General features: G+C 46.7%; 5 protein-coding genes across 6 annotated transcripts in view; 4 read left to right on the top strand and 1 right to left on the bottom strand.

The window, feature by feature from the left end:
* Positions 1 to 25,286: 25,286 nt before the first annotated feature.
* Positions 25,287 to 36,191, top strand: LOC125536332 (DNA mismatch repair protein MSH4). Its single transcript, XM_048699530.1, has 24 exons — positions 25,287 to 25,556; positions 26,531 to 26,734; positions 26,818 to 26,853; positions 26,951 to 27,063; positions 28,911 to 28,956; positions 29,687 to 29,733; positions 29,881 to 29,988; positions 30,088 to 30,163; positions 30,808 to 30,880; positions 30,981 to 31,126; positions 31,266 to 31,351; positions 31,774 to 31,913; positions 31,979 to 32,118; positions 32,195 to 32,245; positions 32,671 to 32,734; positions 33,353 to 33,496; positions 33,615 to 33,682; positions 33,775 to 33,833; positions 33,929 to 34,085; positions 34,469 to 34,521; positions 34,613 to 34,711; positions 35,374 to 35,488; positions 35,567 to 35,689; positions 35,771 to 36,191. Exons 1-24 carry the CDS (start codon positions 25,440 to 25,442, stop codon positions 35,936 to 35,938), a joined length of 2,433 nt encoding a protein of 810 aa, XP_048555487.1. The 5' UTR covers positions 25,287 to 25,439; the 3' UTR covers positions 35,939 to 36,191.
* Positions 36,192 to 37,201: 1,010 nt separating this feature from the next.
* On the bottom strand, positions 37,202 to 40,349 carry LOC125536335 (probable small nuclear ribonucleoprotein G). 2 transcript variants are annotated; one of them, XM_048699534.1, is made up of 4 exons: positions 40,070 to 40,349; positions 39,941 to 39,963; positions 37,592 to 37,710; positions 37,202 to 37,490 (listed from the first exon to the last, which is right to left on the bottom strand). In XM_048699534.1, the coding sequence occupies exons 1-4, from the start codon at positions 40,102 to 40,104 to the stop codon at positions 37,428 to 37,430; spliced, it is 240 nt and encodes a 79-aa protein (XP_048555491.1). In that variant the 5' UTR covers positions 40,105 to 40,349; the 3' UTR covers positions 37,202 to 37,427. The 2 variants fall into 2 exon arrangements, with proteins under 2 accessions (XP_048555491.1, XP_048555490.1); XM_048699533.1 differs by having other exon boundaries at positions 37,589 to 37,710; positions 40,070 to 40,344.
* Positions 40,350 to 40,370: 21 nt separating this feature from the next.
* On the top strand, positions 40,371 to 46,141 carry LOC125536333 (peroxisome biogenesis factor 10). The gene is made up of 11 exons (XM_048699531.1): positions 40,371 to 40,658; positions 40,747 to 40,778; positions 42,133 to 42,222; positions 42,697 to 42,791; positions 42,888 to 43,089; positions 43,242 to 43,311; positions 44,260 to 44,338; positions 44,576 to 44,709; positions 44,863 to 44,951; positions 45,285 to 45,370; positions 45,468 to 46,141. The coding sequence occupies exons 1-11, from the start codon at positions 40,478 to 40,480 to the stop codon at positions 45,568 to 45,570; spliced, it is 1,161 nt and encodes a 386-aa protein (XP_048555488.1). The 5' UTR covers positions 40,371 to 40,477; the 3' UTR covers positions 45,571 to 46,141.
* Positions 46,142 to 46,454: 313 nt separating this feature from the next.
* Positions 46,455 to 47,479, top strand: LOC125536334 (stress-response A/B barrel domain-containing protein DABB1-like). Its single transcript, XM_048699532.1, has one exon. The coding sequence runs from the start codon at positions 46,549 to 46,551 to the stop codon at positions 47,362 to 47,364; it is 816 nt and encodes a 271-aa protein (XP_048555489.1). The 5' UTR covers positions 46,455 to 46,548; the 3' UTR covers positions 47,365 to 47,479.
* A 21,876-nt stretch (positions 47,480 to 69,355) lies between these two features.
* Positions 69,356 to 70,672, top strand: part of LOC125536331 (EEF1A lysine methyltransferase 4) — a 3,370-nt gene continuing 2,053 nt past the window's right edge. The window contains exons 1-4 of the mRNA XM_048699529.1: positions 69,356 to 69,529; positions 69,621 to 69,717; positions 69,837 to 69,978; positions 70,076 to 70,158. Coding sequence (XP_048555486.1) covers positions 69,474 to 69,529; positions 69,621 to 69,717; positions 69,837 to 69,978; positions 70,076 to 70,158 — 378 coding nt within the window. The 5' untranslated portion in view covers positions 69,356 to 69,473. The remainder of the gene's footprint in view (positions 69,530 to 69,620; positions 69,718 to 69,836; positions 69,979 to 70,075; positions 70,159 to 70,672) is intronic.

Here is a 70,672-nt window from a genome sequence, read left to right as displayed (position 1 = left end):
GCATAGACATGGCCTCGGAACACAGAAGACCGAAAGGTCGAGCATGAGTCGTATAGAAGATACGATCAACATGAAGATGTTCACCGACGTTGACTAGTCCGTCTCACGTGATGATCGGACACGGCCTAGCTAACTCGGATCATGTTATACTTAGATGACTAGAAGAGGGGTGTCTATCTAAGTGGGAGTTCATTATAATTTGATTAGATGAACTTAATTATCATGAACTTAGTCTAAATATTTTACAATATGTCTTGTAGATCAAATGGCCAACGTAGTCCTCAACTTCAACGCGTTCCTAGAGAAAACCAAGCTGAAAGACGATGGCAGCAACTACACGGACTGGGTCCGGAACCTGAGGATCATCCTCATAGCTGCCAAGAAAGATTATGTCCTACAAGCACCGCTAGGTGATGCACCTGTTCTCCCTGCAGAACAAGACGTTATGAACGCTTGGCAGGCACGTACCGATGACTACTCCCTCGTTCAGTGCGGCATGCTTTACAGCTTAGAGCCGGGGCTCCAAAAGCGTTTTGAGAGACATGGAGCATATGAGATGTTCGAAGAGCTGAAAATGGTTTTTCACGCTCATGCCCGGGTCGAGAGATATGAAGTCTCCGACAAATTCTTCAGCTGTAAGATGGAGGAAAATAGTTCTGTCAGTGAGCACATACTCACTATGTCTGGGTTACATAACCGCTTGACTCAGTTGGGAGTTAATCTCCCAGATGACGCGGTCATTGACAGAATCCTCCAGTCGCTTCCACCAAGCTACAAGAGCTTTGTGATGAACTTCAATATGCAGGGGATGGAAAATACCATTCCTGAAGTATTAGCTATGCTGAAATCAGCAGAGGTAGAAGTCAAGAAGGAACATCAAGTGTTGATGGTCAATAAAACCACTAAGTTCAAGAAGGGCAAGGGTAAAAAGAACTTCAAGAAGGACGGCAAGGGAGTTGCCGCGCCCGACAAGCAAGCTGCCGGGAAGAAGCCAAAGAATGGACCCAAGCCCGAGACTGAGTGCTTTTATTGCAAGGAAAGTGGTCACTGGAAGCGGAACTGCCCCAAATACTTAGCGGACAAGAAGGCCGGCAAAACTAAAGGTATATGTGATATACATGTAATTGATGTGTACCTTACCAGTACTCGTAGTAGCTCCTGGGTATTTGATACCGGTGCGGTTGCTCACATTTGTAACTCAAAACAGGAGCTGCGGAATAAACGGAGACTGGCGAAGGACGAGGTGACGATGCACGTCGGGAATGGTTCCAAGGTCGATGTGATCGCCGTCGGCACGCTACCTCTACATTTACCTACGGGATTAGTTTTGAACCTCAATAATTGTTATTTAGTGCCAAGTTTGAGCATGAACATTGTATCAGGATCTTGTTTAATTCGAGATGGCTACTCATTTAAATCCGAGAATAATGGTTGTTCTATTTATATGAGAGATATGTTTTATGGTCATGCTCAGATGGTGAATGGTTTATTCTTTATGAATCTCGAGCGTAATGCTACACATATTCATAGTGTAAGTACCAAAAGATGTAAGATTGATAATGATAGTCCCACATACTTGTGGCACTGCCGCCTTGGTCACATAGGTGTCAAACGCATGAAGAAGCTCCATGCTGATGGACTTTTAGAGTCTCTTGATTATGAATCATTTGACACGTGCGAACCATGCCTCATGGGTAAAATGACCAAGACTCCGTTCTCAAGAACAATGGAGCGAGCAACCAACTTATTGGAAATCATACATACTGATGTGTGCGGTCCAATGAGTGTTGAGGCTCGCGGTGGCTATCGTTATGTTCTCACCCTCACTGATGACTTGAGTAGATATGGGTATGTCTACTTAATGAAACACAAGTCTGAGCCCTTTGAAAAGTTCAAGGAATTTCAGAGTGAAGTTGAAAATCAACGTGACAGGAAAATCAAGTTCCTGCGATCAGATCGTGGAGGAGAATACTTGAGTCACGAGTTTGGTACACACTTAAGAAAATGTGGAATAGTTTCACAACTCACGCCGCCTGGAACACCTCAGCGTAATGGTATGTCTGAACGTCGTAATCGCACTCTATTAGATATGGTGCGATCTATGATGTCTCTTGCCAATTTACCACTATCTTTTTGGGGCTATACTTTAGAGACTGCCGCATTCACTTTAAATAGGGCACCGTCGAAATCCGTTGAGACGACACCGTTTGAATTATGGTTTGGGAAGAAACCTAAGCTGTCGTTTCTAAAAGTTTGGGGATGCGATGCTTATGTCAGGAAACTTCAACCTGAAAAGCTCGAACGCAAATCGGAAAAATGCGTCTTCGTAGGATACCCTAAAGAAACTATTGGGTATATCTTCTACCTCAGATCCGAAGGCAAGATCTTTGTTGCCAAGAATGGGTCTTTTCTAGAGAAAGAGTTTCTCTCGAAAGAAGTAAGTGGGAGGAAAGTAGAACTTTATGAAGTATTACCTCTTGAACCGGAAAATGGCGCAACTCAAGAAAATGTTCCTGAGGTGCCTGCACCGACTAGAGAGGAAGTTATTGATGATGATCAAGATACTTCTGATCAAGCTCCTACTGAAATTCGAAGGTCCACAAGGACACGTTCCGCACCAGAGTGGTACGGCAACCCTGTCTTGGAAATCATGTTGTTAGACAACGATGAACCTTCGAACTATGAAGAAGCGATGGCGGGCCCGGATTCCGACAAATGGCTAGAAGCCATGAAATCCGAGATAGGATCCATGTATGAAAACGAAGTATGGACTTTGACTGACTTGCCCGTTGAACGGCGAGCCATAGAAAATAAATGGATCTTTAAGAAGAAGACAGACACGGGTGGTAATGTGACCATCTATAAAGCTCGGCTTCTCACTAAGGGTTATCGACAAGTTCAAGGGGTTGACTACGATGAGACTTTCTCACCGGTAGCGAAGCTGAAGTCCGTCCGAATCATGTTAGCAATTGCCGCATTTTATGATTATGAGATATGGCAGATGGACGTCAAAACGGCATTCCTTAATGGTTTCCTTAAGGAAGAATTGTATATGATGCAGCCGGAAGGTTTTGTCGATCCTAAGAATGCTGACAAGGTGTGCAAGCTCCAATGCTCGATTTATGGGCTGGTGCAAGCATCTCGGAGTTGGAACATTCGCTTTGATGAGATGATCAAAGCGTTTGGGTTTACGCAGACTTATGGAGAAGCCTGCGTTTACAAGAAAGTGAGTGGGAGCTCTGTAGCATTTCTCATATTATATGTAGATGACATACTTTTGATGGGAAATGATATAGAACTCTTGGACGGCATTAGGGCCTACTTGAATAAAAGTTTTTCAATGAAGGACCTTGGTGAAGCTGCTTATATATTAGGCATCAAGATCTATAGAGATAGATCAAGACGCCTCATAGGTCTTTCACAAAGCACATACCTTGATAAGATATTGAAGAAATTCAATATGGATCATTCTAAGAAGGGGTTCTTGCCTGTGTTACAAGGTGTGAAATTGAGCTCGGCTCAATGTCCGACCACGGCAGAAGATATAGAAGAGATGATTGTCATCCCCTATGCCTCAGCCATAGGTTCTATTATGTATGCCATGCTGTGTACCAGACCTGATGTAAACCTTGCCGTAAGTTTGGTAGGAAGGTACCAAAGTAATCCCGGCAAGGAACACTGGACATTGGTCAAGAATATCCTGAAGTACCTGAAAAGGACTAAGGAAATGTTTCTCGTTTATGGAGGTGACGAAGAGCTCGTCGTAAAGGGTTACGTCGACGCTAGCTTCGACACAGATCTGGATGACTCAAAGTCACAAACCGGATACGTGTATATTTTTAATGGTGGGGCAGTAAGCTGGTGCAGTTGCAAGCAGAGCGTCGTGGCGGGATCTACATGTGAAGCGGAGTACATGGCAGCCTCGGAGGCAGCACATGAAGCAATTTGGGTGAAGGAGTTCATCACCGACCTAGGAGTCATACCCAATGCGTCGGGGCCGATCAAGATCTTCTGTGAAAACACTGGAGCTATTGCTCTTGCAAAGGAGCCCAGGTTTCACAAGAAGACAAGGCACATCAAGCGTCGCTTCAACTCCATTCGTGAAAATGTTCAAGATGGAGACATAGAGATTTGTAAAGTACATACAGACCTGAATGTAGCAGATCCGTTGACTAAACCTCTCCCTAGAGCAAAACATGATCAACACCAGAATTCCATGGGTGTTCGATTCATCACAATGTAACTAGATTATTGACTCTAGTGCAAGTGGGAGACTGTTGGAAATATGCCCTAGAGGCAATAATAAAAGCATTATTATTATATTTCTTTGTTCATGATAATTGTCTTTATTCATGCTATAAATGTATTATCCGGAAATCGTAATACACGTGTGAATAATAGACACCAACATGTCCCTAGTAAGCCTCTAGTTGACTAGCTCGTTGATCAACAGATAGTCATGGTTTCCTGACTATGGACATTGGATGTCACTGATAACGAGATCACATCATTAGGAGAATGATGTGATGGACAAGACCCAATCCTAAACATAGCACAAGATCGTATAGTTCGTTTGCTAGAGTTTTCCAATGTCAAGTATCTTTTCCTTAGACCATGAGATCGTGTAACTCCCGGATACCGTAGGAGTGCTTTGTGTGTGCCAAACGTCACAACGTAACTGGGTGACTATAAAGGTATACTACGGGTATCTCCGAAAGTGTCTGTTGGGTTGACATGGATCAAGACGGGGATTTGTCACTCTGTATGACGGAGAGGTATCACTGGGCCCACTTAGTAATGCATCATCATAATGAGCTCAAAGTGACCAAGTGTTTGGTCACGGGATCATGCATTACGGTACGAGTAAAGTGACTTGCTGGTAACGAGATTGAACGAGGTATTGGGATACCGACGATCGGATCTCGAGCAAGTAACATACCGATTGACAAAGGGAATTGTATACGGGGTTGTTTGAATCCTCGACATCGTGGTTCATCCGATGATATCATCGAGGAGCATGTGGGAGCCAACATGGGTATCCAGATCCCGCTGTTGGTTATTGACTGGAGAGCGATCTCGGTCATGTCTACATGTCTCCCGAACCCGTAGGGTCTACACACTTAAGGTTCGGTGATGCTAGGGTTGTAGGGATATGTATATGCAGTAACCCGAATGTTGTTCGGAGTCCCGGATGATATCCCGGACGTCACGAGGAGTTCCGGAATGGTCCGGAGGTAAAGAATTATATATAGGAAGTACTATTTCGGCCATCGGGACAAGTTTCGGGGTTATCGGTATTGTACCGGGACCACCGGAAGGGTCCCGGGGGCCCACCGGGTGGGGCCACCTGTCCCGGGGGGCCACATGGGTTGTAGGGGGTGCGCCTTGGCCTACATGGGCAAAGGCACCAGCCCCAAGAGGCCCATGCGCCTAGGGTTTCAAGGAGGAAGAGTCCTAGGAGGGGAAGGCACCTCCTAGGTGCCTTGGGGAGGAGGGATTCCTCCCCCTTGGCCGCACCCCCCTAGGAGATTGGATCTCCTAGGGCCGGCGCCCCCCCTTGGCCCTCCTATATATAGTGGGGGAAGGAGGTCTTTCATCCCACACCTTTGGTTGCCTCCTTCTCCCTCTCCAACACCTCCTCCTCCTCCATAGTGCTTGGCGAAGCCCTGCCGGAGTACTGCAGCTCCATCATCACCACGCCGTCGTGCTGCTGCTGGTGCCATCTCCCTCAGCCTCTCCTTTCCCCTTGCTGGATCAAGAAGAAGGAGACGTGGCTGTTCCGTACGTGTGTTGAACGCGGAGGTGCCGTCCGTTCGGTGATAGGATCTTCGGTGATTCGAATCACGTCGAGTGCGACTCCCTCATCCACGTTCTTTGAACGCTTCCGCTCGCGATCTACAAGGTACGTAGATGCATCTAATCATTCGTTGCTAGATGAACTCCTAGATGGATCTTGGTGAAACCGTAGGAAAATTTTTGTTTTCTGCAACGTTCCCCAACACTTGAAGCCGGCTCCAGACCCCTTGAGCCGCCACATTCAGCTCGCCAGTCCCCCCGCTGGGAGTCCACTCGGACGTGGCGGTGCTGGCCGCCTCCAGATCCTCCGCTGACTGGCCTGCGCCCGCGACTCGGCGCGACTCCGGCGGAGCGGCGCCTCCCCTTGCGCGCCGACGCGTCTCCGGCTGCACCTCGAGGCCGGCTCCGCCCTCCGACTCACCCCCGGCCGGCTCCTCTAGCGCCGCTGACGATTGGCCGCCTTGGCCCTCCCCGGTTGGCGCTGCCAGCGGCGCTCTCCCCGCGAAGACCACGGGGTCCTCCCTCCTCTCCATCAGCGGCGGGTCTTGGACGATTTCCTCCACCAAGGGCAATGGGGTGTCAGGGGCCACGGCTCAGAGGGGAATGGTGAGCAGCGGAGGCTGGTTGCGCGAACCCTCTGCCTCCGTTCCCGCGGTCGCCGCCTCCGCCTTGGCCTTGGCTACCGCGTCGGCCTGCTCCCTCGCCGCCTGGGCGGCCGCTTTTTCCGCCGCCTCACGCTCCTCCCGCACCTCGTGGGTGTTCCGCTCCGTGGCCTCCCTGAGGTCGGCGTGGGGGTCCACGCGGCGGGAGCTCGAAGACCCTCCAGTCGGCCCAACTACGGAGGCGCCCGGACCCCGCTCAAGGGAAAGCGGCGCCCTGTCCAGCAAGCGGGAAAAGGTTAGGAAGAATGTTTGAGCAAGAGAGAACGATGAAAAGCAAAATATGTCCAAGCATTCGACGACTTACGCTGAGACCGCCTGAGGCTGCTTCACCGCCTTGCGGAAGCGGGCCGCTTTCGCGGCTGCCTCATCTCGTTTGGTCGCCGCGGTGGAGGCTTTGGACTTCTTCGGCCGATTGCCGAAGAGGCCTAACACGGCCCGGCGCTTCTGGGCGCCGCCGCCGGCAGCCGGCGCGGTGGACGAGCCCGCGCCCTGATGGTCAGCCGCCGGCTGGCGACGCGGGGCGACTTCGTCTTCGAAATCATTCGGCCAGTCCTCGAAGCTGGCGGTGAGCCTTGTGCCCCCGGGCTCGGCGTCGTCCCCCACGACGGCGTCTTCCATGACGGCCGCCCCCAAGTCCGGGTCGTCGACGTCGTCCACCGTGCGGTCGGGGGCGTACTGGCGTTCTATCCCTGCTGCCCCGGTCGTCGGCGGGAGAAGAGGGTTCTGCTAAGAAGAACCGACCGATCAAAAGTCGGCCATCATAAAGCCGGCTACCAACGAAAAGAAGAAAGAGAAGAAATCTTACCACGGGCGGAGGGTTGGCGCGAGAATACGGCGCCTTGCCGTATCGCCAGTCCTCGGCGAGCTTGCAATTGGAGATATAATTTACCATATATGACACCTCTGCATGAGGCATCTCCCTGGTGCTCAGTCGGCTTGGGTCGAAGCGGCTGCTCATCTGACACATCATGTGGGGTCGGCTTTGGAGAGGAGATATCCGGCGCTCCACGAAGGCGGCCACCAAGTAGGCCCCGCTCAGGCCTTCCGACTGGATCATCACCCGAAGCCGGGAGACGGCAGCGTTCCCGGCCTAAGACAATGACCTGGACCGGAAACTCCATGAGGGCTGCCTCCCAGCCGGCAGGCCGGCTACGTAAGCCGGCAGGTTGACGTGGTCTCCTTGCTCGGCGACGTTCTTCACGTAGAAGTACGACTTCTGCCAGATCTTCACCGACTGGACCAGGGGGATGGGCGGGAACGGATTGTTCTCACCCGACCTCCTCATGGCGATGAAGGCCCCGCAGGGGGCGGGCACGCCTGCGACGACGGTGCCGAGTTTGCTCTGGAAGAATTCCCCCCAGAGCTCTAGCATGGGGAGCAGCCCCAAGAAACCTTTGCAGAGAGAGACGAAGGCCGACAGCAGCATCACTGCATTGGGCGTGAGGTGATGTGGCTGAAGGTTGTAGAATTCGAGGAAGGAGCGCAGGAACCCGCTCGCCGGAAGGCCGAAGCCGCGTAGGAAGTGCGAGCGGAAGACGACCCGCTCGCCCTCCTCCGGTGCCGGCGAGATCTCCGTCTCTGGCGCCAGGCGGACCTGCACGAGGTTGGCGTCGGGCAGGCGCCAAGTCTGGCGGAGGAACGCAACATGGTCCTCATGGACGTTGGAGCCGTCCCATGAGCTCGACAGCGCCATGGGAGGAAGACGATGTGGCGGCACGGCGGCGCTGAGACGGGAAGCTGCGGCGGCAACGAGAGGAAGAAAGGAGAACGAGAAGGGGCGGGGCAAGAGAGAGCGTGTGAACCTCTGTCTCTCCCCCTCCTCCTCCTATTTATAGGCTCGCGTGGCGGAGCCGAGGAGGCGCGGCGTGGGGAAATGTGGGGATCGATCGTGCCCATTCCCCCACATCCCGCATTTATTGCGCCCTAACGGCGAAATAAAATCGCCACGGGAAGGCGAGCGGTCCACCTGGGCCGCAGAAGATCAGCGTTCGGGCCGAGGCCTAGGAGTGGCGGGCCCGGGCCTGCGGCGGCGTCCCGTCGCGCGCGTGCGATGGCAGGGTCTCGCTGCCACGTGTCCCGCGGGAGGGCCCGCGGTCAGCACGCGGGTCGACCACTTTCCCGCCTGCAAGACGCAGGGCTCCCCGAAATCAGCATACATCAGCAAAGCCAGCTCTTCAGGATAGGAAGCTGACCAAGCTTCTCGTCCCTTTGTCCGCCTCGAATCTCGATCAGCTTCGGGGACTACTGTCGGAGTAAATAGCCATGGGTAGCCTAGCCGGCTTCCCCTGGCCCTTCTGAAAAAATTACGAGCCCGCCCGGCCCTCAAGAATCCAAGACATGGGGCCGCCTTCCCCTTGCTGGCTGTCACCCAGGCCGGCTTTCGGAAGGCGGCCCGACTTTAGCCCTCATAAAGAAAGCCATGGGAGGCCGACTCCAAGAAGCCGGCCGCGAGGAGGCCGACTCCAAGAAGCCGTCTCCCATAAAGCGGTCGAGACCGTACCCTCAAAGTTTGCATCCACCTAACGGCGATGAGACGGGGCGTGGCTACAGTAAAGCCTGCCACCCCCGAATCATGGAGCACACCTGGCACAGTGCGCCGTATGGAGTGGCCATGACCCGTCCGGCACGGCACTGTTGCCATGTTGACCCTGATGTCACCCACGACGGGCCGCCAGCGCGGCCCACGGGCGGTGGGCCCCTTCGGGCAGAGAGACACCCGAAGGCGGCCGGGCCTCCCCCAGTCGGCCCGAGACGGGGCCAGCTCCCCGCAGCCAGCTCGCTTCCCCCCTCGAAGAAGACGCCCCATTAGGGAGACAAGACGCGGTAAGCCTACAGTGATCGCCCGCAGGACGGCGGCACTGTAGCCATGCTTACCTCGACGAAGCCCTCGTCATCAGGTTGAGGTAACAGTAACCAGCCACCGACAAGACCCTTGGCAGTGGGGCCTGTCTGTCGCCAAGGAGTTGGCAGCCGGCGGGACCCACCAACCGGCGGGCCCCAGCAGTCGGCACAGAAGCCGGCGAGTGCAGTCACAGACGGCTGGGCCCCGCGCCCAGTCGGATTACCATTGTACCCCCGGGGGGTAGGCCTATATAAACCCCCCGGGGCACCCATGCAAAGGGTTCGACCCCCAGCTAGTTTTAGACACCACGCAAGCAGAAGAAGCAAGCTAGCCGTGGCCTTCTTCCTCCTCCCACCGAACAGCTCAAGGAGCATTGTGTAGCTACTTGTCCATCTAGTGATCATGCGGAGACCCCGCAGAGCAGCAGTAGGGGTGTTATCTCCACGGAGAGCCCCGAAGCTGGGTAAGATTCGCCGGCGTGCATGTCTTTGCCTCATCCCGTTTCCAGGCACCGGCGACGTCTCACTGGCTCCCACAATGATAAGCCACCCGTTGGCATATGTCGCACCTACCACCCGACAGGAAGTGTGACCATTTCAATTGGATTTCATTCATTCATTTTGTTCGGATGTTAAGACTATATGTTGCAATTTCGATCCATTTGATTCAGCTTGAATATATGTCTGTCAAGATGCTAACGGATGTCACCCTCTTCAGGATGGCTCCTCCAACGCGTTAGAATCCTGAACCGCCACCACCACCTCCACCTCCGGAGGCATGGCAAGCTGTGATGGCCGCTACCAATTGTCAGGACCGGATTTTCGGGATATAAATTTCCCAGAAAATGGCCCTTGTGCTCACCAGCCCCAGGATTACTGTTAGCTGATGAGGCACCAACTTGATACAGAAATTCCAAGCAAGGTACATAATATGTAGTACAAGACCATTCTGGCTTATGGGTACAACAATTTGTTTCTAGTGGTTGATGGCGGAAGCGGTTTGCGGATCATCAGCGTCTATGGGACTCCATTTCCCACAGGAACAGCTGACCAGGATAACTCCTATGTTCACGAGGCTACTATCACCATTGCGTAGGTTCTGGGGCTGTCATCACAACGCTCCTCTCCACGCAAGAAATCTGGCCAAGACAATAGCCAGGGACAAGCCAGTGAGTACTTTGAATGTACTCGCAAACATTAAGAACACAGGTATAATATAGCCACTGATAATCATGTTTTGAAATATTCTATGATCACTTCGTCAGTTATGAAATAAGGTTCATGATGCACGCAAGCAGATCATTCAAATAAAACATGAGTAAACAATCAGGGAGTAGAAATGGAAAGCACCGATCGGGTGTCTAAAGTGACGCCTCGAAAGGATAATAATATGAAGCATGCCTCAGTCGGGCATCTGAGCGACACCACATAAAGGGCTTGTATATAAAAGGAATAACAAGCATGCCACAGTCGGGCGTCTGTGCGACACCACATATAGGGCTTATAAGTAAATGAAATGACAAGCATGCCACAGTCGGGCGTCTGAGCGACACCACATAAAGGGCTTATATATAAAAATAATCACAGTGAATATCCAGGAGGTGGAACCGTCCCAGGGATACTCATTAATTTCAAATAATACAATTGATTAGTCCACAATAATAATAATCATAATCATCATATGTCACAGGTCATAATCAATGTTCTGGTTTAGTAGTTTTCCTCTGAAGACCGACACTAAGACCGACACTTGACCCATCCCAGACTGTAGTCCTTAACCATGGACACGGCTATTCAAATAGATATATCTCTGCAGAGGGTGTACTCTTTACCCACGAGTAACGGATTCCTTTAGTCCATCGGAACTAATTCCGTCTACGGTCTTTTAGCCGAAAACATGCCTGACTCGCACACACCAGCTTAACTTTACTCGTGTCTGGAATCACCCACGACACCCGTTAAGCAAAACTCTGAGTGGGGAGGCTACAACCTCGCTTAGCATGGGATCAAACTTATATCGCGCGCTCTAAGGGGTGCCCCCCTCTTGGTCCCAACCGGAAACACCCATGCCCCCGGACCAGGTGGCATGCCTACCGGATGCAGTCAGTATCTTCCACCATGGCCTCTCTGTACGGTGTGTGCTAGGACAGGGGTTGACAACTTACTGAACCGTACTCTACCTACGACAGGGACAAGTGGCAGCACGAAACAAGTATGGGGGTTACTGGAACAAGACTCGATCTACGGCCGACTCAGGAGGTTTAAGCATTCCTGCATGGTTAGCTCAAGAATTATATTTCACATCCATCAGACAGAACCACCACTCATCATACCTCCCCATGCCCCACCGGTCATAATCGTCTCGACGAGGGACAAGCTCGTGTATACCCAAGACAGAGGCTTTCCCGGATCCTTCCCGGTAGGCATGAGAGGCATATGAGGGGGATTTCTATCACAAACATATCAAATGCCAACAGCATGAAATCATCAATATGCATTATGATCGTATCATCGCATAGAATAACGAAATCTCCGGGACAAGATGGGGTTGCAACCGTATCAACAACGCAAGACAATATTATGCCAGGGTTCAGAATGCTTGCCTTCAAGTTTTGGAGAGGCAGGGTGCATTCCAAAACTTTTGAAAGTTTTCTTCTCCTTCTCCAAAAATCCTATTTAAAAGAAATATTCAAATAACACATGCTTTAAAAATAGTACCAAAATTTGTCCTAATTATTTTTGAAATAAATCTTAAAATAAACTAGGTGGAATTTGAGAGAGGTAGGAAAAAGAATCAATTCATTTGGAGTTTTATTTAAAAAGATATAGCCAGTCAAAGTTTCAGTCAAAATCTGTTTTTAAAATAAAACAGAAAAGAAAACGGTTCATACAGAATACGCCTTCGAAACAGAGAAAACGCACCTAGCAGAGTACGCCTTCACTTAAGACGGCACGCGACGGCGTAGGGTCGTAGACAGGGGGGCCCGTGCTGTGAGGTTCATCCCCCTCCCTCCCGCTTTCCTGGCCAGGGAGCAGAGGCGAGCTCCGGCGATGCCAGTCGGCGGAAGGCTACTCCCCACGGGGTACTAGGCACGGGGATAGGTTCCCCATGAGCTAGCAGTCCTCTTGATGGTCACGACTGCCGAAGTGGTGGACAGGGTCACCAGCGGCGAGCTCCGAGGCGGACGGAGGTTTCAGGTTGGTTTGGGGATTCGGTCTACGGTGGCTCTCGATCAGAATTAAGGGATGAGACGGCTCCGCTGGGTCAAGGAAAGACTAGAGGCGGCGAGTATGGGGTCGGAGGGGCTCTGGCTGCGAAGTAACCAACCGAAGTGCGGCGGCGGCTGCGCTTGCCGGAGACGAGGATGACGACCTCCTCCGGTCAGACTACTGCGAGGGGAGCTGGCTACGGTTGACTTGAGGCTATTGACGAGTGCAAGGGAGGCCGGGGCGCTATTTATAGCAGGGCAGCGTCGGTTCCCGACGGTAGCCGTGGATAAGCTCGACGGTGCGCTTACTACTGTCGCTGGAGGCAATGTGGTGATAGCCGGCTGGCTTCAGGGGCTAACGACAAACTCTCCACTGTCCAAGGAGGCGAGCTGGTGCGCTGCGGTGGTTTGGGCGGTGCCGACCTGGGCAGGGGCGGTTGTCGACGCCTGTGTGCTGCCAAAAAGGCTCGCTGCGGCGGCACTGCGAGGAGTCAGGGGTGGGGGCCAGGCGGCTCTGCAGTGAGGGAGAGGTCGGGCGCGACGGCTGGGAGAGGGGAGAGGCCAGAACGGGCGCGGGGGTGGCAGCAGTGGGACGCGGCGGCTCGGTGTGCGCGTGTGCAAAACGTGCGCTCTGTGCGCGCCCAGAGCGTGCACGCCAAGCGTTGGGCGAAATGCCAAGGCAGGCTAGGTGGCTTGGGTGGGGCTGGGGATTAGCAGGTCTAGGTTGGAGGCAGTTAGGAGCTTAGTGGACATGCCAGTATGTCCAGAGGGGCAAGATCACAGTGCAAAACTAAAATCATGCCAAAACTGTCCATGCACTCAAGGTGTTTGACAGAATGTCAAGGGCATCTAGGCAACTCTTGGAGTGGCCAAAATCTCCAGATCAGGGTCTCTCTAGATGTAGGTGATGATGGTAAGGTCATTTGGGCAAAACCAGAAACTTGCTAGTGCAAGTTTTGCAAATCTTCTGTTTTGGACAGAAAGAAAAATGCCTCATTGCATGCACTTAAAATCCTCCAATGGGTCCACTCTCCTGGACATAAGGGTTTTGTAGGGTGGTCTTTAAGCAGGAAAAAGAATCATGGGTAAAGGAGCAAGTTAAAATATGGTTGCAGTACAAATCATCAAGTTGGACCAGAATGGAAATGAGGTTGAATCACTCAAATTTTTCAAAGGATATAACTGGGTTTTTGCATAAAGTTGAATAAAATACTCCTATTAACATCCCATAATTTTGGTGGGAGTTTTAAAGAAATATTTAAATAGGTTGCAGTGCAAAATTGCCCACTGGACCAGATTTGAAAAAAAGGGAAGAGGTCAAAATATCCAATGAATGAAATATATTTTTGCATAAAAGTGATTTAAAAACATCACATGACATCTCCAAATTTTGGTTGGAATTTTATATAAATTTATCAAATGGTTGTAGTTCAAAAAGAGCTCCAAAACTAATGAAAAACCACTTTAAGGAATAAAGCTCAAAGAGAAATAGTTATGCAAATAAATCCATTGATAATGGGAATGTTTTTCTTGGAAGGGGCAAACAAGTCCAATAATATATTTGGAAAGTTTTCACTTGGGGTAAAAAAACTCCATAATAATAAGGAAAAGAATGGCTCTGAAATCAAAAGAAAATCCAGAAAATAAAAGTTTAAGTTTCCTGGCAAAATTTTAATTAATAAAACAAGGTTGAAATTTTGGGGGTGTCACACCAATGCAAACACGCAACTGATCATGCAACTCTTGCAAGAGCGCAACCAAGGGAATCAAGGCCATGGCAACAATCAGAATCAGTTTGCTACACTCAACCAGTTCCTCGCTAACCAGCCAAAGACCTTCAGTAACTGTGTCGAGGCAACAGATGCTAATGATTGGCTCGTGGATATCTGCAAGCATTTCGAGTGCAGCAACGTCAGGCCTAAGGACTGTGTCAAGTTTGCCTCGTTCCAACTCAAAGACCAAGCTGCAGAGTGGTATCAGCAATACAAAGATTCCAAAGGAGGTCGTGTGATTACCTGGATGAATTCCGTCAAGACTCCAAAGCTCACCACATTCCTCAGAGTGTTGTTGAGAGCAAGCATGAGGAGTTCCGCAACCTGAAGCAAGGCAGCTTGTCTGTTTACCAGTATAACATCAGTTCAGCAAGACGTCCCTGACGAGAAGAGCATGATTTATCAGTTCAGAGGTGGCCTGAGAGAAGATCTCCAACTAGCTCTCGTGTTTTTTGAGCCGCGGAAGTACGATGAGTTCTACAACATGGCACTGAAACAAGAGACTTCTCAACTCAAGTGCGATGCTTCCAAGAAGCGAGTCAGGGAGGTAACTCCTTCTTCCTCAACTCAAGTGGCAACTAAGCAGCAAAAGTATTGGTTGCCTCCTCCTCCTCCGTTCCGTCAGCCTTATCAGCAGAAGAGCAAAGGTGGCAATGGATCTTCCCACCCACCCAACCCAGGCTTTCAGAACAAGACTTCGTCTCAAGCTCCAAGATCAAGTGCTCCGTATCACCGTCCGCCTTCAGAGGTCACGTGCAACAAGTGTCAGCAGAAGGGTCACTATGCCAACAAATGCTTCAATCAGAGGCGTCTTCCTCCTCCTCCCGTGAGATCTGCTAGTACCACAGTGGTCAAGCCTAATCCCAAGTTTGCAAAGGTCAACATGGTGAACGCAGCTCAGGCAGAGGACTCGTCAGATGTGATTATGGGTAACCTTCTTGTTAATGATATTCCTGCAAAAGTTCTTTTTGACACTGGTGCATCGCATTGTTTCATCTCGAGACCTTTTGCATCTAAGCATGATTTGGTTACTCAAGTTTTGCCGAGACCTTTGGCTATTGTTTCTCCGGCCCGACAAATGACTTCTTGAGTTTTCGTTCCCGATGTCTCTATCACGTTGGGCGACTATAAGTTCTTGTCTTCTCCTAATGTCCTTGGTGACTCGGATATCGATCTTATTCTCGGAATGGACTGGCTTTCTAAGCACAAGGCTCAGCTTGATTGTGCTGCCAGGCAGATTCAATTGCACATTCATCTGAGGATGTAATCGTCTTTGCCGCTCGTGATGATACCATTCGACTGTTTTCTCTCAACGAGAAGGGCGAGCTGGATGCCATCTCTCAAATTCCAGTCATTTGCGAATATCAAGACGGCTTTCCAGAAGAGCTTCCAGGAATGCCTCCGCACCGGCCAGTTGAATTCGTCATCGATCTTGAGCCTGGCACGGAACCTGTTTGCAAACGTCCTTACAAGCTTGGACCTGAAGAGTTGAAGGAGCTAAAGAAACAACTCGATATTCAAGAGTGAATGGGTCTCATCCGACCAAGTTCTTCTCCATGGGGTTGTGGTGTTCTTTTTGTCAAGAAGAAGGATGGAACAGACCGACTTTGTGTTGACTACCGTCCATTGAACAAGAAGACCATAAAGAACAAGTACCCACTTCCCAACATCAATGAGCTTTTCGAACAACTCAAAGGTGCTCAAGTATTCTCCAAGCTTGATCTCCATATGGGCTATCATCAGATTCGCATTCGTGAAGAAGATATCCCCAAGACAACATTTAGAACAAGCTATGGTTCATATGAATACACTGTCATGTCTTTCGGCCTTGTCAATGCTCCTCCAACATTCTCCCGCATGATGAACTTCATCTTCAACGCCTACACAGATGACTTCGTCTTGGTCTACCTCGATGACATTTTGGTCTTTTCCAAGAACAAGGAGGATCATGCCAAGAACTTAAGGTTGGTGCTGGATAAACTCAGAGAACATCAGTTCTATGCGGAGTTTTCAAAGTGCGAGTTTTGGCTCAATGAGGTTCTCTACCTTGGGCATATCATCTCCGCCAAGGGCATAGCTGTTAATCCTGAGAAGGTGTCTGCAATTGTGAATTGGGAACCACCTCAGAATGTGAAGCAACTCCGCAGCTTCCTTGGGCTCGCAAGCTATTGTCGAAGGTTCGTTGAGAACTTCTCTAAGATTGTGAAGCCTCTTTCCAACCTTCTCCAGAAGCATGTGAAGTATGTTTGGTCGCCTGAATGTGACATCACTTTCAACACCCTAAAAGAGAAGTTAGTCACTGCTCCAGTTCTGACTCCTCCTGATGAATCCAAACCGTTCGAGGTCTTCTGTGATGCTTCCCTTCAAGGTCTTGGTGCAATGTTGATGCAAGAGAAGAAAGTTGTGGCCTATACCTCTCGCCAATTGAAGCCCAATGAAAAAAACTACCCCACTCACGACCTCGAGTTGGCGGCAGTCGTCCATGCTCTTTTAACATGGAGACATCTCTTGTTGGGAAGAAAAGTGGACATCTTCACTGATCACAAGAGTCTCAAGTACATCTTCACTCAGCCCAACCTCAACCTCAGGCAGACTCGTTAGGTCGAAATGATTCAAGAGTATAATCCGAGTATTGAATATACTCCAGGCAAGGCCAATGTAATTGCTGACGCATTAAGCAGGAAGGCTTACTGCAACATTTTGATTCTCAAGCCTTACCAACCAGAGCTTTGTGAAGCCTTCCGCAAACTAAATCTCCAAGTTGTTCCTCAAGGATTCCTTGCCAACCTCCAAGTCTCTCCTACTTTGGAAGATCAGATTCGCGAGGCTCAACTTCTTGATGCTATGGTGAAGAAGGTGAAGATTGGGATTGCCAAGAGTCAACCCAAGTACAAGTGCTATCGTCTTGATGACAAGGATACTCTGTTCTTCGAGGATCGCATTGTTGTTCCTAAAGGTGACCTTCATAAAGTCATTATGAACGAGGCTCACAATTCACTCCTCTCCATTCACCCTGGAAGTACAAAGATGTACCAGGACCTCAAGTAGTCGTATTGGTGGACTCGAATGAAGCGCGAGATTGATCAGTTCGTGAATGAATGTGATGTCTGCAGAAGAGTGAAAGCAGAACACCAATGACCAGCTGGTCTCCTCCAACCTCTTGCCATTCCAGAATGGAAGTTTGACCATATTGAGATGGACTTTGTGACTGGATTTCCAAAGTCCAAGCATGGCAATGATGCTATCTTTGTTGTCATCGACAAGCTCACCAAAGTGGCTCATTTTCTTCCTATCAAAGAATCTATCACAGCAGCTCAGTTGGCAGAGCTATATACCGCCAGGATTGTCTCTCTGCACGGCATTCCGCAGTTGATATCGTCAGATTGTGGCAGCATCTTTACCTCTAAGTTCTGGGATTCTTTTCAGAAGGCCATGGGCACCAACATTCGCTTCAGCACAGCTTTTCATCCTCAAACCAGTGGCCAAGTCGAGCGAGTCAATCAAATTCTTGAAGATATGCTCAGGGCATGTGTCATTTCTTTTGGTATGAAGTGGGAAGATTGTCTTCCATATGCCGAGTTCTCCTACAACAACAGCTTCCAAGCGAGTTCGGGCAAGGCCCCATTCGAGATTCTCTATGGAAGGAAGTGTCGTACTCCTCTTAATTGATCAAAGACTGGTGAACGTCAACTTCTTGGCAATGACTTGATCACAGAGGCTGAAGAAATGTGCAAAGTCATTCGTGAAAATCTCAAAGCCGCGCAATCGTGCCAGAAGAGTTACTATGATAGCAAACATCGTGACTTGGCTTTCGAGATCGGAGACCATGTCTACCTCCGCGTCTCTCCAACGAAAGGTACTCGTCGCTTCGGTATCAAAGGGAAGCTTGCCCCTAGATACATGGGTCCTTTCAAGATCATTGGCAAAAGAGGCGATCTCGCCTATCAACTTGAGCTTCCGTCCAACTTTGCAAATGTGCACGACGTGTTTCACATGTCTCAACTCTGCAAGTGTTTCAAGACTCCTGACCACACCATCAACTTTGAAGAGATTGATCTCCAAGAAGACATGTCTTATCATGAGCATCCCGTTGCTATTCTTGAAGAAACTGAGCGCAAGACTCGCAACAAGTCTATCAAATTCCTGAAAGTCAAGTGGTCACATCATTCCGACCGTGAAGCCACCTGGGAACGCGAGGACCACCTCCGTTCTGAGTACCCGGAGTTTTTCCAGTCCTAGATCTCGGGACGAGATCCTTTCGTAATGGTGGAGTGTTGTAACACCCCGTATGTAACTTGCCATATTTGTATTCCAACTCTTACCATTTTCGGCACTAAGTTATGTTATTTCCTTATTGTCGGGTTTTTGTCTCCGTGTGCTTTTGTCTTTATCATGCATTTCATATCATGTCATCATGTGCATCGCATTTGCATACATGTTCATCTCATGCATCCGAGCTTTTTCCCCGTTGTCCGTTTTGCATTCCGGCGCTCCTATGTCCTCCGGTGTCCCCTTTTACCTCTTTTCGTGTGCGGGTATTAAACGTTCTCGGATTGGACCGAGACTTGCCAAGCAGCCTTGGTTTACTACCGGTAGACCGCCTATCAAATTTCGTGCCATTTGGACTTCGTTTGATACTCCAACGGTTAACCGAGGAGCCGAGAAGGCCTCGTGGTTGTTGCAGCCCAACACCCCTCCAAAGTGGCTCAAAACCCACCTAAACCCCCTCCATCATCTAGATTGTTTGATCACGATCGCGTGGCCGAAAACCGTGCTCAATTTGGAGCCTCCTAGCTCCTCCTACCTATAAAAAGGTCTCTTCCCCGAAAATCTTGGGTCATTCCACCCTAACCCTAGCCCCGCTCCTCATCCGCGCGTCGGACACGTCCGGGCTGCGCCGGAAGCTCTCGCCGCCGCCAACCAGATAGCGCCACGTGTCCCCGCGGGCGCCCCACTTCGCCGCCGACCGCACGGGCCCGCCAGGCCCAGCGCCGGCCCTCCCCGCCGCCAACCGGGCCGAGCCCCCGCGCGCCTCCTTGCCTCTCCTCCGCCGCTGCCCACCGACACCAGCAACCCCGCCGCCTCGCTCTTCGTCGGTCACCGCCACCCGTCGCCTCCCCCTCGCGGCTCGCCGTCGCGGTGGACGCAGCTCCCCTTCCCGTCATCGTCCCGAGCTCCGGCCAGCCGCCCCTCTCCCTCCTGCAAGTCCTCTGGCACATCTCCGGCGATCACCTCCGTTGAACCTCGGGTTTCGCGCCGCTACAGTACCCCGATCCGGATCCAGATCTGGAAACTCGGGTTGACTTTTTGCCCTAACCCTAGTATTTTTATGCATTGTTCATCATGCCATAACTCTGCATCTGTGGCTCCGTTTCGGGCGTGTAGCATATCAAATTGTTCGTCTCGACGAGTACTTCATTTCATTCCATTGAACCATGTTCATTTGAGCTCATCTTGATGTCCTAAATTCTGTTGCAAGAGTGCTAGTTTATATTAGTTTCAGATTCTTAGCAGAGTTTGGACTTTTGTCATTTTTGCCATGATTGATGTGTGCCTCCTATGAACTTGAGCCCTACATGAGTTTTGAAGTATGCCATGCCATCTTTACAGGGGTGTATGCCATGTATTTTTGTGATCTCTGTGGTGACTAGCACAAGCATGCAAAGTAGCCCTCATGATGTTGCTGATTTCAGGGACTTAGAAATCTTCTAAGTCTTTGCCCTGTTAATATTTTTATGCCATGTATTCTTGTTGCTACAGAGTGATCCATGCCTCTTTTGAGCATGATCAGTAAGGATGTTTTGTAGATATTGTTGTGCTCTATCCATCCATGTCTTTGTTTGCAATTATGGAGCACGCTAGCTTGACTCAATCGAGCTCTACTTTTGCTATAAAATGTTCCTGGCAGATTGTTTACATGTTAAGCATTTTTGCCGAGCTTGTTGTAGTTGATCCATGCATGCTATGAGGTTGTTCTTGCCATGTTTAGCTTCTATGCCATGTCTACTTGCTGGGTGTATGCTTAGTTTGTCATGCAATGCCTTGTGGTGAGTGCATCGAGTTCGTAAACATGCCTACTCAATATCTGTTTTGCCATGTTCCAGTTTTCTACTAAGTCTGAATCTTTTAACGATAATTGCTATGTTCACATGGATGCCATTGTATTTTCTGATCCCTTTTGGCTTAAGGTCAGTAAGGGACTTTTGTTGTATGCTTTGAGTAGCTTCCTGTCATGCCTTGCTTTGCCATGATATGTTCCTGTAGCATGTTGTTATCTTGCTCTAAACATTGTTTCCTGATGTTAAATTCCTGACATGTTATTTTCACTAAGTCTGTAACTTGTTGTCTTTTGCACTTTTGACATGCTTGTTTGAACCTGCTATTGAGTGAATTAGCTGTAGTTCAGTGTTCATCTTTTGTCAAGCATCTTGAGTGGATCCCTGCCATGTGATTTGTTGTCATGTTAAAGTGCAGTAGCTTGTTGTTCTTGATGCATTTAGATGGCCTCGTGCTGTTAATCGTAGATCGGTGCCATATTTGTTTTGCTTGTCATTTGCAAACCGTGCATCCGATTCCGGTGATCTTTATATCGATTTCGACCGAAATCAACTCATCTTTCCAGTGGCACTCTTGGTTTTCCAAGTTGAGGCCAGGTTCAATCTTTCCTTTCCGAAACATGCATATGCATCGCATATCACATCCCGCATGTCATGCCATGTTTTGCATCATGTTGCTTGTGCATTGCACGTGGTTGATTGTGTCTCCATTTGCTTGTGTTCTTGCTTTGGGTAGAGCCGGGAGACGAGTACGTGATCGAGGAGCCCGTTGAGTACGCTTACGAGGATCAAGTTAACGTCAACTCGGAGAACTTTGCAGGCAAGATGACCATACCCTCGAAATCATTTCTATCTTTGCTTGCTAGATGCTCGCTCTTTTGCTATGCCTATGCTACGATACCTACCACTTGCTTATCATGCCTCCCATATTGCCATGTCAAACCTCTAACCCACCTCGTCCTAGCAAACCGTTGTTTGGCTATGTTACCACTTTGCTCAACCCCTCTTATAGCGTTGCTAGTTGCAGGTGAAGATTGGAGTTTGTTCCTTGTTGGAACATGTTTTTTTGTTGGGATATCATTATTATATCTTGTCTATTTTAATGCATCTATATACTTGGTAAAGGATGGAAGGCTCGGCCTTATGCCTGGTGTTTTGTTCCACTCTTGCCGCCCTAGTTTCCGTCATACCGGTGTTATGTTCCTTGATTTTGCATTCCTTACACGGTTGGGTTATAATGGGAACCCCTTGACAGTTCGCCTTGAATAAAACTCCTCCAGCAATGCCCAACATTGGTTTTACCATTTGCCACCTAGCCTCTTTTTCCCTTGGGTTTCCGGAGCCGAGGGTCATCTTTATTTAAACCCCCGGGCCAGTGCTCCTCTGAGTGTTGGTCCAAACTAGAGCCCCTTGCAGCGCCACCTCGGGGAAACTCGAGGGCTGGTTTTAGTTGTACGGATTGCTTATTTGGTGTGCCCTGAGAACGAGATATGTGCATCTCCTATCGGGATTTGTCGGCACATTCGGGTGGCTTTGTTGGACTTGTTTTACCATTGTCGAGATGTCTTGTAACCGGGATTCCGAGTCTGATCGGATTGTCTTGGGAGATGGAATATCCTTCGTTGACCGTGAGAGCTTGTGATGGGCTAAGTTGGGACACCCCTGCAGGGATTTGATCTTTCGAAAGCCGTGCCCGTGGTTATGGTAGATGGGAATTTGTTAATGTCCGGTTGTAGATAACCTGAAACTTAACTTAATTAAAATGAATCAACATAGTGTGTGGCCGTGATGGTCTCTTTTCGGCGGAGTCCAGAAAGAGAACACGGTCTCGAGTTATGCTTGAACGTAGGTTGTTCTAGGATCACTTCTTGATCATAGTTTATCGACCGTGCTTTTGCCTTCTCTTCTCGCTCTCATTTGCGTATGTTAGCCACCATATTTGCTAGTGCTTGTTGCAGCTTCACCTCATACCTTTACCCTACCTATAAGCTTAAATAGTCTTGACCGCGAGGGTGTGAGATTGCTGAGTCCCCGTGACTCACAGATTACATAAACAGTGGTGGTAGTAGGTGCGGTACTACCGCTTAAAAGCGGTACTACCGCTCCTACTGCCGCTGCTACTGCTGCTGAGCCCGACACGAGACATGCAGGTCTCGAGTCGAGGCGGTACTAGCGCGGAACCGGAGCCGTGCTACCGCTGTGAGACAACGGTACTACCGCTTGTGGCTTTCAGTCGTACTGGCACTCTGGGCCGCGGTACTACCGTTGGCGCCTCCCTTATGCCACTTCTACGATAACAAGTATACTCCAAGGATGAGGGGAGCTGGGGGTGCGGAAGAGATGTTTACATGTTGATTACACCCTAGCCTTTCCGATACGAACCCCCTCTTGATAGTACGGTATCTCCTACGACTCAAGTCCACCAAAACCGAAACGAAAGAGAACTACACTGTCTTCACTTTGAGCTCCGAGGGGAATAAATCGCCTCGTGCCAATGAATGAATATCTGAAATGCTCAACGCATACGATTAGTCCGCAAATGCATTGTCATCAAACACCAAAACCACTTAAAGAGATATGCCCTAACAAAGAGCCAAGGAGATAGAGCTCGCGCCAATCTCGAAGGAAGTGGAGATTGCGGGGGCCGACTTGAGCAAGATGTCCGCAAGAAAAAAAAAGGTATGGCTTGAGAAGAAGCACCCGATAATGTTCGAGTGAGATGCGTGATCATCTTATTTTGTTCGTTTTGCATAATTATGTCTGAGATGCATGAACCATGACCGAGATTCGATTATTTTGGCGCAATGTTGTATGCTGACATGGCACATGGGACTATGCAAAAGAGAAAAAACTTCATTTTGCTATCTACCTACTACCTTTGATGATAAAAATATGTTTGTTGAAAAAATCGACCAAGGCAGACCAAATGGGTCGACGGATTGAACGCATTGTACAGAAAAATGTGTACAAAGAACGGCCGCCGCCCACACTAACAGTCGAAAAAGACAAAAAAAGGACACATTGCTTATCTGTTTGGGTTGACCTATTGAAGTGCCCTTATAATCCCTTAAACCTTCTCCCAGTTTCAAAATGTCAAATTTGTCGAGGGATTAGAGCAACTCCAACGGACCGACCCAAATAGACGGTGCTTTTGTCCGTTTTTTATCCGTTTGGATCGGCCCGGCGGACACAAACGTCCAGCGCCGTGTTTAGGTCGGCGCGAGCGCCCAACACTGGCCCGACCCATTTTGTCGGCGTGTCAATTTTTTTAACATGCATTTAATTAAACATAAAAGCCGGTCACGAAGGCCGGCGAAATTCTACATTACAATCATTAACATAAAAAACTAAAAACTAGACGAAGCCCTAGGCGTCTGCGTCGGGGCCGGTGAGGTCGATCAACGTCGGTGCAGGGCCGATCCAGGGGAGCGACGTGTTCCAAAGGGCGGGGATGTCGGGCTGCACCGCCGCTGCCTCCTCTTCAGCCTCGCGCTCGAGTATCTGCAAGCGCTCGCCCTCCCGGCGCTCCTCGGCCAGCCGAACGCGACGCCAGTGGTCGAGGTAGGCCACCTCCTGCTTCTCCGTCGCCCCGAGCCAGATCGGCGGAGCGCTGACCCACTCGCGCACTATTCCGGTCCAGGAGTAGCACTCGAGGGGGACCGGCTCCTCCGGCTCGGCTTTGGGCGGGGACGGCGGGGTCACCGGCGGCACGACGCAGTCGCCTCCCGTGGAGAGGGCCATGGCCTCCGCCATGGCAGCCTGGAAAGCCGCCTCATCCGCCTCCCTCCACCGCTCCTCCTCCTCGCTCTCCTTAATGGCCGCCTAGTAGGCGGCCTCGGCCTCCTGGTCCTCGTCGCGAACAACGGGCGGGGGCGGCGGCAGGCTGCGGTCGACGCCGCGGACGCCGTGTCGCCTCGCCTCCTCGTGCTCGAAGGCGAACCATCGAGCCCAGTAGGGCGAGTCGACGGCGTAGTGCGGTAAGGCGCGCTGCTCCGACGTCAGCAACGCCCGCCGACGCCGCACCTCCTCCGCATGGGCCCTCGCCGTCCGCGGCGCCACCGGCACTGGGATCCTCTCCGGATCCAATGCCAGTCATGAGGCAGCGTCGCGTCGGGGTACGGCAGAGGCACGCGGTGCTGCCAGTGCCACTCGGACTGGTGCACCGGCACATTGATGCGTCGCCTCTGTCGGGGAGCGCGCGGCGGCGCGGGGAGGGCGAGGAGGGAGGGGGAATGGCGGGCGGGGGCCTTGCCCTTGCCGCTGTCGCGATGCCGGAGAAGAAGCTCATGCTGGTGGTGGTTAGGGTTGTCGCCGGCGTGGGGGCAGGGGTGGCCAGATTGGGACGGGGGCGAGTGGCAGTGGATGAGGACGGCCCTGCCGCACGCCCGGCTTAAAAAAAGACGACCGCCGTCACTGACGCGTGGGCCCAAGGTGGGCGGTCGTCATAAATAATGTTGACCATCGAAGTTGGACGGCCGCCAGGTGGGGACGCGACGAACAGCGAGAAGGCGCGCGAGGCGTCCGTTCCACGTCCGCGCCGACGCATTTGGGGCACAAATTTGGGCCGCAAATTCATCGGTGCGGACGCGATTTTGGGTATGGGTCAACGCGTTGGGCCGCCTCTTTTGTCCGCGCCGACCCAAATGACAGCCGCGGACAAAATGGGTCACCTCATTGGAGTTGTTCTTAACCTTAATACTTTGTTCAGGTAGCAGATTCCCTAACACTTAATCCGGAACGCAAACCAATCTGTGGTTGGATGGTTAGAGAGACTGTGGTATCCCTAATTCATCAAAGTAAAGTCATAGTGCTCATATTTATTGCTAAATTTATTTTAAAATTTTCAATAAGATGCCTATAATAATTTTGTAAATTTCAAGATGATATACCGGCTCAGCGGTAAAAACACCAATACTTAATCCGGGACCACGAGCTCAGCCTCACAAATCTCGCCCTCTTCGTCACTTCCTCAGGCCCCGCCGCAGGCCGTGTAGAGAAAACGGAAGCGACCGAAGGCTCTCCTCGCTGCTACGCGCAGACACGTCCGCACGCACACACCAGCTAGCAGCCGTGGTTGCATCCTTCCAGGGTTCGGCGCAGGAGATGGAGGAGGGCGCTGCCGGAGTAGGAGGAGGGGTTGGGGGCGGCGGCGTCGCCGGCGCCGGCGCCGGCGATCGATCGAGCTTCGTGATCGGCCTCATCGAGAACCGAGCCAAGGAGGTGACGCCTTAAACCCCCCTCTTCACCCCCCGCATTGGTTAGTCGGGTCGTCGATTTCGCCCCCGTGCCTTCCATTTCGAACGTCCCCATCTCAGTGCCCCGCCCGACTCGTGTCTTCCCGGGATTGCCGCGGATTGAATCGAAGGGATTACTTCGGGTTGGTATTGCTCAAAATCTTCCGGCTGGTGATTTGTTTAGGGTTTGGAGGGTTTTTGGATCGACGATTAGTTTCAGGACGATTGCTGCACGATAGCTCTTCTGCTGCATTTGCCGTTCCGACTGAATCGAAATCGAAACCGTGTGATATGATGTAAACTGCACCCGCACCTGGCGAGCAAATTTTTAGTACTTTCCTGATGTTGCAGTAACTCATAAACAGATTTGGGCGGTAATTCCTAGAAGTTGCTCTAATCTCCGTCCAGAAATGCAGACCCTATTTGATTTCATTTGCTTTGACTGATATTCTGTTTAACCGCCACAGAGATAATCTCCTATGAACTACTCCTTCTGCAACTTAATATAAGACGTTTTATGTTTGGGACACATAAGTATATGGATAGTATGTAACTAAAATGATTTCCTTTGTCCGTATAGTTCATTTTTGGGCGTTTGTCTGACTGTTTATTTACAAACAGCATTTTCTGACCTCCATACACATCACCAAATTAAAATTCGATACCCAGGCGTAAAATGTATCTTCTATTTTTAGAGGGATCTTTTGTGTGTTCACCGCATCCCATGTCACATAATTGGTTGCTGCACCTGCAAGTGTTGGACATTTGTGTTTTTTTATGAGTGGATATATAGAATTGAAGTGCACCTTAGGCTGATATAGTAATGAATCTAATGTTGGCAAATAAAGGAAACTCTAGTAAAAGCAAAGCAGAGAAAGCCGGTCTTCATCTTCAAATTCATGAACAGATACAGTTTTGCTACTTTGCCAGAATTTGTTTACAGAAAAAAAAATGTTACAGGTTGGTGTTGCGGCATTTGATTTGAGATCAGCCTCACTGCACCTATCTCAGTATATCGAGACGAGCTGTTCATACCATAATACGAAGACACTACTGCATTTCTATGATCCGAATACTGTAATTGTGCCCCCAAATAAAACCGCGGCAGATGGTATGGTTGGGGTTTCAGAGCTGGTTGATAAAAATTACCAAGCAAGCAAAAAGGTGATACTCTTATGACATTTTATCTATATTTTACAGAAGGAAAGAATAATAGCGTTCTACTCTAAGAAAAGCTCACTTTGTAGGTCACAATGGCACGTGGTTGCTTTGATGATACCAAGGTATTATGTTTTGTTTTCACTTACTGGGACATCTATTCTTTCAGTTATCGGGTGAATGAGACCCCTTAATATCACTCATGTTCCCTTTATCTGTAAGGGGGCGGTTATGGTAAAAAATCTGTCGGCTAGAGACCCATCTGCACTTGGTTTGGATACTTACTGCAAGCAGTACTATCTTTGTCTTGCTGCGGCCTCTGCAACAATTAAGTGGTAAATATGCTCAACACTTGAGAGTCAAGACATCATTAGTTTGAACTTTTCCCTCTTCATGATTAACCCACACCAATGGGAGTGAATTTGTCATGACATGTCTCCCATGCATATAATACAGCATTGTATCAAGTATCAGTCTGACCCAAGTTACTATTGTATACCATCACTATGAACCAAGCTGCCATATTTATGACCTTATTATTGAGTTTAATCTATGGCTGGATCAAGACAACTAATTACAACTCTATGAATAGTTAACTAATTTCGGAAAGTGCATGTGTTTCCAGATTTAGTTACAGCTCTTTTCTTGATGTTTGCACCATTTGATAGTGGTCTTGTCCTAACACCTTCACCTTCAGTTGATGATACTCATTTTAGATAATGGTCCTGAAAATTGATTGCTGCATGATTCATTTAAAGGAATGCAATATTCAAGCTCAAACTCCATGAGCAATTGAAGAAAAAAAAATCGAACATTTTTTCGAGAAAACACAAGCTTGTGCCTTGATGCATTGATAGAAAAAATATAATTTACACAAGCCTGGGACCAGGCAGCACAACTGACCACTCGAGACATGACCACAATCGACTGCCGCTAGACATACATTACAACCGACGCAACCTAACAACCCCCGGCCTCAATGCCATCATGCGCAACAAACTACCAAACCCTCACCATAGAAATAGAGAAGCCATCTCCACAAAGAAGGGCAGAGTTGGGACATCACATTCCTACATTGGAGGCAGCAAATCAATGGCGCTGTGGGCTGCTACGCGTCACACATGTCTCAATGATGTCCGCCACATCTCACACACCAGCAAGTAGAACAGATCCGCCGTGGCCCAATCAGAAGGGCGGCGGGGGGTGGCGGGGGGGGGGGGGGGGGGGGGGGGGGGGGGGGGTGGCCCTGGCAGTCCTGATAGGGACACTGGTCGAAGTGCTTCCATGCGACCAAGATGCTACAACACGGGATCCTTTGCTGCCTGTTGCCCATGCCAACCACGGTAGCCATACCGACACATTGCTGGTGTACCTAGGACCTTCCTACTACATTCGAGGCATATGTTTTTGCCAGCTTGTGCACCAACCGGGCATCAGAACTCCAGAAATAACACCTCCAGTATGTTGTGAGCAGTGTTGGTCCCTTGTTTTCAGCTTCTGTTGTTCAGAGAGTTGAACATCCTATGTTGAACTCTCTGAACATATGTGCTTCAGAGAGTTGAACACCTGCTCTAACATCCGTTTGTTTATTGGTTTAATCATATCCATCACATGTTTTTTTCACTTATTTCTTTTATGGAATCTTCCAATTTAAATATACCTTTGGGGTAAGAGTCAAGGCATGTTGCCCGCTAGCTGCACCAACACATTGCCGGTGTACCTTGGACCTTCCTGGAGGTGTTATTTCTTTTATGGAATTCTTTCAATCCAAATATCCTCCACTACCTGCTGCCCATGCCAACCACGGTAGCCGCACCAACACATTGCTGGTGTACCTAGGACCTTCCTGCTAGAGTCGAGGCATCTGTTGCCACCTAGTGCACCAACCGGGCGTCATACCTCCAAAAATAACAACTCTAGTATGCCGTGAGCAGTGCTGGTCCCTTGTTTTTAGCTTTCGTTGTTCAGAGAGTTGAGCACCCTATGTTGAAAGCTAGCTCTAACATCTGTTTGTTTATTGGTTTAATCATGTCCAACACATGTTTTTCTTCCACTCATTTCTTTTATGGAATCTTTCAATTAAAATATACCTTTAGGGTAAGATACTAATTTCTATCATTCTACAACAAGGTTACCCAGCATCACATGAGTCTTCTGACGTTATGTTTGTATTTTTTTACAGGATAGAATCAGAAAAAGGTGTAATTATTACTAACCATTCACTATCAGTAAGTTATTGGAAAATTTGCTTTAACATATATTGCACTTCTGAAGCCTCACCTATGTTCATTCTTATTATTTTACTTATTATGAACAAGTGGAAAAATCTATTGCTTGCTGTTTATTCCCCCATTGATGCCTATTTCATTCATAGGTTCTATGCTGGTTATGCGTACTTTTTTTTGAAGAACCAATGGTTATGCATACTTGAAAAATCATATGCACTGTCTTCACAAATTGGCTCTTGGAGCGACATTAATTCGTTAGTGTGTTAATGGCAACAATCAGTGTATTGAGCTGTAGCTTTATGACTATTGGTTGTCCATTAGATTGTACTGTATGCTGGATTGCTGGTTGTTACATGCATGCAGGCTCGCTGTCTGCGATTTTCGTATTCTGAAAGCTCATGCATGTTTCAGGGTTTAATTTTGTTTAATGGATTCTACACTTAAACACGAATCATATAGTTTTAATTTAAAGCGCTATTTCCTTGGAAAATTTTGTTGCTGAAGCCTCAGAACAGAAGATATTAGGATTTAAGCATCTACAGTTCCTAAGCCCACGTATGTTCCTCAAAGAGTAAGCCACCATGTTTCATTTGTTTCTTGGTATGGTTATTACCCATGTGTTGTGCTAACCTCCAAAAATGCCAGTTGAAGGCTGTTATTCTCCTTTCTTTCTGTTATGAGCTCATGGCCTCCCATAGTTATGTTTAAAAGAAACTGCATTTGCCTCCAGGTTACATTCAACGGCTCATTTGACCATATGAACATCGATTCAACTAGGTATTATTTTGAAACAACCGACCCTCAAATTCTATCAAGTAATGTAACCTGATTAATCTTGTTCATCAAAAGAACTGGGAGAACAAGAGTTCAACAGTTCAGTTGCCATTACTGAATGGCTTGCATTCTTTGATTTGCACCCAACAGTGTTCAAACATTAGAAATAATTGACCCTCTCCATACTGAACTGTGGGGTACTAGCAACAAAAAGAAAAGTCTCTTTCAGATGTTGAAGACTACAAAGACTACGGGAGGGTATGCCTCACAACACATACTAAAATCTTACGTTAACTTTGTATTCATATCATGATGCTGTATGTTGAGTTACTAAGCACAACAACATGGCTGTCCCAGGTCTAGACTACTGAGAGCCAACTTATTACAGCCACTAAAAGATATTCAAACTATCAATGCTCGGCTTGACTGCTTGGTAAGTATATTTTGCATTTACATTATAGTCTATTTGTGAGCATCACCAAATTGATCTGTAACTGGACATATACAAGAGCTCTGAATTTTATGTGCGAGATTTTTGTATGTGAAATAGAAGTGGATCTTATAGTGTTCATAACTGCAAATGCATGTTCTTTTGTATGATTTTGCTGCATGTAACTACTGGGTCTAAAAAGTACTCCCTCTGTAAACTAATATAAGAGCGTTTAGATCACTATTTTAGTTATCTAAACGCTCTTATATTAGTTTACGGAGGGAGTAGTAAGTTAAATATGCTGTCCACCTTAGAACAGTGCTTATAATTTGTGAATATCTCTGTTTTCTTAGAAAAGAGAGGAAATACGGGAACCATGCGAATATGAACTTTGCATTTTGAAAATTACCACTGACTGTGAGTATGATATGTGGTGCGGGGCCAAAGTTCACATCTCATTGAGACATGCAGTAGTATTTTTCATAGCTTCAACTTTGTGGTGGCATGGCTCTAAATTCCCCCTTGTGAAAACATTGCCTGTACCTTAATATTGCATTATTTTTATATCTCAGCGCGACGTTTCAACTTTATGCATGCTTTTGAAATTGACACTTGTGCATACTTTGATGTTAATATCTAAATTTCAGGATGAGCTAGTGAGCAACGAGGAACTATTCTTTGGCTTGACACAAGGTCTCCGTAAATTTCCAAAAGAATCAGGTTGCTCTATAATTTCTATGCTCTTCTCTTGTTGTGCTGTTTGGTAGGTAATATGATTCTCACTGCTACAAAATTGCTGCATGCCGTTCTTGTGTCCTAGATAAGGTTCTCTGTCACTTTTGCTTCAAACCCAAAAAGGTCACAGATGAGGTACTGAAGCCTGCCAATGGTCGGAAGAGCCAATTGTTGATATCTGACATTATTGTTCTAAAAACTGCTCTGGATGCAATACCATTCCTCTCCAAGGTGCTTTAATCAGAATCCTGGTATCTCATTTTATAGTTGAATCTTATTCTGTCATATTTCTGCTGATTTTTCCTCACATTTCTACTAAAACTGACAACAGCTAGTTTTCAAGCATGTAATGTGTAGCCTTAACTTGCAGGTTCTGAAGGGGGCGAACAGTTTTCTTCTTCAGAACATTTATCAGACCATATGTGAAAACCCAAAGTATGGGAGCATGAGAAAGAGGTGCAGTTTTATGTGCACTTTTCCCTCACGTGTCAAAGAAAAAAAATTATATGCCCTCTATCCCTTTCTTTTGCTTAATGTGTACACATGGTCTTGTTCGATACACATATGAAAATAGGAGATTGGAAATTTAGATACCCTTAGTGTTTGTATATATCACGATCAGTTGCTTAAAGGTGCTTTTACAACTATAGGTATATTCTTCACTGATGTAAGTTGTAATGTTACACTCAACTTTCAAGCAATATCTTAAGATGAATTATCACAAGACATTTTACCATCAATTGTTCCAAATCTTGCTTGTAGCTAGCTGCTAGCCTATGAAATACTGATTTCACCATGCACCAGACCAGTGTACACTAAATAATTGTGATTTTTCACCTTCTTTTCTAATGCTTTTGTGTTCTCCTTTCTGACCCTAGAATCGGAGAAGTGATTGATGAAGATGTTATTCATTCGAGGGCTCCTTTTGTAGCCTGCACTCAGCAATGTTTCGCTATTAAGCCAGGGATTGATGGCCTACTTGATGTTGCTCGTCGATCCTTCTGCGATACAAGCGAAGGTGCTTATTGTTCCATATTCATTTCTAATTTGTATAATGCATTAGTGTGACATAGTATTTTGCAGCCATACATAACCTTGCCACCAAGTACAGAGAGGAGTTTACTCTGCCAAATTTGAAGATACCGTATAACAATAGACTGGGGTTTTACTTTATTATACCCCAGAGGGATATTACTGAAAAGCTTCCTAATAAATTTATCCAGGTATGTGTATGTCCCTTTAAAATTTCAGCTTCCTAATTGCATGCTAACCAATTGCGAATTCTAAACAATCAATTAGGTTGTTAGGCATGGGAAGAATGTCCATTGCTCAAGCTTTGAGCTAGCTTCGGTAAGTTTACTTCTTAGTAAGTTAATATTCTTAGGTTTTTTGGGTAACTGGGCACTAACTGCCACACTGCAAAGCTTTGACCGTGCGGGTAACTTTTCTGGTTTAAGTTTCCAGTACAGTACATGCTACCAACAAGGTTTAGCTACTTGGTAGATCTCACCCATTTTACTTTAGCTAAAAAAAGGTTATCATGTTATAACTGGGAGTAATCTTCTTGTGGAAGCCTTGTGACTTGTATAATAATTCGCTCTTGGAATGGGAAAATCTCAGAAGAGGACTAACTTCTGGAAAAATTAAATTATACTGCATGCGAGCAGATATTTTATTTTATAAATGTGCAACCCTGACAAACATGATTCTACTGTAGGAGTACTTATTTCTTCCTACAGCTACTTAACATCATATATGTCTTCTATTAAGTGCAGCTAAATGTTAGGAACAAGTCGGCTGCTGCTGAGTGCTTCTTGCGCACTGAACTCTGTTTAGAAGGTTGCTCCAACCATTAAGTTTTGACTTCTTATTTTTCATATCACGTGTGATTCTTGCTTGAAGCCATCTTTGGAGTACTCTTTCTTGTGTTAATTTCAATAATGTACTGGTTCATCTTTGTTTCAGTTGATTGATAACCCCTCTTATAACAGACAAAAAAAACTTGCGTAATGTGATGAACCCATTTGTTGCACGCAGTGTTCACTGTCTGTATTTACTGGCACCCTCCATGCAGGTAGTAGCAATTAGCTGTTGTATAACGGAGCATTATCATGCTTCTTTTTGTGTATATAACTATATATAGATCTCCATTTTTAACCGTATCATTTTCCAGTCGGACATTTATTTGCCTTCCAGGCTCTTCTCTCTGAGGAGTGTGTTGGGCTATTGGCCAAAATTTCCAGGTTGGAAAATGGGAATCGTACACCTGAATGGCTGAAAGCAATGGCTGGGGTTTATCTCACAAAATTTCAATGCAAATTAACTCCTAATGTTTTTCAAAATTTTAGAAGCTTGCGGGCAGTGGAGCACTCGAATTTTCATGCAGCATTACATATTAGTACTATGCAAGTATCTACGGAGATCTTGGTGTCATCCAAGTTTCTTTCATTGTTTCAGGACTTATTAGTGAGATCAGAGAAGACATTCGTATCTTAACAATGCTCGCAGAAGTATTATGTCTTTTGGACATGATTGTAAATTCTTTTGCCTATACAATATCTACAAAGCCTGTTGATCGGTACACTAGACCGGAGTTCACAGGTGGGCTTATAACACAAAGCTTGTAATTATTTGTTTGTTTGAATGTGAATTCTTTTGTTATTAGTGTTCATGGAATCCCAATCTTTATATACTCATGTTGCTATTTTCACTTAAGCAGGTGATGGTCCAATGGCAATCAATGCTGGACGGCATCCTATTCTGGAGTGCTTACATACTGATTTTGTTGTGAGTTGTTTTTATTTTTATTCATTTCTCCATATTTATGTTATATTTCATGATTTTCTTTATTAATTTTATATGTTATCACTGTCATGTAGCCAAATAATATCTTCCTTTCCGAAGCATCGAATATGGTTCTTGTCATGGGGCCAAACATGTGAGTCACATGAACATTGCTTCTAAGTTGCTTTAGCAAGCTACTGATTTATTTGCGCAAGTGTATTTAGTCCCTGCATTATCTTGCTATTACAGGAGTGGAAAAAGTACATATCTTCAACAGATTTGTCTAATAGTTATTCTTGCGCAAGTCGGCTGTTATGTCCCAGCTCAATTTGCATCACTGAGAGTGGTTGATCGTATATTTACACGCATAGGCACTGGAGATAATGTTGAAAACAACTCGAGCACGGTACGTGCTTGAAGAAAGACTTCGTACTATTAGTTTTGTCAAAATAAAAGGTGTGGTATATTGTTCTGAATGTGTTATTTTAGTTTTATCATTTGCATCTTGTGTTCAAAGCATAGTGATCTGCTTGGGACAGCGATATGTATATACCTTTTCTTCCATCAGGCCTGTTATCTCATCAATAGTGTGTGAGCCAATCGGTGTGTTTAATATACTTGGAAACTGATTTACCTGCCTGAAAAGTTGGACATGATTATTTTTCCTCAATAGCTGAGTGCACAGATATTCTAATTACATGGCACAGAAGAGATTCCTGTCCAGTGCACAGACTGTTGAATACAATGTATATCTTAGCTGTTCCTAATTAGCTTAATTTCTGTTTGCAGTTTATGACAGAAATGAAAGAGACAGCTTTCATCATGCAAAATGTTTCTTCAAGGTACTACGCCGCTGCAATGGAATGAAATTGGATATATTTGACTTTGTCTTGTTTTCCTTCTGATGAATGACAATGGACATTTGAGTTACAGGAGCTTGGTTGTAGTGGATGAGCTTGGAAGAGCTACTTCTTCCTCTGATGGGTTGGCAATTGCATGGAGCTGCTGCGAGCACCTGCTATCCCTCAAAGGGTAAGAACTAGCAACATCATATGTACTGATGTGTTGTTCTTATTCGTGATGTTGAAGATGTGCCTGTACACACCCACACCTCCCACTAACTGAGCTAGGCTCAGTTCCATGTTATTCTGCATTCCAGCGTCCAATTTTAGTTATAGCCAACAACTATTTGTTTTCTGTCAAAAAAATTGATTTCTTAATCAAATAAGTAATGTCTGTCTAGCTTATAGGTACAGATAATTAGTTAGTTACACCAAGATTATGCATTCTGTCCTCTTGTGGCAATCTGTAAACTGTTGGTTTTCAAACTTTTCAGATGACACCAGTAGTAGTTCAGTATTAAGCTTAACTAGGGGATTTGTCATGCCAGATGTAGCTGGCCATGTACTTGGTTGGTTAATTTTAGTAACCGTTCATCCGTAACACAAACTATCTGGAGTAACCTCTATTGTTTTGGTAATGAGAGGTTTAACATTTAATTATGTAGATGGTACCCTTTTTGGTGGAACAATGATGACAGTATCCTGCCGGAGTAGTTCCTGCTATATAAAATTTATTAGTGTTGTCACGTCATTTCGATGCTTTCTTCTTCTAATACAAAATGACATGTAGTCAGTCAGGTGCATGTTTGAGAGAATAGTAATTTAACATTGTTGTGTCTTTCACCCATGCAGGTACACTGTGTTTGCGACACACATGGAGGGCTTGTCAGAGCTCGCAACAATGTATCCAAACGTGAAGATCCTCCATTTCGAGGTTGACTTGAGGAATGGTCGCTTGGATTTCAAGGTAGGGTTCAATGCAAGACTCTGGGCATTTCATTTTTCGTATCTTTAACTCAGTGCTGCCTCGCCTACCCAACACCAGTTCCGGCTGAAGGATGGTGTCCGACGGGTACCGCACTATGGGCTTCTGCTAGCCAGAGTGGCCGGCCTCCCTGCTTCAGTGATCGACACCGCGACCAGCATCACTTCACGTATCACAGAGCAGGTCCAACTCTAATTATCTTCCAAGTATGATGCTCATGTTCCTTGTGTTGGTTATTGACTGGTTATTATTCGGTTCCTGCAGGAAATGGTTAGGATGGATGCGAACTGTGTGCAGTACCAGCCACTGAGGATGGCGTACCAGGCCGCGCAACGGCTCATCTGCTTGAAGTACTCGAACCAAGGGGACGATTACATCCGTGAAGCATTGCAGGACCTCAAGGAGAGTTACGCCGCAGGCAATTTGATATGAAACAACAAGAGATTACGTCTCCAGGAATTTGATAGAGGTCTGTTTGTAGGTCTATGGCCGCAGAGGATCCATCAGTCTTATTTTCATCTGTCACTGTAATTATATTAGTATTAGTCAGAATCCGATACTAAAAGTGGCGATACGGGAGAGATCCTTAACACAAAGCACACCCGGAGTAGATGATGAGACTTACAATTGTATTTGTGCAAGGAAAGTTGTACTTTATGGAGTTACATAAAATTCTGCTAAGTGATAGACTAGTCTACCTCCTTCCTCTTTCCCACATTTTCCCCCCAAATTCAAAGGTTTGAAATGTGATGAAATTTTAGGTTTATGCAGTCACATAAAATTCTGCTAAGTGATAGCCTAGTCCACCTTCCTCTTTCCCACATTGTTCCCCCAAAATTCAAATGTGATGAAATTTGGCCTTGGTATTTTTTTTCTTCTCTAACATTAAAAATAATATCAAAATGTCAAAAACCAGTCGAAAATATGTAAAAACAAAATAGTCCTTAGCCACCGCATTAATCTGGGGACACTTTTTTTTTTTGCAAGTGATGTGTCCTAAAAGGTTTCTATTCTGCCAGTTCTCTTTCTGCCAGTCAATTTTAGAGGGGGTTTGCCTGTGAACATTCCAGCAGTTTGGAAGGTGCATATTTTCCTATGGTTAATGGCTAATAATAAACTGCTCACTAAAGATAAATCTTAACAAGAGGCAAATTGCTCCCGACCTTAGTTGCATTTTTTTGCTCTGAAGCAGAATCATGTGATCATCTCTTCTTTGAGTGTGGTGGCTATGAAAATGTGGAGAACTATATCCTGTTTAACTGGCTTTGACACTTTGTTCAAGCTGCTAATGTTTTTTTTGTGTGGAGAAATTCAAGCTGCTAATGTTACTTGTTGGTGGTTTAGTGATAATAACCACCGCGTTGTTGTGTGGAAAGATTCGGAATGACTTTGCTTTCTTCGATCTCGCTGGTCAAACTGTGGTGAAGGAGTTGAAGCAACTAGCTTGTGCATCGCCACTGTTGCTGTGGCCAGACCCGGGTTGACTCGGTCTTTCTCAAAAATGGGCTGACAGGCAAATGATCTTGGTGTGCTGTGGTTTCATAGCATTTAGGCTGTATTTGGGTGTCAGGTTGCCCTATTCCTCTAAAAAAAGTTGTACAAGCACAAACCAAATGTTACGGCAGTTAATTTTCTGCATCCAAACAGCAGCCGAATTTGATGTCAAGCTTACGGTTCACACAAAACGCACAAACATTGCACAAATAGTGGGCCAAGTCTGGACCAAAATAGCATTGAATCCCAACAATGTAAGTTTGAGTGAGCCAGGCAAGCATCTCTAAAGACAGTCCAAACTCCAAACTATACAGCAAGTGCTAAATCTCACATTACAAATATTAGGATACAATTTGCCTGATTCCATAAGCGTCGGTTTTGACCAAACACTATTAAGTACTAAACCAGAAGCAGGTATGCCAAAATATCACTGAGACCTGGCAATTGGTTCAAGGGCTTCAATCATCACCACACTATTTCCTCTCAGAACCTGCACAAGATGAGACAGAACTTGATAAGTATTTTAATTGCAAGGAAAACTCAGCAGGAGTGACTCATCCTAGGAGTACAAGAGGAAGAATTACTAACCACCATCCCTATGTCGGTCTTCTCATCTCCATTGACCTCCACAGTGTTATCCACCACCAAATTCATGAACTGATCAAATCCACGAAGCGTGCCAATGACAACGCGGTTCGCATTCAGCTTGACTGGCAAAATTGAAAAGAAATCCAGTGAGTACTGGCTACACGAGAAACAACATCAACTAAAGCAACTATCAGAGTCTTTAACACTCACAGCCAACCAGCACAGAATTATATTCTAGGTTGCAACAACGCTACAAATAGCAACCATGGCTCCATTATATAGAGTTAACTAAGAGAACCAAGAAATACATCACAAACTCAGCGAAGCAACAAAAACTTAAAACAGAACAGAAAACTTTTTTAAACAAAATAACGAGCTGCAAAGAGTAAACAGAACTACATGTGAGGATGTGCACAAATATCTGAATGTTAACTTTGTAAGACTACACCTAAGCAACAGAGCAAAGCAGTAAATGCCCTATCAGAGTAACTATGACAAAGAAGCTTCATTTGGACATAAACCCATAGCTTTGTTAAGATATCATCCTTTAGGGCATTTACATAACCAAAGTGCCAGATAGCGAAGCTTGTCAGTGTAGAAAAAAACACACTATCCATTAATAGTATTACCATAAACCAGAAAAGAAATAAAGCAACTATGACAATCCTTAATTGTCTCAAGTCTTACTAACAACAAGGCAATCATTACCGATTCAGGGGGGCAAACCACGGTAACTACGAAAACCAAGGAATAAACTACAAAAACACACAACATACATACTAGCAGATAAATAAATTATAAAATAATAGAGCAACAGATAACTTCATTTTTTTAGAAAGTAAAACCAAGGTACAAAAACTACACAAAATTGCACATGACAATATGTGCACAAATGAACAGAACCATAAATGTCCCATCAGAGTAACTATGACAAAGAAGCTTCACTTGGACATAAACCAATAGCTTTGCTAAGATATCATCATTTAGGGCATTTATACATAACCAAAGTGGCAAACTGTGAAGCTGGTCAGCGTAGAATATCCATCGCTATTTACAAGCATAATCATAGCCAGCTATATTCACAAACCAGAGAAACAAATCAAGATGTGCAAAATTGCACATGACAATACATGCAGCAATACCAAAATGTGTAATTTGGTAAGACTATACACAAGCAACAGAACAGAAACATAAATGCCTATCAGAGTAACTATGACAAAGAAGCTTCATTTGGGCATAAACCCATAGCTTTGCTAAGATATCATCATTTAGGGCATTTACATAACCAAAACGGCAAACTACAAAGCTGACCAGCAGAACATATCCATCGCTAGTTTCTAGTATATTCATAGCCAGCTTTATTCATAAACCAGAAAAAACATCAAACGACATTGACAATTTCTTAATTGTCTTGAGTCTAAACTAGCAGGACAATTATTGAGATAGAACATTTATGGATAATGCTGCAAACACTAACTACTAGCACTATTTTTACTTAAGCATTTGACAGTCTAATACTCATTCAAAGCCATTTGGTACAAATCTATCACAGGTTATGGTACCATTGCAATCATTGGTTCCACAATCTAGTGACAGAGTAATACTAGCAGATAGAATTATAAAATAATAAAGCAACAGCGAACTTAAAAAAAATGGCAAGAAGCTCCAAAGAATACATACAATTTCACATGAGAATAGGTGCTGGTAAGACTATACCCAAACAACAGAACAGAACCATAAATGCCCTATCAGAGTAACTATGACAAAGAAGCTTCATCTGGACGTAAATCCATAGCTTTGCTAAGATATCATCATTTAGGGGCATTTACATCACCAATGTGGCAAACTGCAAAGCTGGTCAGCAGAACATATCTGTCACCAGTTACAAGCATATTCGCGGTCATGCATAACTATAGTCAGCTCTATTTCATAAACCAGAAGCAAATCAACCGCCCTTCACAATTTCTGGACTGTCTAAACCAACAAAGATGTCAACTCAAATACTTCTAGAGATCAGTGCCCATACGCACTTGTAGGTTGCAGAAGCACTAAAGCTTCACCACAACAGTGCACAGACTGCAACGAATGAACAATCAAATTAAACAACATTCCACAATTTCTTCAGTAGTCATATACTGATACCAAGTACCAATTACTAGTCAGATGCAGTGAAAACTAACACAAACCTAAGATTATTCCAAGTCACATATATCGCATAACCTAATCTTCATTCCCGATAGCACACAGCAATACCAGCGCATAGACGTCCAGGGAACCATATAAACTAAATCTCGCGTCCGATTAACGTTTATTCAGAACAAAGAAGATCTAGAATCTGACAGGCGCACTTACTTTGGAGCTTCTTGTCCATGTACCTGCAATCCACCAGACCAAAACAAAATTAGCATCAAAATCCCAACGAAACAGAGAAAAACCCAAGCGAAACAGATCGAATTCAAGATGAAAAGGCGTAGGGCTTACTTCTTCAGATCCGGCGGCTGCCCCGATCGGCTCATGGCGGCTCCCGACTGAACGAGGGGGAAAGCCTCTCTCCTCTACGCAGCCAAACCCTAGACCTTCGCAAGAGGGGGGAGGAAGTCGCGCCGCCGCCGCAAGAACCCTGAACCCTAGATATAAGACGAGGGAGGAGTGGGACGAGCCGCCTCTCTAAATAGGGCAGAGGGGCTGAAGGGCCAATGACATGCGGGCCCGACGGCCCCACACGAATCACACACCAAGAGAATCTTGGGATGTGGTGTGCGGGCGGAAATAACGCTGAGAGCAGGGGCGTATGTGCAAAAGCTACCACTGGAGGTCCGGAGCCCACCACGGCGCACGCGCACGAACGGACTCCCCTGAGCTCTGGACTGGACCGCGTGGGGAGAGGGGATGAGTGCCGGGGATCCCGCCGGCGATGCGGGGCCCAGCTCCCGCCGGGCCGGGGCGGCCGCGCGCCCGCGGCGGTTCCCGACGGCGGCGCAGCCGGAGGTCATGCGCGCGGCGGAGAAGGACGACAGCTACGCCGCCCACGTCACCGAGGCCTGCCGCGACGCCTTCCGCCACCTCTTCGGTTCGCAGAACCTCCCCCGAACTCGTCCTAGCTTATGGTTTGATGGTGATTTTTTTGGGTGATTTGAGGTGTTTTGGTGGTGATGCAGGTGCCAGGGTTGCCGTTGCTTACCAGAACGAGGTGACTTGCTAAACTAAAGTGGCATGTGCTTCTACTTAGTTTGCGGCAATTATCCTACTCTCCTCGAAATTTAGCATGATTTGCGTGTTGGTGAATGGTTTGGGTGATGTGGAGTGTGCTCCAAACTCCCAAGCCAAATGGAATCTATCAGTATTTGGTTACCTAGTGGTAGAAATTGTTCAGCCGTATTCATAGATTTACCATGATCAGAAGTGGTGACGAATGTTTTCAGACGTTGATGTTTTGGCGGGTGAATTTTGCGGAACACCTAGCAAAGATCACATGATTCAGAGGTTCGCAATTTTGTCATACCCTGCTGGTTAGTTCGAGGATGAACTAGGGATCCAGATTGAAAAGAAACAGGAAAAGTATATTCGGGGAATATCTCCGCTGTATATGTTACTGTAACATATATGTTTGCTCAAAGGCAATTTCGGAAATCAAGATAGCGGTACTATATAAAGGGAACGAAGTTCAGGTTAAAACGACAATGGGTGAAAGATGAACGTTAACTAGTTAAACACTTAACCAGTGCTGAAAGCTCCCACACAAGGTGTGGTCTGGGAAGGGAGTTTCTAGACAGACTTACCCTTGCATAATAATTCTGCAAGGAGGCTGGTTCGAGCCCAGGACCTCCAGGTCACAAGTGGAGGAACTCTGCCACTGTGCCAGGCCCGCCCTTCTAGTTAAAAACTTAACAGTAACTAATACGGCAAACGCAGAGAACCATCCATCTTGCCTTGATCCATCTTGACTGTTCCTTATCTGAATCTGCTGAGGCAGTAGCTGTAACACTAGTGCCTGACAAATTTGGCTAACCACTTACATTGCGCGGTAGTGAGCATGTCAACAAGAATAAAGGCCAAGAGTTAAAAGTTTCCATCTAAAAAAGGTGTTCTAACTAAATATGGTAGTCTACATTATATTCCAGATAGCTGATTTTTTTCAGGTTAGTACGGATTGAAAGCTTATTTGTTATATCTTATATACGGCGCTTGAATCTTGATGAGTTAATATTACATTTTGATTGGAGAATGTGAAGATGGCATTTGTACGGTAATCTCGGTAGAGTAGGATGATTGTCGTGCTGGATAAAAGAGATGTGTTTCCTATCTTTGTGAGCTCCACCAGTTATTGCATAGAGAATTGGTTTGAGTATTGTTCTCTCTGTATTTTTTTTTTCTGTGCCAACATTCATATATACTCGCTCCGTACCAAAATATAAGACGTTTTTGCACTTCAATTTGAACCGCAAAAACGTCTTATATTTTGATACAAAGGTAGTACAATTTTCTTTTTTGTCATGTAATTTATTGAAGGTGGCGAGAACTTACATTGGTTTGAACTTCCGCAGATAAAATTGCTTGGGCAGTCCCTCTATTACTTGCTAACAACTGGTTCTGGCCAGCAAACACTCGGAGAAGAATATTGTGATATATCTCAGGTTATATTGCCTTTTGTTCTTTAACACCGTTTATGTTTTTATTTTCTGTCAGCGGGGACAAATGTTATCCACCTTTTAAGTGTGTGCTTCCAGTTATTTCAATTTATACCTGGTAGTATATTGTTGGCCCATAGTTCATCTGTTGCCATTGGAAATTTACCCTTGTCTCAGTTTTGCATAGAAATCACAAGAAAAAAAAAGTCCGTCGACGTAAAATATAGGGTTACTTTTCATCTCACGGTAAACACGATACTGTATTAGTTTACTAGATGGACCTTTTGATTAGCAAATTAATGTAAGATCCTGTTAAACAAAAGACATGGAACACCAAGTGTTATGACCGGTGAGATGGTCAAATTTATTTTGTATCTTGTAAATTTTGAGATGAAGAAAATAGTTGTGCCATTAGATTCGTGAAGCAATAATATTAATTTATTATGCTGATGATGGCCATGTTATGATTGAGCTGTTCAGGTTGCAACCTCACATGGGCTTCCACCGACACCTGCTAGGCGGATGCTTTTCATTTTGTATCAAACTACTGTGCCCTATCTCGCTGAAAGAATCAGGTAAGGTAGTAACAGTTTTAAATACGGTCCTTTAGCCAACATTCTCTTTGCTGGAAGAAGCTGATCGCATATTTTCTGTTCGTACCGGTTTAACAGTTCGAGAATTGTCTCCCGTGGTATTTACATGGATGACTCTCAGTTTGATAATCATCATGAAAATGATAATCCTAGTAGAGGCATAACAGAATCCTCTACAAATACGAATGAGTCTTCGAGAAGCTTGAGTTTTCCCATGCTCTCGAGGTTGAGAAGCAAAGCGCATGCCTTTTGGCTATGGGTAGTTCAGAAATGGCCTTCGGTACGCAATTGTTCTAGTTCTTATGTGCAATCTGTTTATATATAGAAAACCTCCCTATATTTACTCGTTGAGAAATGAGGAATGTAGTTCTCACACTAAAGAGATGCTTTTCTTGTCTAAACAACTATATGACGTGTCTTACCTGTTCCTAGATGCTGCCGCTTGGTCAAGATTTTATACAGTTGGCTATACGGACAAACCTGATGTTCTTCTACTTTGAAGGTATCTTATGTTCAATATGATATGTAAAGTGACTAACATCATTATCTATTTGAGATATATTGGTAGACCAATTTATCGTTAGTTTGGGTTGGTGTAACAATATCAACTGAGAAGTTCTCTTTCTTATGTCCTGCTTAGTGATCATCCAAGTCATGGAACCTGAATTTATTGTGAGGACAGTAGATAAATTAAAATGCCCAGATTGACCCCGTAATGACAAATTCAGCTCACTCGGTTTATCATGAGGTTATGTTGCATGTCAAAACACTGTCTCACACTGAGTGATCATCCAAGTCATGGAACCTGAATTTATTGTGAGGACAGTAGATAAATTAGAATGCCCAGATTGACCCCGTAATGACAAATTCAGCTCACTCGGTTTATCATGAGGTTATGTTGCATGTCAAAACACTGTCTCACACTGATACATTCCTAGACACTTTTGTTAAGTTGCTGTGCAGTTCTATTATTCAAAAAAATAAATACACCATTCAATTTACCTTCAAGCCTTAACCAATGGGGTAACAGTGGCTCAGTAATGATCGGCCTTATCCTTCTCTTATCACCTCAGTTGGATCTGTATTAACTACTCCCTCCGTTTCTAAATATAAGACTGTTTAGAGATTTCAATACAGACTACATACGGAGCAAAATGGGTGAATCTATACTCTAAAATATGTCTATATACATCCATATGTAGTCCCTATTGAAATCTCTAAAACGCCTTATATTTAGAAACGGAGGGAGTACTATTCCTTCTGTTCACTATTATAAGATGTTTTAACTTTTTTCTGATCCAGATGTATATAGGCGCATTTTAGTGTGTTTGTTCACTCATTTCAGTCGGTATGTAGTCCATATTGAAATATCCAAAACATCTTATATTTGTGAACGGAGGGAGTAATTGTTAGGTGCCTGATTATGCTTCTTTTGTTTCCTTTTTAATAGGATTATATTATCATTTATCAAAGCGAGGAGCTGGTATTCATTATGTATTCATTGGTAAGCCAATGAATCAGAGGCCCAGGTACCTTTTTCTGTACTTATTCACTTTGTCTAAAAGACTAACTACATGAACTCACATAGAAACAAATCATAGAGCCATTGGTACCATGAGCCCACAATATTATGCCACAAATGAATCTGAGAATGTAAATGATAAGGAATTTATCATGGTCTCTAGTGTTTTGGACTATCTTCACACTATCTTCCTTTGAGGTCTAAAATTCTCCAGATGATCAAGTTTAATTCACTACATTTGCAGGTACCAAATTTTGGGTATCTTTTTGCTGATCCAGTTGTGTATTCTTGGTGCTGAAAGACTCCGAAGAAGTAACTTATCATCAATAGCTAGTTCCATTAATCAAATTTCGTCCGGAAGCTATCCTTCATCTACAGGTCCACTCTTTTACTGAATTTATTTAAATGGCTATTTTTGTGGAACCAATACCTGTTTTTCTTATTATGTTGAAGCACTGAGTTGCTTTCTTACAATGTAGCAAATATCTATATGATGATGTTCTATTCTTACCCATGTGAACGGTGAACCAGGTCGGAGTGTCCCTGTTGTGAATGAAGATGGAAATATTATCAGTGACATCCGTCATGGCAAAGCTGTAGATTTGGCTTCTGGTTCAGAGGTATGTGTCTTCAGATGAACATTATTGAGTTTAAATTGCTGTTTTTGTGTACCCTAGAAGTTAGAACTGTGGAAAACCAACTTACGCTCCATTAATAACCAAACTAAAATGTTTACCTTTGTATGGAAGTGGACAGTTATATATTACTGTGCTTTCCGTCAGATGTACCTCCCAATGCATTTTTCTTGACAAAGCAAGCTCTTGAATCTACAAATGTTACAGTTCAAGATTAAAGATTATGGCTAGAATTGCATATATTTCAGACCACCTGTTTAAAAAAACTGTACATGTGATCTATTGTGTGGTGCTTATGTTTTGTGTATCATTTGTCAGGCATCCAGTAGCAAGAGCAAGTGCACTCTCTGTCTCAGTACCCGGCAGAATCCTACTGCCACAACCTGCGGACATGTCTTCTGCTGGTAAAACCTCTTTCAAATGCTATGTCTTTAACTAAACTGGGTTTCATCCCTCGCACCCTCTCTGGAATGGTATGGTAACTCATGGCATAACCTGCAGGAACTGCATAATGGAGTGGTGCAATGAGAAGCCTGAATGCCCCCTATGCAGAACTCCTATTACCCATTCAAGTTTAATTTGTATATATCATTCAGATTTCTAGCAGACCATTTAGCAAGGGATCATATCATTCATATCCTCTAGCGTGGATCCAATCAGATTTTATAAAGCCAACGCCTGACATCCATTGTGGGGGATCATCTTTTATCGGGAGACATGACATGGCCTGATGGTTTCTTATCGAGATTCGTAATCAGTAGGGCAAAGAGCTCCCGCGGGCTCCATGCCTTCCCCAAGACAAAGACATATTTATACCAAAAGAAGAAGGATGAATGGAAGACCAGTTGATGAAGTTGAAGAACAGTCGGGCTGTAGAGATCATCGGTAGCACTAAGGACCAATCTGAAATTAAACAAAAGATAAGTTTTAGTGCGGACAGATAAGTTCATGTTGGACACAAGTGAATTTTGTAGGGTAGAAGAATGAATGATTAGGATCATAGACCAGTTGAGCAGTGGCACTCTTTTTTTGTTTTCTGTACGTACGCACGCCTGTTTCCGGTCGCATCTTTTGCTGATATGCTTGCCTGTATCCCATATGTATTCCTGCCACATGTCTGCACTGAACATTTCGACCAGTAAATTTACGTAAGATTAGCTGCTTCATTTTCTTAACTGGAGTGCACCATCCTACGCATGGTTGTTGGAGCCATGGATCGACTGTACATGCTGATATTGACCTCGTCAGTGCTGGATGCCAGTTTCTTCCGCTGATAGCTTCCCGGCAGTCTGCAGCTCCCGAAGGAAAACCACCGGCGGTGTGCCTTTTTTCAGCAAAGTCATCGTCCACCAAAACAGAGCCCATGTTGTGTCGTGCACACACCGGTGACCGGCGATGCAGCGCAGCCGCAGCCGCCGCCGTGCTAGTCCGTTCGCCTCGTGCCCGGAGAAGAAGAATCCACCACGGCGCCACCCACTATAAAATCCATCTTGGCTCACACAAATGTGATGCCGCGCCGATCCGTCACTGTCCTCCCAGCCCCATCCCGATTTTAACCTCCTCCCCTCGCACTGACTAAACCATGATTTGCCTCAGAGCCATCCCCTCCCCTCGACTCCTCCACCTACCCCTCCCCCGCCTCGCCTCCTCCCCGCTCCGCCGCATCAGGCCCTCCGCCGTCCTCTGTGCCGCCGCCGCCATGTCCTCCTCCCCCTCCGTCGCTGCGCCCACCGTAGCGGCACCGGTCGAGCACATCGTGCTCATCAAGGTCCGCCCGGAGGCCGTGGCCTCGGGGGCGGCCGCCGCGATGGTCTCCGCGCTGCAGGCGCTCTCCACGCTCGTCCCGGGGGTCTCCTACATCCACGCGGGCCCCGTGCTCCGCCTCCGCTCCCCGGCCGCCGAGGCGCTCGGCCCCACCCACCTCCTCCACTCCCGCTACGCCACCAAGGCCGACCTCGCCGCCTACGCGCCGCACCCGGCCCACGTCGCCGCCGTGCAGGCGCACGTCGCCCCCAACGCGCTCGACGCCACCGCCGTCGACTGGGTCAACGCCGCGGGCGCCCCGTCCCCCGTCGGCCCCGGCGCCGCCGTGCGCCTCACCCTCGCCAAGGTCAAGGAGGGCGTGGAGGTCGGGCAGCTCGTGGAGAAGGTGGCCGCCGCCACCAAGGACGCCGGCGAGGCCAGCGGCTCCAAGGTCAGCTTCGGGGAGAACTTCTCCCCCGCGCGGGCCAAGGGGTACCAGTTCGGGATGGTGGCCGTGTTCGGCAGCGTCGAGGAGCTGGACGCCGTGGAGGGCGACGGCAAGGTGGAGGAGGCCAAGGCCGCCCTCAGGCCCATGCTCGACGAGGTCATGGTGCTGGACTTCGTCGTCGACGCTCCGGCGGCCGCGAGCCTCTGATGGGGGGATTCAGGTTGATCTGGATCCTAGAGTGCTGTCGGTTTGGGAATAATGAACTCGTTTGCTTGTGAAATCTGTATCAATCTTGAGATGAATAACAATCAGTTGCTGTGCCTGCTGTGTGCTCCCAAGTATTTACATGCCGATGCATTCAGTTGGTACTTCCGTTTCTAATACCAGGAATCAGGAACCAAGCGCTGAATTTGTTCACAACCCTTCTCATCGCTAAACATGTGATATTAAGTATGCGATCGACATCTTTGGTATTCAAGCATATTCGTCGGCATTTGAATGTGGCGGCTCATGTATTAGCCAGTCATGTAAAAATTCTGTTAGTTATGTGCGTTTTTCATTCTACTTTGGATTGCGTCCGGGAGATTCTTTGTAATGTTGTATTTGATTTATAAAGTGTCAACGTTATTTCAAGAGAAAAGGACGCCGATAACTGCCACACGTGTGGTGTATCGGGTAGTTGTGCCACACGTCTCGTGTGGCATGGGCAGGAACCAGCCCGCACGACTGCGTCCGGGCGCGCAAAGGCACGGCTCGCACGTCTGATGTGTGGCAACCCCGCCCGCAGTCCGGGCCAGAGGACCCAGTAGCCCGCACGACCCAGTCGTCCCGGCCTCTGATCGATCCCCAATCCCGACTGCCGCCATCTTCTCCCACCTCCCGAACCACTGCCTCCATTGTCGGCCTTCTCTGGTTGCCATGGCAACCAGAGCAGATCCGTAGAGCAGATCCGTAGGGCCTTCCCACCGCAAACCACACCCCTTATCTCCCCCCACCCCCACTCCAACAACGCCCTTCAAAGACGACCGGCTAAAAGTAGGTGAATCTCCCGATCTCCCTACTGCTTCTCATCCTTCTTCTGGGCAGAAAATTACAAAATTACCGACGAAGGTGGCAACTAGATCCATCCTACAGGGGTAAAACACTACATAGGTTGTGTGTCTTCACAGTTGCCAAGCAGAATACGCTAGATCTGCCATGTACTACGCTAGAGATAACCGTAAGTTCTCAGTAGATTGATGCACGTAGTTGGTAAATAAAATGGATGTGTAGGAATCCATAAAAAAGGAGAGAAAATTTGAGAAATTTGGAATAAATGGGGGGGTGAAAATTAATTGCCACTGGTGTCTAACGTCAGTTGCCACCTATCATTGTCGTCAACTGCCACCATGTCAACTTATTGCTTGCCATCCTATTGTAGAGGCTGATGCCATCAAATCAAACGGATAGCTAGCACCCAGATTTTAGAAAAGATAGTGGTTGAGAGCACATTGGCAGAAACGAGACGCGGAAAAGAATGAATCACGAAGATGGTGTTGATACTTGGGGTTCTCAAAGACCAGAAACGCCCCCTTGGGATGCATCAGAGTACAGTCAACTCATTTCTGTAGGGCCGTTGCTGCCACTACTAGAACAGTATGCAGGCATTGGTATGATGCGTGATAACAAAAGAAAAGAACATTTGCCATGTTCGCGACGATGAAGATGACATTCTACTTATGTCCTACACTGTCAATTTTTCGCAGGTTCTTATGACCAAACCACACTCACGGGGGCTCCGTGGCAAGTTCAGTCGCAGGGCGCTAACACTGACAAATGTACGGGCAGGCAACTTCAACTAGCTAATATGGCTAATCAAGGTAACGCATACGAAAAAGAACACATACTGGTCTGGACATGAAAAATAAAATTGCAAAGGTTGGCAAAAGACTCACGAGTTATGTCGGGGGAAAACGCAGAGCCTTCATGCAGCACGTGGCAGCAGGCAGCACCCATGTACCTGCCATCGACGTCATACACAGGTGAGTCCATAAAAAGTGAAGTTGCGGACGGTGAATTAGCAGAAGGAGCATAGTTGACAACTGCAGTTGCCATGACTGGACAACTGCAATTGCCATGAACGAATAACTGCAGTTGTCATCCCTGGACAATTGTTGTTGCCCTCCCTAGACAAATGTAGTTGCCATGGAGGAACAACTGCAGTTGCCATGCCAGGACAACTGCAGTTGCCATGCCAGCACAAACTGCAGTTGCCATGTATTGACCAACTACTACGATGCTTATAGGTTATTACGGTGGTGGTACCCCGGCAAACGTCTCATGGCAAGCTTCACAGATTGCAGATAGAGCACGTCAATTTGGTGTGACAGACCACACAAGATGGGCACATGTAGCACAACAAGGTAAGGAAAAAAATTGGACCACAAAAAGAGCACTACATTTGTTTTTGTGGCAAATAGCACGTGACGAAAAAAGAAGATTGTATCAGTGATGGTGGACAAAATCAAGCATAAAACGCTAACAAGTGGTTGTGTGCAATGAGTCATATATTGTCTTCGAAAATTTGCCAACTGCTAGAAGCATGTGTGCAGCACTAATGGTTGATCGCATTTGCCTAGTGAGCTCAAGCCTAGAATGCAAAGTTTTGATGCTAGAACACACTGGTTGCCATGTATTGGTAGCAGTATTTGCCATGTATGCAGGACTGCAGCTGCCATGCATATAAAATCCAAGTTTTCGTACTAAAAAGGAGCTGGTTGTCGTGCATTGGCAAACAATAGTTGCCATGTTTGTTGGACTGTAGCTGACATGACTGGACAACTACAGTTGCCTTGCTGTTTGAATGATGTCATGCCAAATCACTTGAAGTTGATGTGATCCGTTACAAATAAACATGTTATTCAAGCAAAATCTTACGCTCGTACCTGTTTTTTCTATTACAGGGCCTACAACTACAGTGAACAGCGGCGCGGGGACATCTACTGCGGGGAGCTCTGAGCGCACGGAGGACGCGTTCCACCAGCCAGCCAACAATCATGCCGCAAACAATGCTGAGTCAGAGTCGGAAATGGCAATCATTCCAGCAATGCCAACAGGCACCCCTTTGAACACAAGCACTGGCAACACTCAAGTAGATGAAACTGCCGCCGATACTGAAGTGAATGATGAAACTGATGACGAAGCACAAGGGGATGAAGATGGTGGGCAATCGGAGATCATGGTACCTCAGCCACCGTACATTGGGCAGAGATTTGAATCGTTCGCAGAAGCAAAGGAATTCTACCAGACATATGCAAAGTTCCATGGGTTTGCGGTCAACACCGAATACCATAGGAAAATTAAGAAAACTAACGAATACAACAGAGGTGAGACGAGGTGCCACAAGGCACGAAGGAACAAGAAGGGGAAAGGTGTTGCGCCTGTCGTTCCGGAACGAAAGAGATGTATCATTCTCAAGACCGAATGCCCTGTCCGGTGTAAGCTAAACGTAGATGGAGCACAGTGGGTGGTCACTCAATATTTTGACGAGCACAACCACAAACTCATAAAGAAGTTCGACCTGGTGAAATTTCTGACCGCCCACAGAGTATTCACCCCCCTCGAGAAGAAATTCATAAAGCTGCTACATGATTGTAACATCGGTCCATCAAGAATGGTCCAGATACTATCACTCATCCACAGCAAAAACGGGACTCTGAGTAGCATGCCCTACATACCAGCCAAGGTCACAAACCTAAAGGCAAAGTACCATAGAGAGAGCAAGTTGGTTGACATAGAGGCCACAATGGCCTACTTCGATGAGAAAGCAAAGGAAGATCCATATTTCTTCTACAGGATAAGGTTGGACGATGAGGACCGTGTCAGGAACATGTATTGGGTGGATGGTGCTGCAAGGAGAGCCTACAAACATTTTCGAGATTGCATTTCATTCGACGCGACGTATCTCACTAATATGTACAAGATGCCATGTGCTCCATTCATAGGAATAAATAACCACAATCAGTCGTTGCAGTTTGGATGCGGGCTCGTTCAGAACCAAGACATGGATGGGTACGTTTGGCTGTTCAAGACCTTCTTGGAGTGCATGGATGGACTTGCTCCGATGAACATAATAACAGACCAGGATTTTAGCATGCGTGCAGGCATAGATGAGGTCTTTGCATTGGCAGTGCACAGGCACTGCAGGTGGCACATTATAAAGAAGGCTGAGGAGACGCTAGGAATCGTTATTTGCTGACCGTCCAGAGGTGCCGGCCTACTTCATGCAGTGCTTCTTCCTGTTTCTGCAGACTACGTAGCGCAGCGAGGGGTTCAATGCTGTTTTGAAGCGGTACGTGAGCCCTGGCAACTCATTGCTACAGTTTGCCAAGCAGTAAAGAGCTTTGCAACAAAAAATACTAGGATCTGAGCTACAGCAAGAAGCGAACACCGCGCTAAAGCAGCCAAAATTGCTAACGTATTTACCGATGGAGAGGCAAATGAGCAAGATATACACCAACAAGATCTTTAACAAGTAAGTCAGTTGCGTTACGGTCGTATTTGCGCAAAGCACGAATGTAGTAGGTGCCATATAGAATACAATGCAGTTGTCATGATATGTGGTTGCCATGTTTAATGAAATACTGTTTGCCATGCTTACTCAGCTACAGTTGACATGTTCAATGGAAATTCCATTTGCCATGCTTACCCGGATGCAGTTTCCATGTTCAATGAAATGCAGTTGCCATGTTTAATGCAATGTACTTCCACTGGACATGTTGGTGTGCAAATGCTAGTGTCAAATGGACGATGTCAACTGAAAAAATGTTATGTTGTTGCCATATCTACTGAAATGCAATTGTCATGTTTACTAAAATGCAACTGCCATGTTTGCTGAAATGCAATTTCCATTGTTTACTCAACTGTAGTTGCCATGTTTAATAAAATGCAGTTGCCATGTTTTATGCAATGTGCTTCCATTGGGAACGTTTGTGTGGAAATGACGATGCCCAGTTGAAAAATATTATGCAGTTGCCATGTCTAATGTACTGCAGTTGCCATATCTAATGTACTACAGTTGCCATGTCTAATGTACTACAGTTGCCATGTCTTATGTACTATATTTGCCATGTTCAAGGTGATATGTTTGCCATGCTCAAACAAAAATGTATTTCTATTTCCATGATGACATAATGTGCTACAAAAAAGTGCACATGATAGTTTAACAGAAAACACACAAAACTTGCAGATTCCAGGAAGAAATAAAGCGTGCCAGCATGTTCACGACTTTCCAGGTGGACGAACATACGTTCAAGGTGTGTTCTATTTTGGGCATGTTAGATTCAGAAACTGAAGACCCGGACAAAGGAAGGAACTACTTCGTGGAAGCCTCAATCAACCAAGGCGAATACTACTGCCAATGCTGTAAGTTTGAATGGGACAGCATTGTGTGCTGTCACATACTAAAAGTAATGGACATGAACGCTGTGACACAGATGCCCCACCATTTCATAAGGCGGCGATGGACTTGGGACGCTGATGACGCGTTGGCGCCGCAGACAACAAACGCAGTTCTGGCTGTGCATGACGAGAGACCTGAGTCAACCATGGAAGCCGTGAAGCACGTTGTGCTGACAAAGAACTATGCTGAGCTAATTGATGAAGCGTGCAAGAGTGATGAGACAGCGAGAGTCGCAGAAAAACACAGGAAGGCCCTGAAAGGAGAGCTTGATGAGATCAAGAAGAGGAAAGCTGAGGAAGCCTTACACAGGTTCCCCCGCACATCAAGTGTGCCTTCGTCCACGGGGCCATCATCTGAAAACTCGGAGATAGGATCTGGAACAGCAAGCACACAAACCCAGGTCAGGAACCCGCCCCGTTCCATCACAAAGGGGCGTCCAAAAGAGATAAGGTACAAATCGGGATTGGAGATTCAAGCAAAACACAAGAAAATGAAGAAAGGGACGGGCAATCCATAAGCAAAATTGGGGCGCTGTGACATGGTCCTTGGGGACATTTTGTTTTGTAACCTAGATGTTGTGAATTTTTTCTAGAAATGGGAGACTGACTCTTGAGGGGCATCAGAAGTTGTAGGAAAAATGCATTGAATGGGTAACTGCAGTTGCCATCTTGTGTGTGCTTGATCTGCCATGGTATATGTGTTTAATCTGCCATGCTATTTTGTACTAAATATGCCATGATATTTTATACTGAATCTATCATGGTAAATATACTGGGTCTACCATCTTGTTTATGCTGAATCTGCCGTGTTCTTTGTATTGAATCTGCCCTGTTAGCTGTACTGGAAAAATGTCATGTTATTTGTAATGACTCTACATCGCGTATATTTTCATGATAATTCGACACGCTTTAGTCACACATGCTGTGTTGTGTGCAATATATGGGAAACAAAGTTGAAAAAGCGTAACGTGTATCAACCGCAGAAAAGGTTACGGCTACATGATTAAAACTACCATGGTAGCCGGTGCAGTTAGCAATGAAAAAGAAGAAGTAAAACAGCCAAATGAAAAAATGACGATGACTTTTAATAACCATGTCTGATGAACTACAGTTGCCATGTTTTAGAACATAGTGCACGCATTCGAAGCAGCAACCTGGTGGTGCAAACGATGAAACCACAAATAATAATGATAAACATAGAACGTATCTACTAACACGCCTGAAATAGGTTCACATCCACACAAAATATTACAGAAAATATTCAAATGTCACTCACGAACCACCACTGCGTACTAGGCTACTCGGGGTTGTAGTCATAGAATAGCACACGGACATAATTTTTGAGAAGAACAAAAGGTAGTACCTTACATTACTCGGCAACAGAATGTAAGGTATGCATCCGGTGTGTAACGCCATGTGATCACTTGTACTTCTTGAAGACTTTCTTGATAGCTTCCTCCACGAACTCGCGTGCTCCGGACCGCTTGTTCAAATCTTCATTCGTCAACCAGTTCCATGTGTACAATTTCCGGAGCTCAACGACCGTTGCAGCATTGACAGCGGGAACAAGTCTACCTTCCCACTTTGCAAGGTATTCCAACATGTGAAAGCCACAGTCCGTCCTACACAAAAAAAAGAGTCAGGTGAACTCGCAAAAAGGACAGACATATCAATGATAAAATTCAATTCATATGTAACAACAAAGAGGGGTGGGATTGAGTAAAATGGCACATGAAGGGGGGTAGGAAATTATGTGTTCCTTTGTTTCGTAGTCTCCACGTACTCAATCGGGAAATGACTGATCTGGACCTTTGAGTTCTCATAGTGACGGTTCCATGTCTCTTTGACGTTGTTGATGAAGAATTCAGCATGCGAAGTAAGATTTGCATTGGCTGCCGAACGCATTGAATCAAGCACCTCAAAGTGTTGGTTCTTCAGGTCAAGACAGATCGCGTAGTGGTGACCACACTTGTCGCCTGGGTCGTGTGGTGCAAGCTCCTGGAACATGGGGAACATGACCTGCATGTAAAAGTGAAGAAAATGAGAAGCAGAGTTCACATGAAGAATAACAGAATGACAAAAAAAAGTAGAATCACGTAGAATGTTTAGTTATAGTGGGTAGTTGAAAGAAAGTTGCCATCCATGTATGAACAAAATTTGTCGTGTATTTTACTTTGAAGTTGCCACATAGTTTGCACGGGATGCAAAAATCAAAAAGTCAGTTTGCACGGCAGCTGATGCCGCATGAAACATCTGCCACATAAACAGAGTGCAGATAATGGCAAAAAACCATACCATGTGAAAAAAAGTGCAAACAGGGAAGGAGTACTCACATATTTTTTCAGTGTGAGCTTGAATTGACCGTGTTGAGCAAAATTCTTCCTCGGGATTTTGTGGTGGAAGTCACCATCCCATATTTTGCAGGTCACACTGTAATGCATGATTGTTTTGTCGGGACACATATCCATATGCTTGTTGATGTAGTTAATCCCGCATGCAACTACATTCTTCGACATTTTACCATTTGGCCTCACGGACTCGGCAAGATCACCCAGGGCGACGTACGTCGCTTCGCATTGAATGACCTTGGTTCTGTCCAAACATGAGCTGTATGAAAATGATATAACATGAAAGAATCATGTTTACTAAGTAAAAAAGGATGAACTAAAACGTAAGCGGATCATATATAGAAAGTAGAAAAAAATATGAATGGTAGAAAGAGCAAAGCAAAATTTGGTCATTACGCTTTCAGCTCCTTCATATGCTTGCTGCTGGCCCTCGCATTTCCAAATCGCTTGACAATATCGTACAGCTGGGTCTGTTCCTTTGTGGCCCTGACTTCGGGCTCGTAGTCTTCCGCGGGAGGTGGGTGAACTACCCTCTGCTGCCTCACAGAACCAGGGGTGGCACTCCTAATGATATCCTCAGATACCGTATCTGCAGGCACATTGGAACTTGATTGCCCCCGACCTCGTGAGGACCTCCTCTGTAATGCTGCCTCCTCGATCCTACAGTAAGCTTCATCAAGTGACGGTGAAATCTCCTCAGGGGTGCCTGCAAGGATCAAAAAAGTGGGTTAGGATACCTGGAAAACAAAACAAATGGAATGTGAAAAAGATAGGGGGCTTGATGTGAAATGTAGGTACAAAAAGTAGGGAGTTGCCATGTGGAGGCAAATCCAGTTGCCATGTGTAGTGCACTGTAGTTACCATGTGACAGCAACTCCAGTTGCCATGTTGTGTCAACTCTAGTTGTCATGTTTTTGCTGAATGGAAAATGCAGCATGGAAACAAAAATACAGGTGACATGGTGCAGCAAATCCAGTTGCCATGCGTATTGCACTGTAGTTGCCATGTGACAACAACTACAGTTGCCATGTTGAATCAACTTCAGTTGCCATGTGATTACCGAATGTAAAATGCAGCATGGCAACAAAAAAATGTAGGTGACATGGTGCAGCAAATCCAGTTGCCATGTCATCACATAACAGTTGTCATCACAAGTGAGAAACCCAAAAAAATGCTTGGGGCAAAAGTCAGACTACACAAATGTATACAAGAAAATGATAAGCACATAAGAAAATGTACCTTGGACGATCGGCTCTGCGAACTTGACAGCCTTCCTACCCTCAACCATTGGCTGCGCCATCATTGCGGGCGTGCCTCCCGAAAAGCAAAGGCAACTGGCATAGGATCTGGCACCACTGGTTGATCTTGACTGATGCCAAGGCTGAAGCTCGGTGGGGTGAAGGCCATTGGGTGCCTCTCATGCCTACTGGCCGGACCACGAACAACTTGCGGGGCAGAATCCAAGGGCGAAAGATCAACAAACATATCTGAATCGGCCGCTACAGAATGATCGGGCTTATTTGTAGGGCGGGGCATGTTGTCAGCGGTATCAGCCGCAACTTCCTTGACAATCTTCTTGTTTGGGCTGTAGGGGACACCAACATTGACTGGGAGCCTGGAAGTGCGCAGATTTAAGCTAGGGATTTCCACTGCGGGTAAAGGCGCAGTCTGCTCCGGACGTTCACCTGCGTCACTCGTGCCCGGCTTGACACCTGCATCAGTTGCGCTCCGGTCTTCCGGTTTCTCCATCACATTGCTTTTGGCAGGTGGCGGGAACAGTGTGGACGCAGGAACATAACCAGACTCATCTCTGCTGCTCCTAGCTATAGCTGGTGCGTTGGGTATGTCTGTTGATTGCTTGCGGGGGCTACGACGCCTCAGTGGAAGACCAGCACGCGAAATAGTCGCCTTAGCGGTATCTACACCGACAGGAGCTGGACTGTTGTGCCAAGACTCTCACCTGTAGATGGCACATCATTATGAACTACCGCCTCAGCCACTTCTGTCGTGGACACATGAGTGCCACCACGCACGCGCTTGGAATCAGTGTCAGATGAGCGGGAATCTTCCTTGCTTAGGTTGGTCTTGGGAGCGTCCACTTCAACGCTTGCTGATGGGGTGACATGGCTCACAGCAGCATCCTTCATTGCTAGAAGAGTTGGCAATATTTCAGCTGTCCTGGCAGACACCGACTCGTCACTCCCCGATGTACGGATGCCTGTTGTTCTAACCTGCACATCTGCAACCGGCGGAGATGGTCGGCCACTTGCGTCAGAGTTAGTGGGAACAGTTGACGATGCAGCAGCAGTTTTGTCGACTGGCGCCTCATGAACATCTGAGTTGCTCCCTGTTGACAACTTTGAATGAAGGCGTTCGAGTGGGTCCCTAATGATATGCTTGGCCCCGCGTGAAGTAGTCTTCTTCACCCTGCAAAAAAGAAAAGCACGTGAAAAAGGTATTAAAAATGAACAAAAAATATTTGCCATGATATAAAATCTAAAAAAAATGAAAAATAGGTGAAAAAGCTAATAGTTGCCATGTAAGGGGAATATGAGTTGCCATGTGGCATAGTTAGCAGTTGCTATGCAAATCCAGCAAGAGTTGCCATGCTAGCCAACTTGAAGAATGATAAAAATGTCTGATCTACCAGGAATGCAATTTCAAAACTAGGTATGGGATGAGCACACTAGCCAATGGAAAGATGGCAGTTGCCATGTAGGTACAATAAGAGTTGCCATTTGGCCTAGATAGCAGTTGCCATGTAAAAACAAGCAGGAATTGCCATGCAGTTAAAAAGAAAGGAAATCATTTGAAAAAACAGCAGTTGCCCATGTGGGGACAATGACAGAAGCCCATGTGGCAAGCTGAACGGATGCATTAAAAAATCAAAAAATATAGCACTACGTCAATGAAAGCACATGGAAAACCTACTTCTTGACTGGCTTTCTCAGGTCTGGCAGCACGACAGGATCCCCGGTATTGGACATCGTCGTACGAGGAGATGACCTGGTGGAAGGGGTGTCACCAGCAATGGGGGCACCTTTGTTCAACCGAGCAGAAACACGGATTGGCGTTGGTGCCTGTTTCTTCGTAACTGCTCGTCCACCAGCTGTCGCCTCCCTGCATGTATAAGATGGAGGAAACAAGAGGTGGCAATTGTCAGACAGCAAACTTGTTGCCGCGCTTAGTAAAAACAAATGCAAAAAGGGATCAGTCTGTTCCAAAAATGTAGATAGAACAAAAAACTAAAAATAAAGTCGAACCTCCTCCTAGCAGCTACGGGATCGGTCCTAGACCTCTTGCCAGGAGAACCCTGCGCAACATCCTCTGGAGCCCTCCCCCTCTTTGATGGCAACACCCCCTCTCCTCTCGCAGCCGTATGTTCTTTGACTTTCTCCGGTGGGAGGACATCTCATGCATCCTTGCCCTTCTTACCACCTGCACGAACTTCAACATGTTCATCATCATCGGTGTCCTGTTGCACGTTCTCCATGTCATCGTCATCATCCTTTCTGAGACCAGCGTCTCCATCTAGTTCATCTTGTGTGTCAGCAAGCTCTTGGGAACTGTTGTAGTCATACCGGCCACGGCAACCAGTTGGCCGATGTGTCAGTTCTGGGACAAATGTAGTGAACTGCCTCGCAACCGCGTCGCTGTCGGAGCCATTAAGGGACGTCCACCCCTCGACCAACTTCCCGAGCAAGTCGGTCATTCCGGATGCAAACTGCCCAATTAGATGCTCAACAGGTGCCCTCGCCTGTGCACGAAACAAGAAGCAACAGTAACCAACCATATTGTGACGCCCGGATAATTAGGCTACAGTAATCCCACGTTAACGATGCCACGTCACTTTGATTACTGTTAGTAATCTCGCGTTAGTTCGAAACCGATTCAAATTCAAAATCAAAATCAACCAGAGAATAAAAGTTTTCAAATATTAAAACTAAAATGTTCGGAGTGAACCAAATATTGCATAGATAATTATGGGGGAAAACCACACATGTATAAAATGTTTAAATACTATGAGATGAATAAAACAGTAGTAAAAATGATAATTTGAATAACTTTTATAATTAATAAAATGTCAAACTAAGTTATTTGGGGTCTAGACTTTTTGTGACTATGGACTAGGTTGTAATACTAATTTAGATACTAAGTGTATGTTTTACTAAAATAAAATGCAACTACAATAAAGCAGGAAAGAATAAATAAAAGGAAAAGAAAATACAAAAGAGAAAAACTAAACTAACAAGAAAAAAAAACAGTAAGCCCCCCCCCCCCCCCCCGCTGGGCCAAGTGGCCCAGCTGGCCTTCGCCGTCCGAAATGGCCGGCCCAACTGGCCCAGCCGGCCACGCCTTATCCTCACCCCCCCCCCCCCTCCACCGACACCCCCCATCCTCTCCCGCAAAATATCCCCTCCCCTCCTCTCTCCCGATCTGGATCGGGATCGAGAGGAGGCCACCGACGCGCCTCGCCGTCGCTGTTGGCCTCCGCCGCCCGGAGCGCCTCTTCCTCGCCGGCCTGCTTCGCCCTCCTCCACCGGACTGCCTCCCACTCCGCCCGTCGTCCCCGTCCTCCTCGAGCTCGAGCCCGCTGCCATTTCCCCCACGAACGCCGGTGAGGCTCCGGCCTCTCCCTCTCTCTATCTCCGTCCATGACTGCGCCCGACCACCATCGCCTCCGTCCCGCAACGCCTGGCCGCGCCCACCAGGGCCGCCGTCGTCTGGGGCCGCCCCTACTCCGGCGCCGTCCTCGCCCGGCCGTGCCACCGCGCCCGCTCTGCACTGTGGCTCACCGCTCGCGCCCCCCCCCCCGCCTGACTCTTCGCTGCCTGCGCCGTGCCGTCTGCTTCGCGCCGCGGCCGCCGCCCCACTGGTGACCACCGGCCTGCGCTGCGCCACTGCGCTGACCCCTTGTCGTGCCTGCTTGCTCCCCTCGCACCTCCCTCTCTCCGCGCCCAACGCGACCCTGCATGCGCCCCTGCCCTCCCGCGCGGCCGCCGTACTCGCCGTGGCCGCGCTCCGGCGACCACCCCGCCTCTGCAGCCTCGCCTGCAACCCCCTGTTGGCTCGGGTGTGCGGGCACCCGGCGCCCGCCCCGTATACACTGCCCAGAACCCGCTATGGACTCCCCTGGTCACAGACACGGGGGCCCCACCCCATAGAACGTTTAATAAAAAAAGATTAAGATTAAAAATAATATGTAAAATAAATAAAATAAATAAATAGATAATAATAATTTAATTAATTAATTAATTAAGGAATTAATTAAGTTAAGTAATCATGTTTAATTAATCTAATTAACTAGTTAGTTTAACTAAATAGTAATTAGTTTAACTAAGACCTAATTAACCTAAACAGAGTATGACAGGTGGGTCCCACTGGACCCACATGTCAGTTTGACCCAGTCAACTCTGTGACTGCTGACGTCAGCAGGACATCATGCTGATGTCATTAATTCATTTTTAAATTAATTTAAATAATTAATTAAATACCAGAAATTAATAAAATCTTTAGAAAATCATATCTTTTAATCCGTAATTCGGATGAAAATACTTTATACATGAAAGTTGCTCAGAACGACGAGACGAACCCGGATACGCAGCCCGTTCGTCCGCCACGCATCCCTAACCTATCAAACTCGCAACTTTCCCCCTCCGGCTCCTCTGCCCGAAAACGCGAAACACCGGGGATACTTTCACGGATGTCATCCCCCTTCACCGGTATCACCTACTACCGCGTTAGGGCACCTCTAACGCCGTTACTTGTCTTGTCATGCATCGTTATGCATCTGTTTGCATTATATTCATTGTTTCTTCCCCCTCTTCTTCCGCTAGACACCGAGACCGACGACGCTACTGGTGCCCCGACCGACTACGCTGTTGACGACCCCTCTCTCTTGCCAGAGCAACCAGGCAAGCCCCCCCTTTGATCACCAGATATCGCCTACTCTTCTCTATACTGCTTGCATTAGAGTAGTGTAGCATGTTACTGCTTTCCGTTATTCCTATCCTGATGCATAGCCTATCCTTGCTACTACTGTTGTTACCATTACCTGCTATCCTACTGCTTAGTATAGGATGCTAGTTTTTCATCAGTGGCCCTACATCCTTGTCCGTCTGCCATGCTATACTATCGGGCCGTGATCACTCGAGAGTTGATCACGGGTATATACTATATACTTTATACATGATACATGTGGTGACTAAAGACGGGTCGGCTTGAGGAGCACCCGCGAGTGGATCTTTGGGGCGGAGCGACAGGGCAGGTTCCGACCACCTAGGAGAGAGGTGGGCCTGGCCCTGGTCGACGTTCGCGGATACTTAACACGCTTAACGAGATCTGGGTATTTGATCTGAGTTTGGCCATTTGGTCTATACGCACTAACCATCTACGCGGGAGTAGTTATGGGTATCCCGGCATCATGGTATCAGCTGAAGCCTTCGTGACGTCAGCGACTGAGTGGCGCGCGCCGGATTGGAACGTAAGCCTGCTCTTGTATTAAGGGGGCTAGTTCTGCTTCCGGCCGCGTACGCAACGTGCAGGTGTGCTAAAGGCGATGGGCCCAGACCCCTGTGCGCTTAGGTTTAGACCGGCGTGCTGACCTCTCTGTTGGTCTAGGTGGGGCTGCGACGTGTTGATCTTCCGAGGCCGGGCATGACCCAGGAAAGTGTGTCCGGCCAAATGGGATCGAGCGTGTTGGGGTATGTGGTGCACCCCTGCAGGGAAGTTAATCTATTCGAATAGCCGTGATCTTCGGTAACAGGACGACTTGGAGTTGTACCTTGACCTTATGACAACTAGAACCGGATACTTAATAAAACACACCCTTCCAAGTGCCAGATACAACCGGTGATCGCTCTCTCACAGGGCGACGAGGGGAGGATCATCGGTTAGGATTATGCTATGCGATGATACTTGGAGGACTTCAGTCTACTCTCTTCTACATGCTGCAAGACGGAGGCTGCCAGAAGCGTAGTCTTTGAAAGGACTAGCTATCCCCCTCTTATTCCGGCTTTCTGCAGTTCAGTCCACATATGATACCCTTATTCCATTTGATACCAATGCATACATATGTAGTATAGTTCCTTGCTTGCGAGTACTTTGGATGAGTACTCACGGTTGCTTTCTCCTTCTTTCCCTCTATCCCTTCTACCTGGTTGTCGCAACCAGATGTTGGAGCCCAGGAGCCAGACGCCACCGTCGACGACGACTCCTACTACACCGGAGGTGCCTACTACTACGTGATGCCCGCCGACGATGACCAGGAGTAGTTAGGAGGATCCCAGGCAGGAGGCCTGCGCCTCTTTCGATCTGTATCCCAGTTTGTGCTAGCCTTCTTAAGGCAAACTTGTTTAACTTATGTCTGTACTCAGATATTGTTGCTTCCGCTGACTCGTCTATGATCGAGCTCTTGTATTCGAGCCCTCGAGGCCCCTGGCTTGTAATATGATGCTTGTATGACTTATTTTATTTGTAGAGTTGTGTTGTGATATCTTCCCGTGAGTCCCTGATCTTGATCGTACACGTTTGCGTGTATGATTAGTGTACGATTAAATTGGGGGCGTCACAATATTACAGTCACTAGCACGACATCAAAAATAATGCAAGGCAACCATATATATATGTCTTTGATTACCTTAGTAGAGCAAGACGGAGCTGAGTGCACGTCCATCCACTTTCCAAAGTTTTGAGGCCCCCCAAACACGCTGTAGTCTATAGCATGCTTGGCTATCAGCTGGAAAAAACAAAAAAATAGCTAGGATGTAAGAGAGAGAATGATGAACACTGACTAGCAGTTCATGTGTTGCAAAATAAAAACAAAAAAAGAAGACGCGAATATAAGTTTCAGCACGAATGATAGAGTTGCCATGTGGATTGAGACATGGATACCATACTCAGACAACCATGGCTAACAAAGGTAGTAATCTCTTGTTAACCACAAACGGTTGCCACACAACGATATGTTATGCCGCAAAAAATTGTAAGAATGCCGTGTAGAGAAAGAAACCAGAACTAACCTGCAGTCCATGCAGAAATAGCAAACTTGTGCGTAGGCGGCGGGCCTCCTGTCCCAATGAAATCCATGGTGGACAGATCAAGACAGTCGACATACATGAGCTGATGTACAACAATTTTAAAAAGAAAGAAATATCAGTTGCAATCATGGTATTTTGCGAAAAACAGGATAATATATATGTTCCTACGATCATCAAGTTGAAGTGCATGAAAAAGAGAGAAAGAACAAGTTGCCATCTATATGTGCTAGTTGCCATCATAGTGTGATGGCAGTTGCCATATTGTCATGATGGCAGTTGTCATATTGTCATGATGGCAATTGCCATATTTTCATTATGGCAGTTGCCATCTTGTTATGATCAGGTTGCCATGCATGAATAAAAGGTGTTAAAAAGAGTGTTCACATAAAGGACTGGTAAAAAAATACCCTTAAATGCAGTCGACAACCCTTTTGGTACATCTTGCTTGAGAATGCATCATGCAGGAAGTCGGCAATGAACTTACACCAATTCATGTTCTTCACATCTTTCAGTTTCGCCTGCACCGCACAAAATTTAGGACAACGAGTTGCCGCATAAGAAATCAAATGGAAAAAACATCAAAAAACACTGGTAGTGACTAGCTTGCACATGACATCGGAGCAAAAAAATTGAAGGAAAAATAATGTAGTAAAGATAGATCATTCACCAGGATGGGGAAGCATTTGTTGCTTGGGCGAAGAGAAGTGGTCGGCGCGAAAATAGCTGAGATGAGGTACATGAGTAGTTTCATCTTAAAAACCTCGCCATGGGTTGTCATGGCCTGCAGCGAATCTGCCAGTACAGACGTGTTCGACATGGATTCCAACCCAGGAAACAAACAGGGGAACAACATTTCCTCGATCTTGTTATCCTCATACGGGACTTTGATTTGTCCACGGGGCACACCCAAAGTGCAGAACACGGATTCCTTGTTCAACGGCAGTCTTCCACGTCCTGGAATCACAAATTCCCTGAAGGCGGGGTCGTAAATCTCACCAAGCCAGTCACATACAGGGTTGACTAGATTCGTGCACCGGACATTCATCATAGCCTGCATACCCATTTCAGCAGCAGCTCCCTTCTGATCGTCGGTAAATCTGTCAGTCAATGAAGTCAGTCGTTCCTGGGAGGCCCTGTTGCGAGTACATTTCTTCTTCTGCAAAAAACAGACAAATGATCAGTTGTTGCCATGTTTTCACTATCATGAAATTTTAGTTCATCACAGACGACTGCAAGCTCGAGGTGGCAACCAATAACATATGCAGGAGGAAGAGGGTGTGTGGACAGTTACCTCGTCGCCCTCTTTTCTCCGTCCAGTTGCCCGATTCCGCTGTGGTGGATCCATGAAATCATCATCATCGTTTTGATGATCGCCGCGAGCCATTATGCTGAGGTAAGAACAAACCAAATTGTCACGGTGGAAATGAAAATGCAGGAAGTAAGCAGTTGCCACCTAACAGAATGTCCTTGCCGCATGGGCTCGAGTGAAAAATGTCAAATAGTGAATGCAAAAATATCACATGAACACGCACGCACCCCCCTATGATTGTCGAAAACATAAATGTGGCAATTAAGCACATTGGTTACATTTGAAAAAAATGTACACATCGTAAATGCACTTAAAAACAAAAATGTTGAAGTTGCCATGTTAGCACAAGATAGTACGAAAAGAAAGTCACAAAATCCTCCACTGCAGAAACCTAAGATGTGGCAGCTCACACCCTGTCCTCATACAACAAATGACTTGCCATGTGTTTCAATGGCAAAAATGTGCTAGGTTGAAATTGCCATGTTAAAATGCAACACGGATATCACAAGTGTGTTCAGATATCACAAGCGATGAAAAACATCTAATGAACAACCTGAAAATTGCCACAGTGTGTTCAGATATCACAAGTCATCATGGCAGGAACACGAAAAATTGTGTCTGGCGTACAATGAATTTGCCACGTTATACTGACTGTAACATGGCAACAGACATGCTGTGTTCAGACAAAAACTTGCCACATGGAAAGCATATATATGGCATCTGACACAGTTGATGTGCAAATTAGTTGCCATGTTATGCACCCAATTTGCCACATTATCCTGTCTACAACATGGCAACAGCCACAGTGTGTTCATAGTCTATTGTCACAAGAATATACTATCCAGGTGGCAACATGCATAGTTGATGTGCAGATTAGTTGCCATCCAGTGCAATTGGTTACTGAAACTGCAGTGACTACCGATTTACTGCACTTTACCATTCCTACAGTATGGCAACTATCACAATCAGTCAGGAAAAATTAGTTGCCACATGGAAAAAGCATGTTTGTGGCAACTATGATAGTCATTCAGGAAATTAGTTGCCGCATGGAAAAGAATGTTTGTGGCAACTATCACAGTCATTTAAGAAATTAATTGCCGCATGGAAAAGCATGTTTGTGGCAACTATCACAGTCATTCAGAAAAATTAGTTGCCATACAGTCATGATAGTTACTCAAACCACCACGTTTGCCTTCATACTGCAGTTTTGAAAAACAACTAACTAGATCTAGGGTTCAATGGCAACTGTAATGACTTGAAATTCATCCCCAAAATTCTCCCCAAACTGATCGCAAATACCAATTCAAAGCAATGCGCAACTATCAGACCGGAAAACAACGGCCCAATCCCAAGGCACAACTAGTGTGTGTCTCCGGACAGGCAGAACCACACCGGCGAGACCGCCACCGCGGCGGCGACGAAACTGCCCAGTGCCACCGAAAACGGCAAGCATAGGACTCCGCCGCCGGCGTTGCCAAATCGTTTGAATCTCTACGAATCTCGAGCGAAGCATCGAACACCGAGGGAAGGGGAGAAAAATGCAGGCAAGGATTGTGAGAGTGGGAGCGAGCATTACCTTCAATCTGTAGGCGCTCCGGCGAGGCCGCTCCGGTCCGGCAAGCACCACAGACGGCCGCGAACTCCGTCGACTCTTCCGCCTCCGCCGTCGCCTTCTCCCCTCGTCTTCTCCATTCGTCTGAAATGCGAAGTGGGTTGTGCGAGTAACTATGGGGATGACTAAATGGAACCGTGAGGGGTAGGCGGGCGAAGTGCGCGACGTGTTTGACATCAACCACGGTCGGCGCATGGCGTGCGGGCGCATAGCAGTTCCACCGCACGCCCCTGAGTGGCAAACGCTGACCGCGCGGGGGGGGGGGGGGCAACCGACGTGCGGGCGAACTATGTCACACACCACACAGTCGCCTTGTCCTACGTGGCACAGAAAATCGGGCAGATTGTGCCAAGATTCGTGCATATAGTACTGGACGGTGATGGATGCGTGTGGTCGAGATGGTCAACGCCCACATGTGTGGGCGTTAAAATTTCCGAGAGAAAAACCTTGTCATCGCTAAACTGACGAGGATTGCATCTCTTTGGGAATGATGGACTCCTTGTGGAATTGTGATCGATCACGCAACTGGTCACCTTATCTGCCTGTGCCAACCTCTTCATGTGTGCTTCCAATTTTGACATGCCCATGCATGCTCCGTGAATGCCCACTACAGTAGGCCAACTCCAGGCGATCTGTTTGGTCCGCTTGTGTCCGTTTGAATCGGCACAATGCGCCGACCTAAACGTAAATCTTGTCCTCCCTGTGTTAGATGCATTTTTTCTCAAATTTAGGTCCGGTTTGCATTTTTTTTGCCTCCAGCCGCCCGACATCAACCCTATCCGCTGCCCACCATGGGTTTCTTCAAGCATGCCATGCGTGTTGTGGGGGCCCAACCAGTACATTTCTTTTCTTCCTCTTGCCCCCAACCGCCAGACAGGCCGACACCAACCCTAGCTGCCGCCTACCATGGATTTCTTCAAGCGCTCACAGGGTAAGCATGACCATGAGGCTGGCTCCTCGTCGGGCGCCGGTCGGCCAACTTCACCTTGGCTGGCACGCCAGCGCTCTACATCCCGGTCCACAGATGCCACTATTTTTTGGAGCATGGTGTGATGGGGCCATTGTCGGACGTCAACCTGCTGCACGGCTAGCACCTCAAATTCGACAGGGTTTTGGTGTTGGCGGTGCCACAATCAGACCATGCACGAACGCAGAGATCCGTCACCGCCGTGCTGACATGCGTGCGCTTGATTTCTACTGGTCAGAAATGGATAATTAATTCTTAATTAATTACAAGTCATTAACAAACGCGCCACAAATCTGAGATGTTGGATCTTGGCTGTTGCTGATTTGGGTGTGGGTTCGGCTCACGTCTCCCTCCACGACCGACTATAATATTGGAGGCGTCGACAACCCTAGCCGTCACCCAGATCAGATCGCATTTGTTCTACCTCCTCGTGCATTGTCCATAGTCGTTCCGCTCATTGTTTCTGCTTTCGACGATCCCATCCCGTCCATCGTGTGCACGACTGTATGGGAAAGCAGGCCTTCGGAACCCCGCCTTTTTGCGATCAATCACCAAAAAAGGGTGATTAGGTTTTTGGGAAGCGCCTCATACGCGACTACTCATCGTTGTTTGTCTTCGCCCACTACTTGGCATGCATCCTTGTCTCCTTCGACATCACCATGTCAACTGAAGCCGAGAAGAACGTTGCCGATAAAAAGGCCGCGGAGAACAATGTCGCCGCGGCCGACTAGACTACCGAAGGGTATAATCTTTTTTATCCCACTCCTGTTTGTTTATGTGTTAGCCGTACTAGTTGTTTACGGAGATGTTTCTACTATATGTCTAATACAAATATCAGTATGAGCTTAATGTTGTCTATGCCATGCTCATGATTTATTTTTGGATTAGTTCAATTGAAATTTTTTATTACATCATCTTCCCCCTTCCAAGCACTCGCTGCTAGTCCTGCAACCTCTGCTGTTCAGCCATGCGTGCTCGGGCTGTTAACGACACCATTGCCCGTATTGACGACTGTCAGATTGATTAATTTCCATCGATTTTGGAGAGTCTAAGAGGTTGCTTGGTTTCTAGCCACAGCTCATCTTGGGCAAGTTTGACCAAGTCAGGCGGGTGTTTAATTTTATCCATACCTATGACCTACGGCGAGAATAATTTTGAGTAGTAAGCCCTACATGTCATAGTCACAAAAGGTGTGACAAGATTCCCTAAAGCAAACCAAATTGTGGCTAAGAATTTGAGCAACACAAGTAAGGCAAGTGTGATGGCAAAGACAATCATGATCCAAACACTCCTAAGGTCAACTCCAATGTGCCAAACCCGTTTCATCCGCCCGCGTCTGTTTGGGTCCGTGCAGACATAGTACGCGGCCCAACACACAGATGCAAACAAATGGATGTTCGTTTTCTTGTTCGCTTGGACCCATTTATGGCCCAATTTTGGGCCGGGTTTGCGTCGGTGCGGACACGCAGCGGATGCTTGTGGCATCGTCCCCTGCCCATGTGGCACCATTTCCATTCCCACCATTTCTCTCCCAAACCCCTCCCGCCATGGGCAACACGTCCAACCCCGCCGCCGCCCCCTTCCCCGCCGGTCGTTCCCGTGGCGCCTCCCCATGATCTCAACGCCACTCATGAAGCTAGCCAGTCCACCGGGACACAAAAGGGCCGCTGGTGATCCCCACGGGAAACTTTTCGATGCCCGCAATCTACTTGATGGTATGCCAACCCCGATGCCGGACGACCCAATGTACTACAATGATTTCATGGAGGAGATGACCAGTGAGGGTGGCCTAGGGTATGATGCCGACGAGACTTATAGCAAAGACAGTCACGACCAAGACACCCACGACCACCAAGGTGAAGACACACAAGGCCAAGAAACTCAAAGACCAAGACAACCAAGGCTATTGCGGTGTCGACATTGAGGATGAACCATTGTTTCATGAGGAGCTATCTCATCAAGCCAATGCACAAAAAAACGGCGAGGCAGACCAAATAGGTTGGCCGGTTAGGCGCACTGCCTAGATTGACGCGGACAAAGGACGGGCGCTACCCATACAATCGATCCAAAAAGACAAAAAAAGAGATAAATTCCACGTTTCGTCGGCGCGTTGGAGTTGGCCTATGTGAACCACTGCGGAGAGTAGGACCCGGGTCAGATCTCCTAGGTTTGATCAGACGCCCCTGAACATCGTAGGGTTCAACGAACCACCCTGCCTACCCGCACCCGCTGCACCAGCGTTGTTGCCCCAGCGGACCAAATGAGTCGGCTGATTGGACGCACTGCTCAGATTGACACGGATAAAGAGCAGACACTACCCATACAACAGATTTAAAAGGACAAAAAAGATAAGATTCCTCGTTGGGTCGGCGCCTTAGAGTTGGCCTATAACTAAGTTAGTAAACCACTGGTTCTCAAAAAGAAAAAAGTTAGTAAACCACTGGGTAAGAGTAGGACCCGGGTCAATCCCCGAACCGTCCTAGGTTTTGATCTGACGTCCCCGAACCTCGTAGGGTTCAACGAACCACCCTGCCTACCCGCACACGCTGCACCAGCGCCAGAGGCCGCCAAGCAAAGCGCCCGCACCCCGCACGCGGCGGCGATGGCGGACGACGTCGCCCCGTGCACCGCATCCGGCTACCTCGACCCTTCTTACTGGTAGCTCACGAGTCCTTATCTATCACCCTCCTCCGAGCTCCAAACCGCGCATGGAGCAGCGGACTCACGCAGCTCGCCCGTGGCTTCGCAGGGACGAGCGGTTCGGGAAGGAGGAGCACTACGAGTGGTTCAAGGACTACTCCCACTTCCGCCACCTCCTCGCCCCGCTCCTCTCCCCCTCCCTCTCGGTTCATGCTCTCCGCGTCCCTTCCCCCAATTCTTCACATCACTTTCGTGGATCTTAATTCGCGAGTTCCTGAATTTGAACTGTACCGCGATTTGTCGCGCGTTCTGCATTTCTGCGCAGGTTCTGGAGGTCGGCTGCGGCAATTCGCGGCTCGGGGAGGAGCTCTTGCGGGAGGGCGTCACCGGCGGCGTCACCTGCATCGACCTCTCGCCGGTCGCCGTCCAGAGGATGCGCGACAGACTGGCGGAGCAGGGCACCAGTGGTCAGTTCACCAGTTTGGCCGGGAATGTACTTTCTGCATGTTCGTTACCGCCAACGTTTGGCCGTTTGAGTGAGAAATTGCGTTCTGCTTCGTGAAGGTGTGGATGTGGTGGTGGCTGACATGCTTGACCTTCCATTCGAGAGCGACAGCTTCGACCTTGTGATCGAGAAAGGGACCATGGTATGGGTGTTGCGGACTTTGATGCCTCCTCTGTTCCAACCTATCAATATTTTGTGCTATCATTTTTTCTAAGATATGTTATGCTTAATGTTAATTGCAACTCGAAAGAACAAACATATTAACCAACAAAGGTTGTGATTGCATATTAGTACTGTGTATTGAAACACTGAATTTTTTTCTGGTTACACCTTCAAAATGAAGACTTGGTTTGCATTGCTGAACTGTGCTGTGGTGAACTCAGGGCCTCTTTGATTCGCAGGATTGTAAAAACGTAGGAATAGGAAAATTCAGGAATGGAATGTCATGTCCATTTAAATCCTACACGATTTGGGTTTGTTTGATTGCGTCACAGGAAAAAACATAGGAAATTTTCCAAGAGGCTGGAGTGGATGTCATTGTACAGTCTGCTGAGGAAAATGTCCGAAGAAATAGGAAAAAGTTGTTTAGTCAAACGATAAAATACGCAAAAGCTTGTTAGGCCAACAAGATTATTGTAATCCGCCTCAATGCCAAA

This window comes from Triticum urartu, chromosome 2, assembly GCF_003073215.2.
Source record: "Triticum urartu cultivar G1812 chromosome 2, Tu2.1, whole genome shotgun sequence".
Taxonomy (NCBI): domain Eukaryota; kingdom Viridiplantae; phylum Streptophyta; class Magnoliopsida; order Poales; family Poaceae; genus Triticum; species Triticum urartu.
This window is presented reverse-complemented; position numbering and strand designations above follow the sequence as displayed.

Excerpts from the sequence above, each read along its gene's own strand:
- LOC125536332 (XM_048699530.1), top strand. The coding sequence starts at position 25,440 with ATGGAGGAGGGCGCTGCCGGAGTAGGAGGAGGGGTTGGGGGCGGCGGC. Across the intron at positions 31,352-31,773 it reads TATGGGAGCATGAGAAAGAG|AATCGGAGAAGTGATTGATG; the intron begins GTGCAGTTTTAT and ends TTCTGACCCTAG. Across the intron at positions 32,246-32,670 it reads CAAGCTTTGAGCTAGCTTCG|CTAAATGTTAGGAACAAGTC; the intron begins GTAAGTTTACTT and ends TATTAAGTGCAG.
- LOC125536335 (XM_048699533.1), bottom strand. The coding sequence starts at position 40,104 with ATGAGCCGATCGGGGCAGCCGCCGGATCTGAAGAA. Across the intron at positions 37,711-39,940 it reads CATGGACAAGAAGCTCCAAA|TCAAGCTGAATGCGAACCGC; the intron begins GTAAGTGCGCCT and ends CAATTTTGCCAG. Across the intron at positions 37,491-37,588 it reads AGACCGACATAGGGATGGTG|GTTCTGAGAGGAAATAGTGT; the intron begins GTTAGTAATTCT and ends CATCTTGTGCAG.
- LOC125536333 (XM_048699531.1), top strand. The coding sequence starts at position 40,478 with ATGAGTGCCGGGGATCCCGCCGGCGATGCGGGGCCCAGCTCCCGCCGG. Across the intron at positions 42,792-42,887 it reads TATCTCGCTGAAAGAATCAG|TTCGAGAATTGTCTCCCGTG; the intron begins GTAAGGTAGTAA and ends CCGGTTTAACAG. Across the intron at positions 45,371-45,467 it reads TGCGGACATGTCTTCTGCTG|GAACTGCATAATGGAGTGGT; the intron begins GTAAAACCTCTT and ends CATAACCTGCAG.
- LOC125536334 (XM_048699532.1), top strand. The coding sequence starts at position 46,549 with ATGATTTGCCTCAGAGCCATCCCCTCCCCTCGACTCCTCCACCTACCC.